The 61,543-nt window shown below is 31.5% G+C and overlaps 1 protein-coding gene across 1 annotated transcript; it reads left to right on the top strand.

Moving 5' to 3' along the window:
• The first annotated feature begins 21,616 nt into the window (after window positions 1-21,616).
• On the top strand, window positions 21,617-52,855 carry Vinc (vinculin). The gene is made up of 7 exons (XM_065510359.1): window positions 21,617-21,689; window positions 39,659-39,806; window positions 49,050-51,119; window positions 51,189-51,306; window positions 51,373-51,503; window positions 51,693-52,091; window positions 52,171-52,855. Exons 2-7 carry the CDS (start codon window positions 39,750-39,752, stop codon window positions 52,273-52,275), a joined length of 2,880 nt encoding a protein of 959 aa, XP_065366431.1. The 5' UTR covers window positions 21,617-21,689; window positions 39,659-39,749; the 3' UTR covers window positions 52,276-52,855.
• Window positions 52,856-61,543: the final 8,688 nt, after the last annotated feature.

Below are 61,543 nucleotides of genomic sequence, written 5' to 3'. Positions count from 1 at the left end.
GATATTAACCTTAATAAATATTTAAAACAAATCGATATCAAAATGAAATTACGCACAGATCAGTAATTTGTATCCAGTAATCATACTAATGTGAATATCGGTCCATATTTAACCATAGCTCCCACATAAGGTTCACTCCCGAAAATCACTAAACTCCTCATAAATTTCTTACAAATATAGTTATCAGGTTGAAATTCGAAACAAATTTGTTCAATATATGTATACAAAAATAGGTCATAATAGGTCATATCTCCCATATAAGTCCCACAACCCAATATCTTGAAATTTGTCTAAATATATTTGTATACCTTTTTTTACCTTCGTGAGAAGGGTATATATGTTTGTAATTTCTACATTTTTCATTTCCGACCCTATAAAGTATATATATTCTGGATCCTTATAGATAGCGGAGTCGATTAAGCCATGTCCGTCTGTCTGTCTGTTGAAATCAATTTTCTGAAGACCCCAGATATCTACGGGATTCAAATCTGTCAGACATGCTTTCGAGAAGTTTGCTATTTAAAATCAGCAAAATCGGTCCACAAATGGCTGAGATATGAGGAAAAAACCAAGACAACCTCGATTTTTGACCTATATCTGGATTACTAAGACATTAATATAGACAATATGGATATCTAATGATAGATATTTCAAAGACATTTGCAACGACGTATATAAGACCATAGTTCGTTGGACCTACAATGGGTAAAAATCGGAAGAAAAAAAATTTTAACCCGAATTTTTTTTTTCACAAAAAATTTTTTTTTTTAAATTTAAAAAAAAAATTTAAAAAATTTAAAATAACAATCGCACTCTTGCTTGTTTATACTCTGTTTCTTCACTTGAGGTTAAAAATGAAAAATGTTGATGCAAACGTATTAACTTATTATTAAGTATGTAAATTGTTAAATTTCATACGTTCTAATAGGAATTTCAATTAAAAATTTCTGAATTAGATACAATTTTTTGTACATTTGAAATAAAATATCTTCTGCGTAAACTAGTCTTACTAACAATTGTTATATTATTTCAGTTGTTATACCATCATATTTAGGTGGAGGGTATTTAAGATTCGGCACGGACGAATATAGTACTCTTACTTGTTTTAAATTAAATAAATAGTCATTTGAATATTAATTGCCAGGAAATACTTGGATGAAAATGTTTTTTTAAGTTTCTAAAACTAAATATTCAACGTTTTTTAAAAACTTGTCAAAAGGTCAAAGGGCATCTCGAAATTCCTAAAAATTGGAGCGAAAATCCCAAAAATGGTAGGGTCCACATTTCCTTCGGGGCTGGGAAAATACTTTGGTGATAAACAGGGAACATATCAAGGTTTCCAAAGCTGCTTTCAGTTTTCTGATCCCAGTAGCCAGTTTCTGTATTTCTCGAATCGAAAAACTTTCCGCAATTAAAGCTGGTGTTCCACAGGGAAGTGTTCTCGGACCAACACTTTATTTGAAATATACTTCTGATTTGCCTGTGTGCGATAGACTTACCATATCGACATTCGCTGATGATACGGCAATACTTAGCTCCCACGTAGATCCACAGGTAGCTTCTATGAAATTGGACAATTATCTAGGACTCGTGGAGATATGGTTGAACAATTCTAGAATACGAGTAAATGAACTCAAGAGCAAACACATCAAATTTACTCTCAGAAGGGGTGACTGTCCACCTATCACACTAAATAACATAAACATTCCACAGACTGATACTGTTACATACCTTGGTATTCACTTGGATAGACGACTCTCTTGGCGTCCTCACATAGAAGCCAATAGACTTCACATGAAGTTAAGATCCTCTGGCCTTCACTCAGTGACCAATCAAAATTAAGCCTTAACTATAAAGTCATCCTGTATAAAAGTGTTTTAAAACACTATTGGACATATGGAATCAAATTGTGGGGAACGGCCAGTAATTCCAGTATTGAACTTATACAGAGGGCGCAATCGAAAATTCTTAGGACCATGACGGATGCACCATGGTACATAAGAAATTAGAACATTCACAGGGACTTGGAAGTACCACTAGTGAAGGATGAGTTTAAGAAAGTACGTGATAAATATATACTGAAACTACAATGCCACCCGAATCCGCTTGCTCGCACAGACCCAAACCAGATAAAGGCTTCGTAGAGGAGATCTACCACCCAGCTAAGATGAGATCCATTTATCTTTAAATGCTCTCGTCGGAGAGCAATTAGTTTTAATTTTAGTTATAAGATTTAACAACTTATTGTAAGGCCTAATGATATAGGCAGATTCAATAAATAAATATAAAGTTAAAATAAAAAAAAAAAAAGATAATTCTCATTGTTTGAATCCACTATCGCACACCATTAGGGTGTAATAGATAACACAGTACAACACATGATTTTTGGGACTCAATACTGACAACTGCACGTGAAAGTAGCCCCAAAAATAAGAACTTCTAATTTAATATAATAATTTTTCCTCAAGGTGGATTTTTATTACATTTTCTATATTTTAGCACGGTTATACCGTACGGAATATCTCTTTTGTGGCTGAAGCAAAGTTGTAGATATTGAATAGTAGAAAAAAAGTACGGAACATACCTACCCGAAAAATCGCAAAAATGACCATTTATTTTAAATTTTTTACCAATTTTTCACCTTTTTTGCTCAATAACTGGATTACAAATCCAATTATGGACCGATCACCATGAAATTAGGTCGTGAGATTTGTGTCTATATGAAAGTTATTTATCATGAATTTTGTATGTATACCATCATTTTTAACAGATTTATGCACTTTAAAGTGATTTTCGGAAGCGGGTCTTGTATGGGAGCTATGACTAATTATGAACCGATCATAATAAAATTGTACTTTCTAGAGAATAGTACGAGGTCCGTTTTCACACCAGCGATCAAGTACCATTAGAGAGGGTAGCCCGGTTTTTAATAGAAATAGCCACAGCAACATGATACGCGTAGTAGCCTGATTCGTTACTTTATGACTCTATTTGTCAGAAGTCTTCCTGTGAAGTGAATAGTCGACTGGTTAATACCCAGTTCCTCCAGAGTCATTATTATCTGGTCCAGGACTAGGGAATGTAGAACGCTGAAGATCAGCCAGCTCTTAGGATAAATTTCAGTCTATCCGTATTTATAGGAACTTGAGTGGGACACTGGCAGCAAAATTCACTGCTATCAGAACATCAAGGGTTTTTTCTCACTGCCTTAATAATTCAGGTTAAAGCTTAGGACAACTGTCAAAGATGTTAGTCCCAGAGGATCCTTCCACAACTACGAGCTTCACATCTAGAATCACTCTTCTATTCACAACATAAAGAGTCAGTTCTGAACCAGTATAAACGTCCTGAATTGGTCTTCAAGGAAATACCTCCAATTATTATCTGGAAATTGTCTGAAATTTGCAATATTAAGTTTATCACAAAGGGTGTCCTATATTAGTTACTAGTTGACCGCCCCGTCTTCGCCCGGTAACATTTACTAATGTTAGTTCTTAAAGTTTCTCCAACACACATAAACCTGCCTGTTCTTATTTATTTGCAAATAAAATATCTAAACTTATACTGCATACTTTAGGGAGCTTTTTTATTACAGTTGACTGGACTCATAAAAAAAAACAAAAATCCGAGTTTTAGCTGGAATTTTAGAATTTTTTTTCTTTACAAACCATCTCCTGAAAATTTTGAATCGAATAAAAAAAATCAGCCAAATCGATCCAGCCTTTTTCACGTGATGTCATTACATACATGGACCATTTCATTTTTATATATATAGATTAACAAATTAATGTGTATTGATTCTGATATTTAATTATGTAAATTGTTTGAGATGATTTTTCACACCCACTCGATTTAACATTATATTACATAGAATTTTATGATAGTTTAACACTGAATCGTTACAAAATACTCAATAAATCATTATTAACAAATGCCTACTGTTCTATTTTTAGAACAGCAATTATTTCAAGTGGACTTTCACTTGTGGTCAATTCAATTTAATTTTAACAATATTATTTTGTTTAGTAATGTGTATGATAATAAATTGAAATTAACTAGAAATAAAATAATTTTAAAGAAATACTAAAATTTCCAAATACATACATATAAACTATAAAATGTACATAGTATTATGTATGACTAAAACAAATACGATACTATATTCGCATATTAGTATCTAGTATGAGCAAATAGTAATCATTAAGTTTTATTTCTATACTTTTTTGGAAAATACTTGCTTAAGGTCATATTTCATATCGATACCAATTTATTTCAGGTGTTATCTGTTTATAAGGGGTAACTCCCCCAAAATTTGTACTTTCCCTAGTGATTAACATGTCTTTGTCCTAAAAATAATACTAAATAAGCAATGAAATTAATGAATTTCATTGTTTACTGAAATCTTTAAATGGTTGGGCTAACACGTCTATAAATTTATCAGCCTGTAGTACGCTGTTATTGTTTTGTGCACGTCATGCGGGAACTTCCCTAATTTTCAAAAGTATAAATGTTTTGTTTATAAATTTATCATGCTGTTGTAATTTTCAAAATGAACACGATTAAAGACTGCATATGAACACGATTGCAATTATAATTACTAACTATAACCTGTGGTGGTCAACTTGTAGCCCCTGCATCACCTCGTTTGATTTTCCGAGTTTCTTAAAGACCCGACAAGTTGTTTGAATTTTCTATTTTTAAACTCTTAACCATGAGTGGCATAATTTGTAATTCCGTTTGTAATTTATCATATGCGACCCCATAAAGTTTATATATACTGGATCGTTATAGATCTCCTTTCTGTTGAAATCTACTTTCCGAAGGCCCCAAATAAATTACATACATGATTGATACATCATAGTTTTTTTTTATAAAATTTTAGTTTACAAAAACAAAACAAAAATCAGAAGCACCAATATTGTAATGTACTTTATTGTTTAAATAATCCGGGTTGTTATATTTATTATATCCTTTACCTTCGTGAGAAGGGTATATATAAGTTTGTCACTCCGTTTGTAATTTTTACATTTTTCATTTCCGACCCTATAAGACCATAGTAAGTTGGACCTACAATGGGTCAAAATCGGAAAAAATATTTTTTATTATTTAAATTTTAAAATTTAAAAAAAAACAATTCTAAAATTTTTTTTTCCAAAAAATTAAAAATTAATATAACAATTTTTTGTTTACCTAAAAATATTTAAATTTTTTATTCTGAAGTATAATTTGGTGAAGGGTATATAAGATTCGGCACAGCCGAATATAGCTATAGACATGACAGCGTTAAAGCTAAGCGGAAACAAACGTTCCGCCTTCCGCTCTTGTTTAGGTAGGCCTGTTACATGTAACAACATTCTACAACAGGGATGGCGAAGTTGGTACAATTGTACTTTTTTTGGTACAATTCAAAGACGAAAGGGAATGTCAATGACCAGGGAAACCAAAATATGCAAATGCATGTTTTTTCTGGTGAGTCTAATGAGCACATGGATAAGATATTTTTACACGTTTCAGAACTATTTAAGAATTTTGGCATCGATTTGTTAGTGCATATTTTACCCCTAAATGCATATTTTTGCATATATTTGTTTTAAGAGCATATTTATGTCATATTTTTGCGTTTTTAGAGCATATTTTACTGTTTAATAACATATTTTGACTTTATCAAAAACAAATTGTGTCTTACTTATTTTTCGCTGTTGTGTTACCGGTTTTTACTTCCTTTGTTTAAAATTCAAAATTGAAAAACAGATGGCTTTTTTTTAATATAAAATAAGCACTATTTTAATAATAGCGCTATCTAAATATAAAATTTTAGTTCTAATTCAAACTTAACCGTTCAAAGTGTTAAAGACATATTGTCTTTAAATTTGCTTGAAAAATATTGACTTGAAAATTTAAGTCAATATTTTGTAATTTATTGCAATAATAACCTTAATTGAAGAAGTGACTTTATATTTATATAAAATATCATCAAAAAATACCTCTCGAGGCCTTTTCATAGCTTAAGTTCCTATTGTTTTTATGTTGTATTTATTTTTTGTTATACTTGTTTTAGTTCATGTTATTTTGTTTATTTTATATTACTTTACCTTTTTAGAAATGAATTGTATTAATTTTTTTAAATAAAAGTATATTTTTGGGTTAAAAATTATGTAAAAGTTTGTTTTTTAAGAGCATATTTTTTAAATTTTAAGAGCATATTTTAAAGTTTTTACTGCATATTTAAAGCGCTTAAAACGCTTTTTTTAGAGCATATTTCCGGTTTCCCTGTCAATGACAAAAAATAAATAAAATTTTGTTTTATTTTTGTTTTCAATAACGAATATAATATTAATAAGTTTACTGTTAGAGTGTCCAAAAAACCGGATTCCGGTTTAACCGAAAAAGTGCGGTTTTTAAAAAACCGGATTGGATTTTTGTCTTTTAAAAAAACCGGTTAACTGGTTTCGGTATTTGTCTTCAAAAAAAACCGGTTTATATAAAATTTTTATTCAATATGAAAAAGGTCTACTTAAATTAGTTTTATTTGTGGTCTCTAAAAGAAATATCTTAAGAATTGTGTATTAATCTTCGGAAATATAACATTTTTGAATTCTTAAGGTTCTATCTTTATGCAATTATTTTATATCTTTTACGAAATATTGTCAAATGCTACAATTTTCTACAAAATAAATCAATATTTATAAAAAATTTTTAAATGAGCTTTTGAAAATATATTTCATTAAAACCGGTTTATCAAAAAACCGAAAAGTTAAAGAAAACCGAAACTGGTTTACAAAGATGAATAAACCGTTTGACCGGTTTTCGGTTTTGGATACTCTGTGCAAAAGTTGTTGAAATAGGAAAGGAATTAAATCAGTTGAGTATTAGTTTTAATGTTACACATTCTTGGAATAGCCTCAGAAAACAGGTTTTTAGTTAATTTTTTTAGAATCAGCAATGTAAGGAAAAACAAGTAAGAGACCTACATATATTCGGATGTGCCGAATCTTATATACCCTTCACCAAATACAAATTTTAAATATTTTATTTTTTCACAAAATTATTTTTTGGTCTTGTTTTTGTTAAATTTTTTAAGTTTTTTTTAAATTTATTAGTAGAAAAAAATGTATGACAAAAAAATTCAGGTTAAAAATTGTTTTTCTCGATTTTGACCCATTGTAGGTCCACATTATTATAGCCTTATATACATCGTTGCAATGGACTTTGAAATATCTATCATTAGATATCTATATTGTCTATATTTAGTAATCCAGATATAGATCAAAAATAGGCCAAAAATCGAGTTTGTCCCGGTTTTTATATCTCAGCCATTTGTGGGCCGATTTTCTCGATTTTAAATAGCGACCGAGCCGGAAGAATCTATATATATTAAAGAGTAACGTTAATGACTCACTGACTGACTAATTCATCATCGCACAGCCCAAACGACCCAGAAATATGAAATTAGTCATTTACAATTAGATTCACAAAGGGAGACTTAATAGTACTATTTCCTTCTTCTAATTGGGGTGGCGAAGCGCACCGGGTCAGCTAGTAACAGAGATAATCATGCTGATTCATATTCTTAGTCGACAATTTTAATTAAATACTTTTTCACAGTCAATTGAGAATTTGTTTAAAAGCTTTTCAAAAAAGTGTTTGTTCGTTAAAATCATTTTTTATTATTTTAAACATTTTAAATTCGATGACACTGAAATTTTTAAACAGCAGTAAAAAAAGAACCGTGCACTGACTCAATATTTTTCGCATAGACATTTTAAAAGCACTATACCACTAAATGCAACTAATTTAATATAAAACTACACAAATTATGAATACAGTTTTGAGAAACACAAAACTTTCGAAAATTAAACAACAAAATGATTAAAATACACGAGATGTTCTTCAAACCAGACATGTTTCACGACTGAATAGACAATGGTTGGCGACAGCATTTCAAATTTAATAGGGCTGTCACACGGTATGTATTGCATGTGTACTGTGACATGTATTAGAACATTAGATATCAACAAAATATCTACTTGTTTACTTTAAATAATTTAATATTTTATATCGAATTATCAATGATATTTTATTTATTCATGAAGGAAATTTTTCAATAAAATTTTCATTACTTTTCTGACTTTTGAACTCAACACAAGATTTGTACATTTATTTTATAATTGGATAAGATTCCAATAAATGTATCCCTTAAAGACAGTAATTGTCACAAATGTCTTATCACTTGGCTGAATCCAATTTATATATTTTGGTCATTTGACACGTATGTGCTCTCTGTAGTGCAGAGAGAAGACAATTGGTTACCTTATACATCCCAAGTAATCTAGCGTGAAGACAATTGTTTCTTAATTGTCTCTAAGTAATCGAAGGTGTAGTCACTTTAAACGATTTGTGAGTAATTCGTTCAAACTGTTTTATACAAATTGTGTTGATATAATTATTATACAGTTTATTTTTGCTTAAATTTTAAACGTTTATTTTGTACAGCACTTTAGAATGTAGTTATTTTAACCACCAGAATCAATCCATTGGAGATTTGTCGGAGGAAGATTAGTTTACATGCAATTGTTTATTGGACTGTCTATGATATGTCTTTTCAGCTGACTATTTGAGGTCAATTGGCAACCGTACATGTTAAAATAACTAGTTATGTAGCTAATCAAGTAACCAGTTAGGTAACTGACGCTAGCAACCAGTTTGTGAAGCCAATGCGTTGACTACTTTGGACCAGCTATCAGAAAGTCTCATTGTAATCAAAAAAGGTCAATTACTCCCTTCTTATGACATGCACGTGTTAAGATAACTAGTCATGTAGCTAGTTATGTAACATGTTGCAACCCTAAATGATTGTCACATACAATTCTTTCTGGTTGCCATCCTCAAGACTGGTGCGAGTTAGTTTTATTGCGGCTAGAACTCAGCGGGTATGGGCTGGTGTTCGTTGTGTGTAAATTCTACGCTTTTAGACGTTAAATTGTGCCAGTGCTACTAAAAATTTTAAACAACAATAAATAATAAGGGACCTTTCGTGACCTTTTATTTCCTGTAGTGGAACATGGCTGTTGTCTGTCCACTTGACGTCTCTACCACTTCTACCACCAATGATACTTCGCGTATCATTGGTATCACCCCTAAATCTAATATTTATACTAATGTTTATTAATATAAGTTTGGACCTTACTTTAAGCTTTTCTAAAATACGATTTGTCCTTCCCAAGTTTTAGCTAGATATTCATAAAAGTAAAATTGGCACTAAAAAAATTGGGCGACGAGAATAAAAAATAGCGCTATTTATCTACCCCTATCACCTGCCACTCGAAAACTAACGGAACTACAAGCTATAACTATAGATGGACTTTGACATATTATATTCTAATAACAAAATGCAAATATCTTTCTTAAAAGCCAACTGTAGCATAACTTCAACCCTATGGGATTTAGTCAACTTGAATAAAAATAATTAAAATAATTTTGTTTTTATACCCTTCACCCTCGTGAGAGGTTTGTCATTCCGTTTGTAATTTCCACAATATAATTTTCCGACCCTATAAAGTATATATATTCTGGATCATTATAGATATCGGAGTCGATTAAGCCATGTCCGTCTGTCTGTCCGTCTGTTAGTTGAAATCAATTTTCTGAAGACCCCAGATATCTTCGGGATCCAAATCTTCAATAATTCTGTCAGACATGCTTTCGAGAAGTTTGCTATTTAAAATCAGCAAAATCCGTCCATAAATAACGGAGATATGAGCAAAAACCCGAGACAACCTCTGAAAATTTCATAAAAAAAAAAAATTTGACAAAATTTGAAAATTTGACAAAAAAGCAACAAAACGTATGTTGGGTGTGTGCTGGTTTCATTGTTTTGCGTATTTTTTTTGGTGTTTTGTTTCGTTTGGCGTTGTTGTTGTTTTTTATACAACAAAACGTATGCTTGGATGTGTGTTGGTTTTATTGCTTTGCGTATTTTGTTTTGACAAAAAAGCAAGAAAACGTATGTTTGGATGTGTGTTGGTTTGATTGCTTTGCGGATTTTGTTTTTGTTGGTGTTTTGTTTCGTTTGGCGTTGTTGTTTTTTATACAACAAAACGTATGTTTGGATGTGTGTTGGTTTTATTGCTTTGTGTATTTTGTTTTTGGTGTTTAGAGTGACAGCCAATTTTTTTGTTTAGATTTCAAAGAGTGCCGGGTGGAATATTGTGACACTAGTTAAGTGCTGAAAATTTGAGCCAAATCGGACAACGATTTCTGGACGCGAATCGAGGTCAAAGTTCAGATTTATGCAAAATTTTACTGTTTATATGGAATAAATAGGTGAAAATCGTTAACTTTCTGCATTGTTTTTCAGAAATATGTAGATTTATTTATATTAATGAATATTACATTAAAATTTTTTTCGAAATTAACCCTGAATCTCCTTTGGGTCAAAATTACCCAAAAACTGTATTATCGCCAAAATTAGAGAATAATGCAATTTTTCAGTTTTTCAAAAATTTTGCTACTAAATAAATACTTTTGCAATTGAATGCAAAATAATCAAAATATGTACGTAATTATCGTTGTAATGAGACATAAATGACAAAATTTGGTTAAAAAATGTTAAAGTTATTACAAATTCGCCAGACCATTAACGTGTTTCAGGCCACTTGAACAAACAATTTAGGAAAAAAAATTAACATATTTCGAGAAAAATTAAAATAAAAGCTAATTTTTATTTAAAATATATCCGTATTTACTTGTGTATGTGTTTTTGTCTCCGTAGGATACCGTTAACCTATTCGCAGGTATGGCCAAAAAAAATAATTTTTTTAACGGCTGTTTCAAATCTCCATATTCAAATTATTAAAAATTTTGTCAAACAAATTTCAGAATTTTTTGATCATCACATTGGGATTTATTTAGATCAAAATAGGGAATAAAAATATTTTGGCGAATGAGCCCAATTTCCTTACTGTTATAAATTTTAAGTAAAACTTATTCATAATATTATAATACTGGTAATTTTAAACATGGTCTGAAAGTTTTACTAAAATCGGAAAACGTTAACCTTTAAATCGTGAAGGCCAAAGGTAAAATTTGGAATTTCTAATGAAAAGATTGCGAAATGTTATATATTTTTGGGCCGATTTTAATGAAACTTGAGGAATTGCAAAAGTATTTATTTAGTAGCAAAATTTTTTCAAAAACTGAAAATTGTTTTCGAATTTTGGCGATAATACAGTTTTTTGGTCATTTTGACCCAAAGGAGATACAGGGTTAATTTCCAAAAATATTTCTAGAAAACAATGCAGAAAGTTAACGAGTTTCACATATTTATTCCATATAAATAGTAAAATTTTACATATACATATATGAACTTTGACCTCGATGTGCGTCCAGAAATCGTTGTCCGATTTGGCTCAAATTTTCAGAATTTAACTTTAAAGCCTAGTGTCACAATATTCCACTCTTCAAAATTTTAACAAACATTTTTTGCCATACAACTGATTGCAAAGTAAATTAATAAAGTAGACTCAGTAGAACAGCTGACTATTTTTTTTACTTTGGTCTGAACTGTCAATTCACTTGTGGTTGTTGTGGCGAAAAATACAACAAGCCCAAAAGCAAAAACAACAACAGGCAACTTTGACAGCTCAGACCTTAAACCAAAAACAAAATTGCTTGTGGTTTTTGTAAATGTTGTATTTGTTGTAGTACTGTCGCTACTTTATTAATTTTCTTTGACTGATTGTCACTGTAATGTACATGCATATTTATATACTAATTATTATAACAAATAATAACGCATCCACAACAAAGGTGAAGGGTATATAAGATTCGGCATAGCCGAATATAGCACTCTTACTTGTTATTATTTCTACTTATCTGATTTCTGCTTTGAGGTTGTTGTCGCTCAACTGTTGTCCTTGTAGTGCCGGATGCTGATGTGTTTTGACAGTTCGAAATGTTTTTTTTTTAATATTGGCGTTTTATTATATGTATTTATAGTTTTTCTTTAAAAATCCGGCGATGTTGTAGAAATCTGAGTAATGTCGAGGAACATCCGTGTTTTAAAACATCCCTCTTGACCAGTCATGCATTAAACACATTCAAGACAACAGGCTATACGAACACAAATTCTGCTGGCTGGAGTTGTAGTCGTGTGGCAGCTACTGAATTATTTTAAAGACGACAGCTACAAAGTAAACAGCTGATTTATAATTCAGTGCTGCCACTTCAAAAATAACCGTACAAAATTCCAAAGTAATTAAGATTGAAACAATTATTTTGATTAATTAAGTAAAATAAATATATTTTTTTAGGCACTAATTTGATTTACATTTTTTATTATATTAGCAACACTATTTCTGTTTTGTAGTTGACAAAAATAGAAATTAGTCTAATTCGGCTACATCGGCATGTGTAGTCGTGTGGCCGTGTAGCTGTGCTGTCGTCAAAATAATCGTCTTCATATAAACGTGTGCATTTTATTTTTGACAGATTGAAGTTGGTAGCCTGCTGTCTTGAATGTGTTTAATGCATCACGCTTTTCTGGTGGCTGATGCCTCACGAGATCACTCTTCGATGTCGCTGATTTAACCGGATTTTCATTTGTGCCATGTCAGCACACCTCCACGATCAAACAGCAAAAATACCGGAAATGCCTTTTTTTATTCGTCTTTGACAGCAATTTATCTGTCAAACAAACAGCAGCCATTTCTGCTCCTTACGGTGCCAATTTTTGTTTGAGCTAAAAATTTTCTCATATAAGTAAAATACCCAGTTCGGGACTGTCTCCTAGAACTTATAAGGAAATCTAACCACCAACCGTGTGACTTTTAAATGTTAATGTGTTATCTTCTAGATTTGACAAATGTATTTAAAAAAGGTATGTAAAATCATTTCTACATTTGCCTTCACTCTGTGAGCTATATTTACTTCACCAAATCGAAGGATTTTCACAATCGCTTGCAATAATGGAAAATATCTTCATACTATTCAACGAATTCATAATTATTAGTTGAAGAAACATTGAATAGGCGTTAGGGCTTAAAATAAATTTGAAGTTATTTGCGACAAATTTAAGAATTTTCTTTTTGCAATTGACTGTTGAATGTTTCAGGCAACACTGTTATCAGCAATCAATAAATTAAATAGCATATGTTAAGGCGTGTATGAGAAACACAAAAACTGAATGTAAATTTATTTAACCACACAGTAGTACGGTTATATCTAAAAGTTGATAAAACTATTTTTACACCATTCTCAAACTTTTGTTTAAAAATTTAAGATTTTTTTTACTATATTAAACAGTAATTATTCTTTTATAATAGGAATAACGGGTACACAATTTCAATATATTTTATGCAATGTATTTAAAGAAAATAGCAAAATATTTTTAAACACTATCAACTTTTTTGGAGGTTGTCTCACATTTGGTCCATTACCTTGGTTCTACTTTACCGATTTTGATCATTTTCAATGCTAAACATTTCTGATCAACAAAAAAATATTTGAGGAAAATGTCATTCTCCTAAGTTTTTCCCTGTATTTCCGTGTTTTCAACAGACATTCAAAATTGACAGAAGAACGGATATAGCTACATAGTTTTACAAACGGAATGGTTCTTGATTAGTTTTTAATTAATATGTAGATTTCTTTAGATGTCTTTGTGAAATAAAGTGTATGTTATGCAGAACTGAATATGTAATAAGAAATAAATTTTATTACAATTTGAAATTTGTATCATTGTAATTTTCAGCTTAATTGTTATTAATAATTAGATTCAGGATGAAATTACCGTTATCATTAAAATACCGTTACCGAAATAACAGAAGATAACCGGTAAGCAGCTACGGTTGCCAAAATAAATGCAATTACCGTTATCGAAAAAAGCTATATTAGTGTTACCGTTTCGAATATTTTGATGGAGGTCTTAACATTTTCAAATCATATTTACATCAACATTATTTCGATTAATTTAACATTAATTACAGTACCGAATAAAATATGTATTTGGTTTTTAAATTATTAAGAAAAATATTTTCGTTTGTAAATTTATCAGCCAACAAAAGTGAGAATTTTTTGTTGTTATTCTTGTTTTACAAAAATAGCAACTAAATGTTCTAAAAAATAGACCATTAAATTTCGCAGGAGAGAAATATTGACAACACTTTGCGGACTCTCCTAAGAAAATATAAAGAATATTATTATAAAATGTCATTGCATAATTTTAGGATGTGCAAAATTGTATTGAGTCGTCAAAGACCTAAGCCATAGAGAATTATACATAGAGACGAATCACTCCGATTTGTCAAACAAAAATACAACAAATCAATACCTGATACAAAAACAAAATACATTGACTAGCATGTATTTTGTTGTTGCCAGAGATAGGTTTTTGACAACAGACTTAGGTTTCTGACAATTGCGTCTCGTCCCTATGTTACCCTATGACTTAAGCTTTCTTATGAGCAAAAAACAAAATTTTAAAAAAGGTCCCATATTATAAAAAAAAGTTCGATATTGCAAAAAAAAAACGAAAATTGTATGTCTTGAGTTACAAAATATTTATTTTGATAGATATCTCACTCGCATCCCACTAAGCGACCAAATAGGTCTTCTAGGAAAATATCTAAGCTTTATTTTAAGAAAAAAAGGCCCATCTTAAAAAAAAGTCAAACAAGTTTTTGATTTCGGGAAAAAATATGAATTTTTTTTCGAAAGAATGAAGAAAGAGCTATCTAAACTATTTGGGACACATTTGGCAAAGAACAATAGGCAATAAGTTACATGGATAAGAAAAAACACCTGCTTGGACAAAATGTCAAATTTTGATCCCCTCTAAATTAGAGAGTTCTCTACCGACAGAGAGTTCAACTAACCTTGGTGCAAATTTCATTCCGATCGATTTCAAAAGTTGGTTCACTTGACATGAAATACCCCATATATATACATATATGTATTTAAAAATCAACATATAATTTCAAATTTAATACAAACTTAATATTAAATGTTAGGATTTTTAACCAAAAATGTATTAAAATCATATGGATTTAAAAACTATACAATTAAAGAATTAAAACATTCATTATAAATATATTTATAATTAAGCAATTCAACGTTTTTCTAAATGTTTGAATTTTTTAATTGCATATGTACATACGTTTATTTTTTAATTCATACAAAAAACTTTAAATATTGTTACGAAATTGTACTTGAATTCAAATATAACGATTTTAAGGGCTGATTTAAAAGTAGCATAATGCTTTCAAATAACAGTGCTGTAATAGCAAACTGTAACATATCTGTGGGCATTATTAAATAAAAGCTTTCAGTTGATTTGATCGTAAGTTGGCAACGCTGTATTCGAAATCGAATATTCAGTTAAAGAACATTGTAGAAAGTACACCACAGATGGCGTATGTATTAGTAAGATCTAGAATATTCGAGTTTTGACAGTTAAAGAACAATCTAGAGTGCAGATGGCAGTGTTATAAATAGTGACATAGGTTGCAGTCGTGAGTCAGTTTATCAGATACGCTATTTGAATAAACATCAACTGAGTGCCTTAAAGTGTGCTGTATTTTTCAAGTGAATTCGTATACATTATAAAGTGTCTGTATTTCTGAGAATTTATAAACGTGTATAAAAAACACTGAGTGACTATTTAATTCTGTTGTTGTACATTTTAGGAAATAAACCAAACGTTTTGAAAAGGTTAAAACGTAACAATAGCTTGTTACTCCACTTAAAAAAAATTTGACAGGTGTTTGGTACTTTTTCGAAATTCGAACCTTTGCTATGATTCCTTCTAAAACCAGATATACTACCAGTTGAGTTCAAATGCAATAAAATCTGTTCCCTAAGTAAAACCTCCAAAAATATTCAAGCATATAGCAAAATGGAAAAATTTTTCCGAAACTTGGTACCATTTGAATTGGGTTTGACCTTTTGTCAAATGAAGTTAACAATTTAGATTATGAAAATAAATATAAAACTTAATAAAAAAAAATGGGGAGGGAGCATTTGCTTTAAGCATGTTTGGTACAGCATCTCCATATTGTGACCATCTATCGCTAAAATCTTAAGCCATGGGATATTTTAAATTAAAATCTAAGTATATCGATCTGCAAATAAAAATATATTTAAGAATTGAAACGAACTTATATTTGTTTCAGTTTTTTAAACTTTGTACGTCATTTACATATACATACATATGTATATTCTTTTCATTCATTATTAAGATCAGGTTATAAATTATGTATTTCAGAAGTGCATTTTGCTTCATTGAAAACGTTATTTTACACATTTTCGTTACATGAAGATCAAATTCTTCATTAATAACTGATTCCGGAGGCACTGAATGGAGAATTCAAAGTTTTCGTCAGGTTCTAAAGCAAACGGAATAAATATTTTAACTAGACTATAATATATATAGATTTTAATTGATGATTACCTGGAACAATATTTTCATCTGCTATTGTCTCGTGGACAGTTAAAATTCCGTTCGAAACTCTTTTGAGTTTTCTATAAATTTTCTCAAATTATATTCAAATTTCTCCTGGTCACCTATTTAAAAATATCATATCAATATGATTTGATGTTAACATTTGAAGAACATCGATAGAAATATTTTCTTCTGCGAAAAAATAATCATTCATAAATGAGGTGAATATTAATGCCTAATGTATTAACATTTTACTTACCTTTAAACATCATACAAATGGTATAAATTCCACTCCCTCCAAAGGTCTTCTAAATCCATTATTGACTTGATAGAATATTCAAATATAACATTTTGGCGGCTTGTTTAAAGTTGCATAATGCCTCTCAAACAGCAGTGGTTCTCAACCTTCAACATATCTGTGGGCATAGAGTAACATGGAGACGAGACGTAATTGTGAAAAACCTAAGTCTGTTCTCAAAAACCTAACTCTTGGAACAACAAAATACATGCTAGTCAATGTATTTTGTTGTTTTATCAAACATATGATTTGTTGTATTTTTGTTTGACAAATCGGAGTGTCTCGTCTCTTTGTATAATTCTCTATGTCTCACAGTGGGAGAAAACCCTAATTTAGTGGAACTAAATTCGTATCTTCTAAACGCTTGGCCAAATTAATTTCATTTATATGGAAATATTGCAGGCAACGAGGTAAGCTAATAAAGTAATGCAAAATGGATACTGCTACTTCAGTAGAATGAGCGGGAGAGGCTGCTAAACTACACTACCTCGGAAGAAATTCTATACTATTTTCAATTGTAAGAAATTATTTTAATATATCTTTCAAAAAATTTAAATTATATAAGTAATTTTATTTATAGCAAGTAAATATTTAAATATATAGATTATGGACATTTACCCTATTGCCGGCATAGGTCGAAATATTCATATAAAATTAAACTTTATTTAGTTTTATTAATAAGTTTATTTTTAAAAACGAATAACAATTATTAGTTATGAAATGATTTTATTTCATTATTATAAATAATTTAGTTATAATTAAACAATGAAATAAAGAGTAATTAAGCTAACTAACATTTGTTACAATTTTGTGAATTTTTATTATGAGATTTTTAAAATTTATTTAAATTAGTCGACTTCAGAGTCTGATGAATCACTAGGAAGTAATGGATCCAACAAAAGTTGCCTAACATCTTTCGATAACGGTTCCACTTTTTTATAGCTTACAGATGAAACTAGAGATGCTAATCGGGACTGATTTTTGAAAATCCTGGGGTTCGTGATTCGGTGGGTCGATTTTTTTGACGAAAAAAAAATAGGTCTAAAATCAAATCCTATTTTGCGCATTTCGTCTTTTATCCAATGATATTTCAGTATTTTTTATTGGATAAAAGGCGAAATTCGCAAATGTTATATTTTTAATCTAAATAAAGCACTACCATATTTAAAAGGACTCATAATTTTAAGGCAAATTTGGTATATGGGCATTTGTTTTTAGCAACTTGTAAGTAGTTAGAATTACATAAATTTCATTTTTATATAATGTAATTATCAATAACACTTCTTATATACAATCTTAAAAAAATAAGGAACAAATTTAGTACGAGATTTTACATCGTCCCAACGATAATAATTTCTTAAAAAAATTATATAAATTCACCTCGCACTTTTTCGCAGCTAAATTTTTTACCATATGTAGTCTGTAGTATGGTCTTGATATTGGTAAAAAAATTAGGACTGCATCTCACAGCATTAGTAACTGGCAACCTTCCGAAAATTCAAAAAGTAAAAAAAATAAAATTCTATAAGAATATGGCCATTGGTTATCACAAATAGCGGAAAATATATTTTTATTTTTCTGATTTACCAAGCCTCATATTCCATCTACATAAAAAAAAGTAAAAATACAACTTAGAGAAAACCTTGTACTATCCAGCTTAATAACAACTTTGAAACCAATTCTTCATAAAAAAAATTTCTGAAATATTTTTCACATTTAAATAGTTGTCAATACCAAACCACTGAAGTTATTAATAAATGTTAAATATTTTTAAGTACAGCAACAACTATAGATTGAAACTACATAACAATAAATCAAATATGCGAACGTTTTTATTTTTTTTATTTTGCGCCACTAAATTGTTGATTTCTCCCACAGTGTGTCTGTGGGTATTATTAACATATCTGTGGAACATACAACATTGAATAAAAGCTTTGAGATGATCAATGTTTGAAAGTATGGCAACACTCAATATTTAAGCTGCTGTCATTAACATCGAAAGCTCTGGAATTCGAATGAACTAGTTTGTCCGTAAAGATCATTGTAGAAGATTCACGAAAGATGGCGTGTGTATAAATAGCGGCGGAGGTTGCAGTCGTTAGTTCGTTTATCAGAGACGCTGTTCGAATAAACATCAACTGTATTACCAGTGTAGTTTTGAACATTAAGTGTGTGTATTTCTATATACATACCAATTTTCTCAAAATTCTAAATTCAAATTTTGGACGAAATAATGTCTGTGGAGATATGCAAGTCGATGATGGTTTTGAAATTCAAGAAAATTTCTGCTCAAAAATGTTTAATTATCAAAAAAATTATTCAGATGTTTACTATTCGTCAGCACAATTTATGATTAAATTACATTCATTCAAAAACATTTCACGAAATGATGTAAATCAATTAGTTATTTCAGATGTTCAACCTTAATTTCCGATATCGGTCTTCCACATTTCCGTATTCCATTACGTTTGGGGCTATATCTGGTTTCATTTGGTCGTTTGTCATTTTAATTCGTCTCCAAACGAATTTATGCATTTCTTTGGCGAATTCATTTGCAGTATCTTTCACACAATTATTCACTGCCTTCGCTGAAGCACATTCACCCATCTTGGAACTCGCACTGATAACCTTTTCACTGCAGGACAGACCAAACACTCCAACAGGAACCATTCCATCGTTACACTGTTCAACGAGGGTCTCCATTGTTACATGGCCACTTTTCACATATGCTGGTTCCAACACCAACAAACCATTGTCTATACAATCTTCCTCACGGGCCCATACCAAATTCTCTGACTGCAGTGAAAGCTTTTGGTGCTCAACAAATACTAAATTTCTTACTGGAGACTTGCTCTCATATCCGACGACAAAGTTTATTTCAACATTTCTCCAATTCATGACTTTTTGTCCCATATCCAAGGTAATGCTGTGGCTAATCATGAAGTCTGCACCAATTATTACTTCGTCCACAATATCGGCAACAACAAAGACACACTAACTTTAACATGGACAGTGGCAGGCTCTCCAGTAGCGGTGCGTAGACTTACATTGAAAATCGGTTACTAAAACTGATCTGACGATAGACTGCGACGCTCTCGTTTCCATAGTAAGGATGTGCTTCCGACCGTTGATGTACCCACTAGTATTAAGTTTGTTAGTTTCCTGCTGCATTACTGATATGGATATGGTAGGACCGTCAGGTGTCAGATCCTGTCCCTTAGTGCTAGCTCGTTTTAAAGCTGGCTCTTGTAATGCTTGATGATTCGCCTGCTGGTTGTTTCTTGGAGGCGAATCAGATCTGGTTCGTTTTCTTGGTGCTCTACAGTTTCGCTGAAAGTGACCGATTTTACCGCAGTTATAACATTTAGTTTTGGCTTTACTTTGTTTCTTTAATTCGTTGACCATATTTCTCTCATTTTCAGCGACAACCTCGATTTTCTGCACATTACACATTTGGGGCTTTGAAATTATCCTTGCTGTTTCTTTTAATTCTTCATTGACTTCATTAACTTCAGTCAATAGTTTCTCGTTGGTGGCCTTAGTGGTATCTTGAACTTCAGTTAACAATTTCTCGTTGTTGATTCTAGAAGTTTCTTGAACTTCAGCTTTAACCTCAGCTAGCAGCTTCTCGTTGTTGGCTCTAGAAGTTTCTTGAACTTCAGTTTTAACCTCCACAAGTTGTTTCGAATATTCGTTAATTTTCTTCATCATGGCGGCAAACATTGTGTTTAAGTCCATGTTACTCGTTGATGCACGGGTACATATCTCAGTTTCCTCTTCACGCCACTCGAATTCATCTATGAGCCTCTTCAGCAGATTACCCGCTGTTGGTAGCTCTAACTTACACAATTATTTGTTGAGTTGTTCAACTTTTAGTTCTTCAAACTTCATGACTGCTTATTAGTTTGCAATCCCACTGGCACATATTGTTACATTTTTACCTTTCAAAAATGTCGGTTTATTTCCTTTAAAATAAACCGGATACTTTTGATTGCAAATAAAAGCAGTTTAGTAGTAGTAAATACACACACTTAATGTTCAAAACTACACTGGATATGATTATTCGAACAGTTACTACGTTTATACGCACGGCTTATTCGCAAATAAAAAACAGTGAATTAATTTTTTATTTGCGAATAGCTAACTCACGAAAACAATTCATGATTAACGACACTATTTGCAAATAAGATTTTAAGCATTGCCTTATGTTTTTAGTTTATTCAGACGTTTTTAAAATATTTCATTGTGTTTTTGAGTTAATTGGAATTTTAGATTCAATCATTAAGAATAAGAATTTTAGATTCTATAATTTTTGCATTTAAAAAAATAAAAAAATTATCATATTTTGTTCAAAAACATTACTACCAAATTATTAAAGTTTACCATCCGGCATCACATAAAAATAAAAATTTGCCTACTTATAAACGGTGAGGTAGTTAATTGCAAATAATTTTTATTTGCGAATAGGCTACGTATAAACGTAGTAAGTGTCTCGGATAAACGAACTAACGTCTCCGCCACTATTTATACACATGGCATCTTTCGTGAATCTTCTACAATGATCTTAACGAACAAACTAGTACATTCGAATTCCTGAGCTTTCGATGTTAATGCCAGCAGTTTAAACAGATACATACAATACTCAATATTGTATGTTCCACAGATATGTTAAAGGTTGAGAAGCACTGCAAATTCGAATTTAAGAGAAAATTGTACGCTGATCGTTAAATAGTTGCTGTGCAATATTATTGACAAACGTGAATATACCTGACTATAGAAGAAGAGAAAGAAAAACTGAGAAAACTAAAAAATAAGAGACAATAAGTAAACAAAACAAAAAATATAACAACAATCTTAGTACAAATTGCTCCCCCACATCGAAGAACAGGGCACAAAACACAAGATATTTTAACACACTCCTCATTATTTAGTTGGTGAAGAACTCTCGGTCGAGTAAGTTGTGTTTGTTTGGTCTGCTAAGAACCAGTCGTGTAGTGAACAACAAAAAATTAAAAAAAGTTTAAACAAAATTTCTTTTTTTTTATACAATTCATACACATCATCATATACGGTTATTGTTATTGTTGTAGCTGTGAATTTAATTATTAAGAAAAGCCAACAAATTATACAATAATTAAACAAACAAATAAATAAATCACTTTTTTTAAAAGAAAGTCAACAAAAAATAACAATAAAGGAGTATAAGATAAAAATAAAACAATTTAATACAATTAAATTTAATTAAATTTCCAAATTTAAAAAAATATGTACTACTAAATTTAAAGTGAAAAGAAATCAAGCTAAAATTGTGTCTATATCTAAATGCTCGAATAAAAAAAAACCCAAAAAAAATTTAAATAAACGGGAGGAAGAAAAAATCGTTTTTTTATGTATGTCAAAATTTGATCTTGCCAAAGAGGGGGCTAAACTCGCCTGGCTTGCAAATGAGTTTTTTAATGGTATATATGTTTATGTGTACATAGTATGTATTTATGTATATATGTATGTAGATCCGCGATCGGCAGACATATACTACTACATTTTGCACTTGTATAAGTGTATGAGCGAAAAAACAAGAAATGAGAAATAGTTGTACTCTCATCTTCACTACAAAACAGGAATGGAAAACTGAACATGTTAACTAACCTATTTGTCTAGCAATTATTGTGTATTAAAAAATAATAATTTACAAGAAACTTCTAAAAACCGAATTAAGCATCAAAAGGTGAGAGAAAAAATATTTAAAATAGTTTATAATTCTAAAAACTACTTAATATGTAGTGTAGATGCTAAATAAGGTACAACAATAATATGAATTATCCACCTCTGCATTAACATTTATTCATAAACAAAAGCAAGAAACGAGCGACAACACAACCTTATTCTGTGACAACTCATATGAGACTGAATTGTGTTTTCTATGCGTGTGAGAAGTCTGTGTAACTTTAGTAACGCCCACAATGCACAGTGCATAGGAGTTGCCGATCCCGGATGTAGATACATAATGTATAAAAATATGTACATAGTATGTTAAAGTTCTAAAAGTTTAAACAAGAAATAGCAGATGACTCACAAACATCATTATGATGATGACCATTATTATCATGATCTCCCATTTAGCGGCAAAACGCTCTCATTTTTCTGTACTTCTTTCTCTTTTTGGTATGTTTCTCTGTGTGAGTTTTTTAATTAAGTAGTGAATTCAGGGATGGCAAATTCGGTACTATTGTACTTTTATCAGTACTTTTTGATAAAATACGGTAGCACCCTTAGGCTATTAATTGTTTTTTGGGATCTGGAAACCTTCCCAATATACTACTTGGAATCAAATCAATCTAAAGCATAAATTGAAATTGTCTAGTAGCTATTTCAAGAAAATAAAAATTAGTTTAAGTTGAAAAGATTAGCTGGACGAACTTAAGAAATTCATCTAAATTCCTACTCGACTTAAAATTTAACATCACCAGAATGTTGTAATTAAGTAAAATACCAATAACTACACTGTGCTAGTTGAAAAAACTGTCAAGCGGGGCACAGTCTCAAATAACACTCTGCTCGAAATTGACACTTTTTTTCTGTTAAAGCACCCGGTGGGTTAAACAATGGTGCTAACCGTTTTTTAGGTTAGCTCGTATTTTCGAGATATACCGTTATTTCGAAAATGGAGGAGGTTGCACATCATATATTCGCGTAACTCAAAAACGGTTTAGTTTATTGAAAAAAATGGAAAAATCGCAATAAAATTACCTTTAAGAAAGGCTTAACACGTTTTTAATCTTTAAATTCGTTTTAGAAATATAAATTTGTTTTGGCAAACAAAAAATAATTTTTTAGCAAAATTTCGAAATTTTTGTTTTTTAAAACGGCATGAAAAATTGGAAAATGAAGCTACGCTGTTAATTTTTTTTAATTCTAAGCTTATAGAAAACAAAGTTCCAAACAAAACAAACTCTAAATGATTAAAATCTGTTTACAACTTTTGATTTTATAAACAAAAGATCAAGCTAATATCGACTAATAACATTTTAACATTTTTTCCCATATTTTTACAAAAAGTCTTTTATAAATTTTTTAATTTTTAAAAATTGTATACATTTTTGAAAAGAAGACACAATTTCCTATACGCTGATATATAATATACATATATATCTTATATTTTCCACTAGTCAAATTTATGGATTCAAAATCAACAACAAACAGAAAAATTACAGAATCTTGCCGTTTTGTAAAAATGGCACTGCATTGCCGACTATTGCAGTACTAAACACAAACATATTCGCAAATAAAAATATTGCAATTAGAAAAAATTCCCGCATAAACAGTGACTTACGAAAACAATTCCTGATTAACGACACTATTTGCAAATAAGATTTTAAACATTGCCATATGTTTTAACGTTTTTTGTATATTAAGACGTTTTTTAACTATTTCATTGCATTTTTGCATTAATTTCATTGCAAGACAAACAAGAACTTTTATTTTCATTTTTGCATTTAAAAAAATAAAAAATGTATCATATTTTATTCAATAATAGAGCTACCAAATAATTAAATTTTACCATCCGGCATCTCATAAAAACAAGAATTTTCCGTAACCAATGTGACATATAAACAGTGAGTTAGTTAATTGCAAATAATTTTTATTTGCGAATAGGCTACGTATAAACGTAGTAACAGAAAACAGTGCACGATGTAGCTAATTACTACGAATTATGTATCTTATCTTTTGTGAATAAAATTAAAAGTTGTGGACAGATGTTAATCATTTAGGGATTGTTTATTTGGAACTTCGTTTTCTATATGTTTGGAAAAAATTGAGAGCGTATAAGAATTTTCCAATTTTTAATGCAGTTTTAAAAACCAAAAATTTCGAAATTTACCTAAATTATTTTTTGCCAAATAAAATTTATATTTCTAAAACCTCTGCGAAGATTAAAAACGTATACGAGCTAACCTAAAAAAAACGGTTAGCACCATTGACTATCAAATGAATCTCGGTAGATACTGGGATACTTTTAACCACCAATAGTATCAAAAAAGTACGAACTCATTAACACTTCCAACCCTGCTAAAATGTTAATAAAGTAAGAGTATTTGTTTCCCAAAGGGGGGCTAAAAGAGGAATGGGTAATCGATTGTACATGTAAAATTATTAATTATTGTAATATTGCAAGTCTGCTGTTTGATGTAAATTCTGTTCAGTGGTTTTTATTATTTTTTGGCATTTGTAAAGCTTCTCCAAATGTACTCATCATGTATTACATTCATTGCTACATATTTTATTATTATCACCAGCAGTTCTGGATGACTGTCCCGAACTAGTGATTTTGCCTATCATTTACGGTGATCATTCTACAGTACCTTCAAATCCGTAACCAATTTTTCCTTTTTATGCAGATTTGGATTTTTCTATTTGTTTCTCCTTTTGCTATCTCTTCTTTCTTCTTTCTTTTCTTCATGTCCCCCTCTATAAGGAAGGGCATACTTTTTCTTTCTATAGGACTCTTGAAGGGAATCACAATGGTGATCACCAGTTACATAAATAGCTACGTGGCCATAGAGTCAGTTACCTTGCTAGCTATCTAACTGATTACTCGACATGTTCGGGTGCTAAGCGAAAGCTAATTGTTCTCAAATAGTCAGTTAAAATTAGAGTTTCGCGTTCGGTTTTAACCGAAACCGAAACCGCGGTTTTTCAAGACCTAAAACCAAAACCGGCAATTATTCTTCCGTTTTTACTTTTAATCTATTTTCAGTAAAAAAATTAAAAATTTAGAAATGAAAAACAAAAGATTCATCCAAGTATTTCCTGACAATTAAAATTCATATGACTATTTATTTAATTTAAAAAAAAGAATACAAATACTTAGTTATTTTCTAATATCCAATAAAAGTATGGAGTACTGGCTGTCTCGGTTCGCTCGCCACCCCAATTAGAAAAAAGAAATAGTACTATTATGTCTCCCTTTGTGAATTAATAATAATCAAGGATAACATGTCTCTAGTTTCAAGTTTATTGGTTCATTGTAATGTGGATTCTAGCTCATTCGAAATGTATTATTAGAATTAAAAAAGTACCATAAAGACCCACATTTTGTATTCCCACTCAGCATCATGAATGCCTAATTTCATATATCTGGGCCCATTATTATTGAAAATGCAAAAGAAATGTTCCACTAAAGTCACCTTTTGAGAATTCTAACTCATTCAGAATCATGTGTGACTAATTTTTAGGTTTATTATTATTATTAAATATTCCAAAAGTACTATAGCCAATTATTTATTATGTACATACATAAGTAAAATAGTTTAATATAATAAAAAGTACAATTAGAAGATAAAGTACTTTCCACAATTGAACCCCCGTCAAGTTTGAAATCAAAGTAATTTCCTGATTATAGTAGGTTCAATATTATAGCAAATTCAAAAAGTACCATTTTGAAGACCGAAAAAGTACTCCTTAGTTTAATTCTCCTTTTTAGAGTCAAACTAGTGAATAGACATTAGTGACAAATACTGCCACATTGGGATACATTGACTACTTGTAAAACTGCTGGGATTGTTGTTCTGTTCATTGCTGATCTATAAAAAGTAAAAACTAAAAATGTATGTGGAATTTGTTTGTACCTATAATTTAACATCTGTGTGCGCTTTGATTTTCTGTTCAATATTCTGGAAATTCACTACATTTGTATGGCACCCACACAACACTGAAATATTGAAATTGCTGTCGCCTATCACAAATTGTATGTATGACCTTAGATCATTATAAATTGTTGGTGTGAGAGAAAGCTCCAATAGGATGATGGATGGAATTTGCAACCCTGAACAGCTTATTTGTTTTTGAAAATTATAAAATTTTTTTGAGTAGCCAGGTTTCAAGAAAACTCCTATATGTTGAAAATAAGTTCCACTCGCATACATTTAATATTGCATGAAAATATGGCCTTTATAATCTTAACAGGAATCAAGACCCTGAAATAATACAATCCTTTAAAAACGATCTAAATGTTTCTCCTTGAAACAAATGATTCCCAATTTGAACTTAAAAACAGATAATATGCTCTAGATCTGGTACCTGCCATTTGCAAGCTACACGATCTGGTCTCTGCAGTCCACACTGTCCATACAGAATTGGTTAATCCTAACCAGGATTTTCTTCAAGGCATCCCTATGGTAGTAATGGAGCGGTTTCACCAGTTTCTCTTGCACATTTTTACCCTCAATATTTCAATGACGTTTTACCCAATACTGTCTTATTTCAGTGTTCCATTAAACTTCCCAGGACATGCATGTACCAGTTTGAATTTGACTATCAACATAGAAAGTCAGGTCATATATCCCAACACAAAACAAAGATCTCTATGGGGTGTGTCCTACCAAAGATTGTTTGCTTAATCATGTCAAAATAATTCAGAATGTTGAATATTAAGTAGTCATTTGGTAAAATGAAAATATTGCTTACCGTGGGATCTATTTAAACAAGTAAGAGGAGATATATTCGGCTGTGCCGAATCTTATATACCCTACACCAAATTATACTTCAAAATACAAATTTTAAATATTTTTAGGTAAACTAAATTTATTTTTCTTTCCATTGTTTTTTTTTTAATTTTATTGAACAAAATTTTTTGTAACAGTTATTTTAAATTAAAAATATTTTTTGGTTTTTTAAATTTTTTGTTTTGTCCTCATATCTCAGCCATTTGTGGACCAATTATGCTGATTTTAAATATGAAACTTTTCGAAAGCATGTCTGACAGAATTATTGAAGATTTGTATCCCGAAGATATTTGGGGTCTTCAGAAAATTGATTTCAACAGACAGACATACAGACATGGCTTAATCGACTCCGCTATCTATAAGGATCCAGAATATATATACTTTATAGGAAAATTATATTGTGGTAATTACAAACGGAATGACAAACTTATATATACCCTTCTCACGAAGGTGAAGGGTATCAAAATATGTTGGGCAATGATATCAGTTTAAAATAAATAGATATTCAAAATAACAAACTGCAGTTGTTTGAGTATTAACTTTTATTATGTTATGATAATTTTCAAAGAACATTTATTTCGTACATGAATCATGATTCATGGAATTATTTTTGAGTTTGTAACAAATAAATTTAAACATACTATACTGCTCTTCATACCCACATTCGCAAGAATTTCCGGCAATTTAAAGTGGAAAACTCATAGAGAATGTTTGTGTTGAAAAAATCAATGCTATTTTTGATTTAATAAATAAATATCAGGGCAAAACTAATTTAAGCAAACATTTTATATGGAAACTTACAAAGTCATAAGTACTTAGTAAATGGATTTATTACTCATTAATTAATCAATTCAAATGTGCAGAATTAACTCTTGTTATGAATTTTGATTGTCAATCAGTTTGTCGTTGTTTATTATGGCATAAATTATAAAAAAAAATTATTAAATGCGTATGTACGTACTTGTTTTGAATTTTAAAATATTTAAAATTTAATATTTTGATTCAAGTTGCAAAAACGTCCAAAAGTTAAATGCATTTCTGTACATAATTCAATTTAAAATCCCAGCAAAAAATTATTTCTACATGAGAGAAGTTTCAGGAACTCAAATATTTTTCTCAATGTGAACTACATACATATACATAGATCCCCTAGCTATTTACTGCCTTAAATAAAATGTAAAAAGCTTGGATTTCATTTTCAAATACCACCCACTTACATATCTTCTGACAATAAGACAATTAAGCTTTATTTATATATCGCATTTGCATTTCATTGCTGTAAATTCTGTTAACAACTAAATGAATGTTAATGAAACTTAATACAGTAACAACTATTGGTTGCATTAGTTTTAACAATTGTTAATACAACTTTATGACACATTAACCACAAACAACTGCATTCAATATAAAACGGTCAAGGATTGTGGTTAGTTTTTATACTATACCCTACTTTTAAATGGGTAATATACTTAATATGCTTTCTTTTTTCCCCTGATGAAGCAAAAGATATCCACCTCTATCGTGAAAAACATGTGAAATTTATGTTCCCATGAAATATCCATTTCCCTCGAAGGGAAAATTGCTATTGTGATATTCTCCCGAACTTTTCATTCACAATAGTTGATTTTGTTCGCAACAGCTGTTTATTGTATACAAAATTCCATCTAAAAATTTCACAACATGGGGAATTTTTTCATGTAAACAAAATTTATGAACGAAAAATGGGAAAAGTGAACATATTTCATGTGAAATATTGTGGGTGCTGTGGCTTAATTGGTTAGCGCTTTTGATCATTAAGCATGATATGGTATTTGTGGCCTGGGTTCGATTCCCAGCCGCTGCCAATCAACAACATCAGTTTATAATAATTATTAGTTTACTAATAACTAATATTTATCACAGCGCCCTCCTTCGGTGGTATAACACTAAAACGCCACTGAAGTAAAATAATTAAATAAAGGTTGTTGGCTTGACTAAGGCGCCATCTCACCACCAGAAGCGCTGCAACGTGCACTAATAACAAACATAACGCGCAATTGCAGAGTTGTCAATTAAAAGCTTTTCTCCTCCTTTCACCACCTTTTCCTCTACATTTAATATAGGCATATTAATTGCCTGAGTGTTACTTCTCTTTGTAAAAAAAAAAAGCGATGACAGATAATATACCGTACAGTTTCTAATTCCTCTTCGTGCTTCGTGGTCTGCTACCTGCCATTGGGCCCACAGTGCCTATGGGCCCAAAAAGGACTATGCAGTCCTTTTTGCCCATCCAGGATTGGTTACGAATCATTCATTTGATTAGCATTTCTAATTTTCCAGGCTTTTTTCATTCCCGATATAGCCCGATCCGTGCCTTACAAGCTCAGCTGCTTTATTTTCTGCAGTCCAGTTTTCTCATACAGGATTGGTTAATCCTAAACAGGTTTTTCTTCAGTACAACCCTGCGGTAGTCGCCGAGTGGCGATTTTACAGATTTCTCCCTGCACTTGCTAGGATAACTCCGATCCTATTCGAAACTCAACTGTAATATCTATGTCCTCAATATTTCAATACAGTCCTGGTCTCCAATACATTCTTCACTATTCACCCAAAACGTTTAGGTCTCTTTTACGGTAATGTTCTAGTTTCGAATTGACTATCAACATCCTGATTATGTACTTAAAAATTCAGGACATATTTCCCCAACACAAAATATAGATCTCTATTTGGTACAGCCTACCAAGGTTGACTTCCATAATCATGCATTTCAAGATAACCGGTTTTTCGAAATGCACTGAAGCGATTTCCTGGGCATTTTTAAATCCAACCTGTCAAATTTGTCCAAATAAATCTGGAAAGCGAACTTTTTCAGCATTAAATAAAATTTAAACCGTCATTATTTTCTCTAACTACGAACATCCTTAGAAGATTTAATGTTAAGCATATTAATAATTCCTTCCAGAACTTAATATTTCAATTTGTATAAGATTATATTTAATTTGGCAAAAATTCGGTTAATGAAATAACAATTCTTCTGTATCGACTGATTTTCTGTTACTAGTAACGAAAAAGCCTATGGATATAATCGAATCATTCGATTGACAACAAATCGCAGCGAAATAATACCGCTACATCAAGAAGAAAACTTATAAAGAAATTCCTGAAATTTTCCGACAACAATGTTCCCGATTAGGAACCGTCGGGAACATTGTTGCCTCCCACAATACAGTATGTACATTCGTGAGTTAGAATTGGTTTCACAACTGGTTTCCAATTCACTATATTCGACCGCAATCGGCTATTTTCAGCTCCAATTTCTCTTTGATAGTTTCTCCTACTGAATTTACGGTCCAATAAATACTTTGCATCACCAACTATCGCGTAGATTAGAATTTATTAATCTGCTGTATTGTAGGGACTTGAACCCTTGATTGCATCCTGATCGCCCTGAATGTCGCCAGTGTATATTTTTTTAAGCTGTAATCCTTGTTATATAACTACATAGAACCGACTATGTCATGAAGTTTGCTTCCAACAGGTTTACCCTTAATGTAGGCATGTTGGGACCCAAGTATGACACGCGTAACAATTATATTTCTCAAGTACAGATTAATTAGTTACTTTATTGTTCAGTTAACATACTGATCGGTCAATGCATCAAAACACATACAACTTTATGTAGAATAAAACCTGCCAAATCCGAAATAATTGTAACCAAACATTTATGTAAGTGATCAAAACCAACTTTACAAAAATCAACACTAAAGTGGTATAACTTTAACAAAAAATTGGATGAATGAACATGGAGTTATTTAGTTCATAGTTATTTAAACTAGTAGACACTTGGTGACATGACAACATAATCAACACGTACGCAATTATTTCAAAGAATTCCAAATAGACTCGCTTTATCCATACCGTAAAAACGAGACAACTACACCAGAGTTGATCGTAAAACAAGTAATTTTGCAGTCAGCATCCATTAAAATTGTTTGTACTAAAACTTAATGCGACTGACTGACAGAGAGACAGACACCTTTTGTTCTCGTTGTTGTTTTTAGTATTAAATATTTATTTAGTGCAAGTAGGAGCCCAGTATACAGTAGAAAGTAATAAGTGTCATATTTATGAGCACTTAAACATTTATCCCTGGGGAACAATGAGTTTGTTATTATTTTGTTTTATCTAAAATATTTGTACTGTCTAAAAAAAAAATAGAACTCGAAATCGTATGTGGACACGAGTAAATAAATATGTGCTTCTTTATCGTTTTACTTTTAATAGCGATAAGAAATACATACATATTCCGTTTATTATATTTTGTGGCAGATAGTACGTGTATATATTTGCACATTTCCACAAATCTCTATTACTTGGGTTGAGTTTGAAGTTAAGGTACAACACTTATAAAAACAAGTAAGAGAGCTATTTTCGGCAGTGCCGAATCTTTTATACCCTTCACCAAATTATACTTCAAAATACATATTTTAAATATTTTTAGGTAAAAAATTGTATTTTTCCGAAATAAATAAAGGTCTTTGAAATATCTATCATTAGATATCCATATTGTCTATATTAATGACTTAGTAATCCAGATATAGGTAAAAAATCGAGGTTGTCCTGGTTTTTTCCTCATATCTCAGCCATTTGTGGACCGATTTTGCTGATTTTAAATAGGAAACTTCTCGAAAGCATGTCTGACAGAAATATTGGAGATTTGGATCCCGAAGATATCTGGGGTCTACAGAAAATTGATTTCAACAGACAGACGGACACGGCTTAATCGACTCTGCTATCTATAAGGATCCAGAATATATATACTTTATAGGGTCGAAATTATATAATTAGATTATATTGTTGAAATTACAAACGGAATGAAATCCATAAATGGATTTTTGGCGATTTTTTTTTAAAAATGTGAGACCTGAGATGACCAACTTTGAGGTGCCACCCTCAGGTCTCCATTCCGCCTAGGAAGCTTCATTGTTAAAATCTAGATTGCTAACACAAAGTATACAAAGCTGTCATGAGACAGAACATAACCAAGTTTTATATTTCTCTCAGAACTGCCCTATGTTTAAATTTAATATTAAATTAGGTACCAAAAATTTTTATTTCTTTCTCATTCTAGAGAAAGAAGCAGTGTGCTTATTTTAAAATATTTGTCGAGAGAGTTTTTAACACTCGTGTTGTGTATGTGTAAAAAGCCTATCAATCTTAGGGCCCTGGGGCCGTTTTTGGCTATGAATGTTCCAAATCCTCTTTAAATTGTCTTCTACTTAAATACGATATCTCTATTAAGATCAGCTTCATTGAATTTAAAGAGGTAGAATTGTAACAAAATAAATAAAAAAAGACTTTGCTCTGAGGAACGAATTTAAATGTTTAATTAAACATCTTTAAACTCCTTGAAAATCTGGCATTTCTAAACGCCTCATCCGATCGGGATAAAATTTGACATGGGCGTAGCCAAGGAGTATTCGAGTTTAAGTTATTAAAATGGGCCCTACAAATGATCCAGGTGCGGTGCTATGGGGACTCAAAGTAGGGTACCTTCGACATGTAAAATGTTTAAACACGTGTAATTTTTTTGTTTCCCATCCGATTTCAAAGCTTTTTATATTTTGGAAAGCGCTCGGCTAGGTATTGAAAAAACATGCTTACGTGTGCTATTTATCTCTTATAATTTCTTAAAATTGAAATTTTAAAAATATAGGTTGGACTTTTGGACCGAATGAACTCGAATGGAATTATGAATAACATACAAAAGATTTCAGAGCAATATCAATTATGGATCCAAAAATAAATATTCAATTTAAATATTCAAAAAATAGTTGATTTTGCTGTTTTTTGGGAGAAAAGGTGACTTAATCCTTTTTTTTATTAATATTAAATTTTCTTTAAGAACATACATATGTATAACAATTTTTTATTTTTCTGTAAGGTATCTTTACGAAGAACATTTTGATATAAAAAAACATGTCCTATTTTTTAAGTATGTCGCCCCAACGCCCTTCGGAATGTGACCTATTTTTTGTCAAAATTTCACATTTATGGCCACATGTTCTAAAATCCCAAAGCTGGGATCAAAAACGGGAAGCAGTTTTTGAAACCCTGATGTGTTCCCTATTTATCCCCAAAGTATTTTCCCAGCCCAGAAGGAAATGTGGACCCCATCGGCAAAATTGTCCCGGTCGGATGAGCCGTTTAGAAATGCCAGATTTATTTCCAAACAATTTTGATTCTGCCCCACTGTGCAGTGTAATTACAATAAAATGTCTATATGAATGGCATTTGCCACCCGTTTTATGTATACATATGTATTTCAAATGCTTGTCTGTCTATTGGGTAAATATTTTTATCTGTGACCACAAAACACGATCCAAAAAATAAATAAATTCAAATAAAAATTGAATCACAGTATTAAGCGCTTACACATTCAACCCTTTTCAAAATAAAAACATTAAAACTCTTTCATTTGCACCCACTCCTAGCCAACCAAGTAATCGGTAGTTAAAGGTAATACATATCAACATTAGGAATCTAATAAATATTAATATTTTGCTTTGTTTGATATTTATTTTTTTATGATAAATACAACATTCATACATATTTTTTCCAATTATTTGAATTTCGTCATTCCACTCCCATAAATGGTTGGTTTTTTTTTTGCTTCTTTTGTTTCCTCTCACGTATTTTACACTCTATGAAAGTTTGTTTGTTGTTTCTATTGTCTTTGTTGTTGTTTTCTTTCATTGTTTGTAAACAAAAGTGAACTCAATCTTTTAAATTCTAACATTTCCATTTATCCCACATGTGTATAGGGCGGCCCATATTTTGCACTTTTTCGATGTTCTCACACAAGACAGTAGAAATATTTTCAAATAATAAATGCTGAAAAAGAATTCCAATTAAAAATAGTTCTTGAATGAAAAACCCGGTTGACCGGTTTTAGGTTTTGGATACTCAAATTTCGTAGCTTATTTTCTAATATTTAATTCCAGATTGGATCTTAGGGTTGCTTATTTGCGATTTTGCAATTTTAACTATCTGGGGCATTAGTAACCCTTTTACATCTGGGGTCAAAATTGTCGCTGTGCGCGTTTAAGAAATATGTATTTTCAAATCAATTTTTTCAACATTTAATTTTTATTGGCAAATATCATCTTATCCGATTTTACATTTGGTAGAATCGGGATTGGTGGTAGAATCGAAAAACCAGAAAGTGCAAAATAAGTGCCATCCTAATGTGTAACTCTGTATATGGATTTGTTGGTGTAAATATTGTTGTTATGTTGTTGTGCCCCTAAATGGCACTACATTGTAGAGCAGCAGCAGCAGCAGCAGCAACAACAATAACAATAGTTAATGTGTAAAAAGTGTAAAAATATAACTGGAAAAGTTGTAAGAAAAACAACTTTCCTGCTACGTGATTATATTACATGCTATTATCGTGAGTTTTTATGTGCGTGAGTGTGAATGATCTGGCGAATTCTTATAATCAATAGAACATTTCATTTCGTTTCTTAAAGCTGCATTCTTTACGATCAGAATGTTAAATAATGCATTCACAGACTAAGGCAAAGCTAAAAAATTTAGAATTAGAACTAGAGTTTTATACGGTAATTCCCGGGAATTCCGCAAAGTTTTCAATCCCGAATTCCCGGCAAATTGTTCGAGAATTCCAGGGAATTATTTTCCTTAGTTTTATGTGATGTTTTCTGAACTTGACTTTCTCTAAAAGATACTTAAAGTTCCAAAACAAATGCAGAAGATTCATAGGTACAACAAAAAAGAGTTAACCAAAAAAGACCATATTCAAATTATTCCAAAAACTCGTGAATGTTCATGCCTGTCACAGAATTCTATTCCAGTAGGTATTCAAATGAGCTGAATAAAATGAATTGAATTAAATTTCCTAACTCTAACAATAAACAAATGTTAATGACTCCATTATTTATAAACTCTGCCTTTGAAATAAAAGAAAAACATTTTCTTAATGAAATTCTTCCTTCACATGCAATCTGTGGCACACAGTGAATCAATGGGCAATGATGATTCATTCATAGCTGATAGTAATTTATTAATGGAAAGTTTAACATGAATGCACCACCTTTATTTATAAATCAAAAAGTTTTTCTTTAACTCCACAAATGAACAGAATAACTTCTCAATATATATGTTTATATTATATCGAGGGCCTATATTCAAAATCCTCTATCTTAAAAAACACAAATTTTCAGGAAAGCCATAAAACTGTTTTTTTCGCGTATTACTTGAGTTATTAAAATTCGGTATTCTACAATATTTTTTTTAGAGCAGCTACTGAATCTCACATATAATTGGTTGCAATATTTAGTGCAACATTTTAGCATTATTGTGGACTTTATGATAGATAGATTTTTCTTCCCAAATTTTTAGGTTTTTCTTCTCAAAATATTCAATGTGTATGTATGAAAATGATAAGATAGAGGATTTTGCAATTTAATAAAATTAAATTATATTTTCCAAAAACAAAAAGGTAAATATTTTCATGGTAATTCATTTCAAATCGGCATTCGCTATTTTGATAAGTTATTGAAAAATATAAAATTCATGTTCAACACGCAAAAACTAGTAAGAAACAAGGAAGAGAGCTATATTCTTTCGGCTGTGCCGAATCTTATATACCCTTCACCAAATTTACTTCAAAATACAAATTTTAAATAATTTTTAGGTAAACAAAATTAATTCTTTTTCCAGTTGTTATTTTCATTTTTTGGAAAAAATATTTCGAATTGTTTTAATTTTTTTTTTAAATTATAAAAAATAATTTTTTGGTTTTTAAAATTTTTTTTGGTGATTTTAAATAGGAAACTTCTCGCAAGCATGTCCGACGGAATTATTGTAGATTTGGATCCCAAAGATATCTGGGGTCTTCAGAAATTTGATTTCAACAGACAGACAGACGGTCATGGCTTATCGACTCTGCTATCTATAAGGATCCAGAATATATGTATATACTTTATAGGGTCGGAAAATTATATTGTGGAAATTACAAACGAAATGACAAATTTATATATACCCTTCTCACCAAGGTGAAGGGTATAAAATAGAATTGCAAGAAGAAATTATTTCATAAAAAATTTTTGAAAATTAATTATTTGAAAAGATGAAAAGTGGGTTTTGCATTCGGAAAAAATTAATTGTATAAGATAGAGAAATAACAAAAATGCAAATAAAACAGTAAAAAAAAATATGTTTGTTATGAAATTCACACCATGAGGGCTGTTTTCCTAAATATTTTACCATCAAATAGTCATTTTCGTGAAAATCAAAAATAGAGGTTTTTGAATATAGTCCCTCGATATATTAAATATTGTACAAATAATTTCTTAAATGTATTAAGCTCATAGTAAATTATGATTTTCTGTGTTATTAAGACTACTTAGATATTATTATTATTATTATTATTAATTCATCTCTATATTTGTGTCTTAAACTTAGTTGGAAACAATTGCACTGTTATGAATTTTAATTAGTTCAATACTTGTACATATATGATTGTTGAATAATACACTCGTAAGTATTTGTTTCAACGCTTTGATAGATGTTATCTAATATCATCGGCCTCTATTGATTGTATAAATAAATTAAATTGATATAATTTTATTTCGCGTGCATGCCATCCACAATTGTTTTATATTATTGGAAATAACGGACTTTATTCGTATTAACGTTGTTTAATTAATATTCAACAAGATTTTGCAAAAATATAAGAAAATAGTAAAATTAAAATATTGGAATTCTTTATAGAATATTTTGAATTGTTTGTGCATTCACATTGTTCTAATTTTTTTGTTGTAAACAATAAGCAACATTTTCGGCACATATTTAATTGATCTTACATAATTTTTTTAAGAGCAATAAACCACAATAAATAAACAAATGTGATCAATATATCGTCACCTTAAATGCAAACGGACGTAACTTCACAAAAAATTCAAAATCGTGTTTTTGATTGATTATTGTTCTTTTTATCAAATTTTTAGACCCCTGCGATCAACAAATGACAACTTTATTAAATAAATCCAAACGCAAAAATTTGCCAAGAATACTTTATTATTATTGATTTTATAACGATTTTAGCTTTTCCTGTAAAATAAGTGTAGTTACGTCCGTTTGCATTTAAGGTAGCGATATGTATGAGTTTTAATCAACTTTCGAACAATTGAATATTTGGCGAAATATAGCAAAATCTGAGCTTCTCTATTTGCAGGATATTTTGTCCGATTGTGGTAACACTTTCGGCGGTAATCTTCTATTTTCTGGATTATAATATTCTGACAAAAGTTTTATTTGATATACTTACATACATATATAACTATAAAGAAATTGGATAATAGGTGGGTCACACGGTATGTATTGCATGTGTTTTGGGTACATTTTTCCACATGTACATACCGTGTGATCCATATGAAACTTCTAAACATGTTAGAACCATAGAGAAATAGGCATAGATCGGAAACTAGGAAAAAAAACATCCCAAGCAAAAACTACTCATACGAGTATTGTAGTTTTTTACTAATATATTCTCACCATTTAGGTTTATGACGAGATACATACATTTCTGACAGCAAAGTTTCCTTTCTATGTATTTATCTATGGTTAGAACATTAATCTGATGTATCTTATGTTAAAATTTATTAAATTCATATAAAACGATTAGGTCTTTGTGGCGTCTTCTATTCTATTGTTGTCTTACTGTCTGTCTGCCAGTCCGTCCATTTGTTTGTCTACATTGGCAAAGACTAGTCATCTATTTTCATAATTTGTTTATTTTTAAGCTTTTTGTTTTAGTTTGTTGTGATGACATAAAATGTAAGAATAAATATATATGGGCAATTCCACGAGAATGACTACCACGACTGAAAAAACAAAAACCATCGAAAGTGCAATAATAATAGTTAAAACTGAATATATTTTATTTTTTAATGATTTAGGTGTGTTTTAGGCTATAATTGCGGTGAAAAGTAGGCTCCCAATTAGCATGTAGTATGAAATGAATTGGACTCTGATTGCTTTTTTGCTATTGTCAAATTGTTTATAGAAACCGAATGTATATTTTCCATTCACTTTTTTAGTTTTTGTATACATATATTTACAGAATATATATTGTTTTATTATAAGAGAAAAATCTGTAACGTACGGTATGTCACGTACGATATTAAATTTTATTTATTATAAAATCATCCAAAGATTGTTTTTATTTAAATATGTTTTTGTGTTTTCAGTCGTGGTAGCGATTCTCGTGGAATTGCCCATATGTATAGTAGGTATTTAGTTGTTGTTCATTTAATAACAAAATTATTGTTGATTCATCAATTTATTGCAATGACTCTTTGCGGGTACAAATAATGTACTTATTTAGTACTTAGACTCTAGCCAGACAGTACATTCTATATATTTATATTTACGTATTTGGTTGTGTTTTTGTTATAATTAGTCAAGGAATGGGCGTAAAACTATTTTGGAATTTTTAAATTTATTTAAAACAAAACTAAAAGTTTTTATAAGATAAATGTTATAAAAAATTAAGTCATTGTCAAAGTTTACAATACAGCGGTAACATCAAACAATTTGTGATTTAATAATCAACTTATATATCATTTAGTCAAAAACTATATTTTTTTTAAAAATATACAGATGAGATTTCTTTGTGAATTCAAAATAATTTTTAAAAAATATTCCACGTTATTGTGAAAGCTCTGTTCTTAATAATTTTTATTAATAAAGAAACGATAAATTGTTTAAAAAAAAGTACATGAAAAACGTAAAGTGTTTATTGAGCCATGAAATTGTGTAAATTCTGTTTTAATTTATGATACATTTTAATATAGAATCATAATTTCTAATTGAAATTAATAAAAGCAATATCCATATAAAGAATTTTAAAAGCAAATAAACAAATAAATTGAAAACAAAACAATAGATTGCATTCGAAATAATTATTGAAAATAAAATCAATTGATGAAATCAATCTATTAATAAAAATGTTGTATACGAATTAATGATTTCAACAATAACCTACTCGAGCTATAAAAACCAATGATCATTAAGTGAAAATATTAATAAAGCAACAATAAAAACATTATAAATAAATAATTATATACTCAAATTTGTTTATTCCCTCAACAATGCAAAACAGCTGACATAATTTTTGAGTTTAAACTAAAAAACAAGATTCCTAAATATGTTTAAAAATTATTAAAAACTGTGATGTGTTAAAAAAAAATTTAAAAAACAAAACAAATTTAAATAAACGATGACGATGATCGTGCTGCTGCAACAATAACAACAACTATACCTTATATTTTAAATGAAATAAATTCAATAAAACAAACATTTTATCATATTTGTTAATTAATCTGTTATTTTTGTTTTTGTTTCTACCTTTTTTAGCAAAATTATTTATTTTTTAATTGGAAGCAAAAGAAAACTACACAAATACACAACTATTTTTATTTAAATTAAGAAATTTTCATTTGGAAAAATGCCAGTGTTTCACACAAAAACAATTGAAAGCATTTTAGATCCTGTAGCTCAACAGGTAAGTTTTTTTTGCTTTTCATTAATTATTATTTTACGTTTTGAAATTTATTTATAAATTAATGTTTATAAGTGAATAATTGTATAATTAAATGAATATGTTAGGAATACTTATGTACGAGTACGTAAGTTGTTGCTGAAATTTTGCAGCTAAAAACAAAAGTTTCAAAATAAAGTTCCATAATTCGATTTCAAAGTCTGTATAGTTTTGTAACGAAAAATGCCATTGCATTGTTATTTAGTTTTAATTGTTGAATCGAATTAGGGAATATTCCTTGGTAAGTCTCCTTTTACAATTCAGAAATTGAAAGGTAGACATACGAAGTTTGTTGGCGAGGGATTGCAGAGGTAGAGTGTGTAGTACACGACTTTCCAAGGCGAATTCATACAAGGTGGTGGCAGTTATACAAAAACAACAAATGTCAAAAAACAAAAATGAAAAATTAAACAAATATGTATTAAAACTAAATATATTGTAGATAATTGAATAGTGAGGGCCAAAGTAAATTAATAAAGTAGCGACAGTACTACAACAAATACAACATTTACAAAAACCACAAGCAATTTTGTTTTTGGTTTAAGGTCTGAGCTGTCAAAGTTGCCTGTTGTTGTTTTTGCTTTTGGGCTTGTTGTATTTTTCGCCACAACAACCACAAGTGAATTGACAGTTCAGACCAAAGTAAAAAAAATAGTCAGCTGTTCTACTGAGTCTACTTTATTAATTTACTTTGGTGAGGGCCAAAGTGCATTTAATAAGGTGTCATCAGCTGATTATAGAAATAGCACGCGATAATGTAAAATATATTCGCCGGTACGCATTTATGTCAAACTCCATATAAAACAAATTAGTGAATTCGCCTGTATTTATTTCAATTCGCCACTGCTATCACCTTGGTAAATACGCCTTGGTGAGGGCTTTACTTATTTATGTAAAAAATAAATATTTTGTTAATAAGTTTGGAATATGTAGATATTTATATATAAAAACTTTTTTTTCGCTTTTTGGCTAGAACATAGTTTGACAGAAGATGTACATTAAACCACAGCGTATTAAGAAACAGCTGATTTTAAGCACTCACCTTGTTAATACGCCTTGAACTTGTATAAATTAGCAACAAATACAACATGTACAAAAACAACAGCTACTTTGTTTTTGTTAAAAGATAAGTGAACTTATCTACCTGTTGTTGTTTTTGCTTTTGGGTTTGTTGTATTTTTCACCACAACAACCAATAGTGAATTGACAGTTCAATTGTCTAAGCAACTGAATAAAAGAAATAATCAGCTGTTCTTCTAAGGTCACCTTCTATAAATTCACCTTGCGACTATCTGTACCAAGGCGTATTAACCTTCGCTTTACCAATACCCACCCGGGTGACCACTCGGTTTTTGTTAGCTTAATCATTTTTTTCATTTTGTTTCGATTTGAATAAAATTTAGACTCAATGAACAAATTTTAGAGTTCTATATAATTTAATAAAAACATTTTAAACTTTTTATAAGGTTTTTTCGATTTTTTAAAATTTTGTTCATCGGATATATGTATAGAAGTGCAGTATCACCCGGTTGGGTATTGGTAAACCACGTACATAAAAAACCTTTGGTAAAGCGAAGGTTAACAAGGTTTCTTATTTCGCCGTGGTTAAGTGTAGGTGTTCTGTCAAATTATGTTTATGTTTAGATTTGTTATTGTAAATAACATAGTAATATTTTAATTCGCCTTGATTTTGACATTTACTCCTCATTTTAACAAAAACGAAATTACTGTTGTTTTTGCATTGTTGTATTTGTTGCCGGGACGCACTCAACTTGTTAATACGCCTTGTACTAGACACTTTTTGTTTCTCTTTTCTCATATCAATGTTTAAATCAGAGATGTTCAAAAATAAAAATGAAGATGTATTGGTGAGAGAGCTACCCAGCAAACATAATTTATAAGAACAAAATAAAGAATGTTTAGATTTAGAATTTTTGCCAGATATAACCGATTTATTAAATGAATATAATTTAAATTTTAAGGAAATAAAAGAATACACATTATACGGCCGAAATTCTCTAAATTTTTTTATTTATTTCTGACTTTGTTGTTTTGTGTTCAATTGTAATTGAAACGCGTGTGTTTGCTTTGCTTCGTCCAAAAACCAACCAACAACAATGCTTAATGAATTTCTGAAAAAATGAGACATTTGTTACGCTCTTTTAAAGAGAATAAGAATATGTGTGTTGTTACTCAGCGCGAAAGCACAATGAAATGAACATCATTGGTTTAAATGCATTTAACAATGTAAATATTCACACAGCGAAATAGAACGAAAAAAGGAAACGAAAAATTTCTATCTGTCTATTAATTTCGCGATTGAATGATAAATGAGAAAAATGTCTGCCTTTCAATTTCTGCATTATAAAAAGGCACTAAGGTTACATCAACATTGTTTAAAAATAATATAAAGTTTGCCTAATTTCTGGGAAATTTTAAAAACTCCGTTATACACAATTTACAATTGTATTGCAGAAGTTTGTAATATATAAAGGGTCTTCCAATAGGGACTTACGAACTTTTCCAGTTGACAGCGACCATATTGTTGAAGCTAATTTGCCAAATGTTCTGTCATTTATTCGGTTTGTTTTGCCACATCACCATGGACGGATATAGCGTACAACACGTGCAAATTATTAAATTGTTTTTTTCCAAAATGGTCGCCATAATCGACCTACCATTTGTAGATGAATGGGCACGTCCACAAACAATATTGTCGAATTTGAGACGTTACCAATCCACAAGAGATTTAAGAGCATCTAATGCATTCCGAAAAATTTACAGTTTAGTGTGGATTTTGGTCTGGTCATTGGCCCATATTTCTTTGAAAACGACGTTGGCCAGGACTTCGCCGTCAACGGCGAGCGCAATAGGTCGATGATTACCAACTTCTTTTGGCCTGAATTGAATGAACAATCGCACGATTGATTTGAGGGCATCTGAACTGGCCACCGTTAGACTTTATCTTATGGGGATTTCTGAAATCGCAGGCCTACGGGAATAAGCCACAAATCGCAGCCAATATAACCCAGGAATGTTATGTTTTATACATAATGGGACATTGAGGCATTTCAAACGAATAAAAAATGTCGATGATATCTTACATTTACTTTGTTTTATTTATATTTTTAGATAGGAAGCGCTTTATATATGTATACTATACATATTTCTGAATTTTCTAATTGTATTTCAAAATATTTTAATAAAAAAAAAATATATATAAAATATTCCAATAGTAGTCCATAATAAATGTGGGTTTATGGGGAATTTATAAAGAATTTTCCAGTTGTATTTTAGAAATTTTGATATAAGTTTTCTGAAATTCTGAGCTACAAATAGAAAATTCTGAAATACAAATAGATGAAAATATATTGGTTTCAAAGCGATCGATTTGAAATATCATTATTTTAAGTATAGTGTGATTAATTATTTCCAAAATACAGCCCAATTGAAAAATATCAAGTAATTTAACAGAATTTAGTCAACAAATTGAAGGAATTTTAAACAAAACTTAAAACAAAAATAATAAAACCATCACAACCTCTTTCGGGTTTAAAACGATTCCTTCATCTCATAGATAATAAAATTAGACATTTCTGAAACACAAATATAAAATTCTGAAATTTAATTAGAAACTTCTGAACTACAATTCTTCATATTTTAAACACTAGTCCAAAACTTATTTCACAACCCACCTATTGCAAACACAAAAAAAACAGTGTAAACAGACACTTCGCATAAAAATGATTAATATGCTCTTTGTTTTTTGTAATCTACGACAATTAAAATGTGTAATTAAATTTTGACATACAGTAGCAATTTTGTATAATTTTACGTTTTTTTTAAACTTTTGCCGCTTATATGCAGCATGTCACATGATAAATGGCGTTTAAATTTTAATTGAAATAATAAAGGAAACATAATTCAATCAGAATTATTGTTTAGAGGAATTTGAAGTGGTAAATCAACATAGAAATTAAAATTTTGTCTACTTCTTTGTGATTTTTTAGCACGATGACCTGCGAAATCATTAAAGGCTTTCTGAACATTCGATTTGTTAGTCTAAATATTCAACAAATTTAAAATATTTAACAAACAGATTTGACTAGCATATTCTAATACAGAAAAATCTGATTGACACTATTGCAACGATAGTTTTATGTTAAATTCGCCAGTCAAGAGCATTACGAGTGGATGGGTGAAGTAGTTCGAATTGTCTATTTAATTGTTAAATTCTCTAATTGTTCAATTAAAGAACATATTCTTTTCACTATCTGCAACACAAAAACAAAATTTATACAGGAAGCATCTATGTATATTTGTTTTAAGTTGAAAACTTTATGAAAATATGTATATCACACTTTTAGATTTGGTTTTAGCAACTCCTACATACCTTTATTTCTACAAACTTATATTTACAGCTAAAAATGAAATATTAAACTGAATATGATTATCATAACTTTGGAAGTTATTTTCTAGCATTCCATGAATGAACGATAGCGTCATGGAGATGCAAAAAAAAGCGTAGGTACAAACGACATTGATCTTGCCAAAATAATAACACCTGCTCACTTAATTAAACGGCAAAAATACAAAATATATAAATACATATTCGGTTTTTTTTATTTGAACTTTTTATTTGGTCAGCTTTTAATCTGACTATTTCTGGTTAAAAGAAAAACGTTAACGAATTATGTGTAAAATGTTTCAGCTATTGTTTTTATTATAGCCTTCAATAATAGGTGATGATTTTGTTTATGTAAATCATACCAATCATTGGTGTTCCTTGTTAATGGGGATTAGAGAACCTAATCTGTAATAATTTACATATTTTTTTAAATGTATGACATGCTACAATCCCACCAGCAATGATTATCATATTTATTAGAGCAGAACTATAGTAATTTGTGTACTAAAACTATTTATAATTTCACACAACTTTCGACACTTGAAACATGTATTTAATTCAGCGGACACAAACTCTATTCTCATGTCCAGAATATCCAAAACTTTATAATTCCTTTAAATTTAGTCTTGCTTGCTCTGAGCACTACCCCATTCACATTTAACCGGATTAAGGAATCATTCATATTTTGCCTCATTTGCTGTTATATGTATATCTGCAAAAGAATAGATAGTGTTAGATGTTTAGAAAAATATGTATATAGGAATAGAGTAGGAAAACCACTCGATTAGTGCGATCACCGAGAATCTTCAATATAAAACGAAAGAAGTTATTAACTACACCAAAAGCAATAAGTTTTGATAAACATTTTAAGAATTGTTTCTGCATTAAACGCGTTCCAAAATAATTATAATTACTCCATCATAAAGAATAGTTAAGTCTGAATATTCCAGAAAGGTTAGGTTAGGTTCCATGGGCAGCCACTCTTAAAGCAGCTCACTTGAGTCCATTCAAAACTGATACTATTACAGGATCAGCTGGGTATTTATTATACGTCCGTTGTTTCCAGGCTAAACCAACCAGATTCTCTGATGAAGGAGTAGATTCGTCTAAGACTCATCCTTGATAGCTCATCTAAGCATGGTAGAAATGGAATTCCGAGGATGCGTTCCCTCAGGTTTATCAGAGCCGGCATTGACAGAATAGGTGGGACACCGTCTCCTCTTCTTCTTCATTATGACCAAGATCTCCTCCGGGCTGATGGCTCAGCTGGAATTTTAGCTATGGATCTGGGCTTTCGGGGTATCTCACTAAACGATACCAACTCAAGCCTAGATCCCGGCCATACTTCGCCCAATGATGCGACAGCATTCATCATTTTTTGTTTCACCATAACCCAATTTCATTGAGATATGGATCCGTTATTAGCACTTCGATCTATAACCGCCCCAACGAGATTGTCTCTGACAATCTCACTAAAGGATTTAGCTAAAGATCTTTGTGCCGCTTTGGGCCTTTTAGGTCCCGGTTGCTGGATCTTGGCTGTCGCTTCCTCCTCTGAACGTTGCCGTTTAGGCACCGCTGATGACTCAGCAGAAGGATATGAATACGAAGGTTATGAGCTTTCGTCCAAGAATGGGAAGCCTGTTGCTCCAGAAAGAAAACAAGTGCTTTCCTTTCTTTTATCGACAGCCGATGAAAGGCAATTTAGTTGCGCAAGTCTCTTGCCCAACAACAAAACAGCATGCAAAATTTTCTTCCCCTTAACCCGACATTACCTCTGGCATCTACAAACACAAGAGACTTGCGCAACTAAAGTGCCTAGTGTGAAAGGGGTCTAACATAACTGGATTCAAAATTAAATGATGTGCAATCGTCTATTTAATCAACAAATTATATCGAATCTTGGGATTAATCGTATCGCTTCGAAGTCGCTAAGATTTTACATAGATTAGTCTGACAAAAATGAAATTTTTCAATGTTAGTAACTGCAATGGAATGTTGTTTTTTTTCTGAATCATTTGGTTTTTCTTACATGTATATGATAACTTTTTCTGAGACCGCTTATCCGTCTGTCCATGTAAACCTTGTAATCAAACTATAGATCACAATTTGAACCCAATAGAGAGACCCTATTGAAATCATTTCATAAATACGTTAAATAAGGTTATTTTCAGAAGTTTCAAATACTTCAAAAATACATTACAACATTTTTTGGAAATCGGTTCACTTTTGACCCTAGCCCCCATATAACATGTACTCTCGAAAAAAAAATTTAAGAATCATTAATCAAATGCTTCCATCAAGATAAACTTATCCACAAATAAATGTTATGTAAAAAGGGGTTTTATGAGGATCGCCCTTTAATTTAAACTATCCAACATATAAAGCCTCTCACGAAAGTCAATGTATTGCCCACAAGTCTCATTGAACTATTGTTATTGATATAAAATTGTGCATAAATAATTCTTTATTAGATTTTAAAATTAAATTGTTTAAATATTAAAAATTAATGCAATCGTAAAATAAAATAGTTTCATTCTGATTACCAAATATTTATTGACCTCCCTATATAATAAATACTATTTTATATTTTCTTTCAATTTCTTTGAGTTGCAAATACATATTTTGAACTCTTAAGTTTATATCTAGATTTTTATTAAAGCATTTATTTTTTATTTTAAGCGTAACTAATAACAAAATTTAGTTTCACACAAAAAACCTCAATGAAAAAAAACATCTATCACAATTTGGATGAGTAACACCGATTTACAGCACTAAAACAACTGAACTATCTTCTTTAAAAAAAAAAAAAACATCTGTCAAGATTTTAATCGTGCTACACCCACAATCTAATATTAAATTTTATTTTAAAGATCATCGTGATGAAAGCTCGACGTTAGGATTTTTTCATCGTTTAATTTGAATTTGTCTCATGTACTATAGTTTTTCCACGGTGATCTGGCTGTTGTTTATAAAATTTTATGATTTTGATCTAATGCCAAAAATGTATTTATGTTTGTTTAGATCTTTGAGTATTTTAAAAAAATATTATTTTGTTTACTAAAAAAGCAAAATTGAATCAAAGAACCGCACATATTCAAATTTAAATAAACAACAAAATCTTTAATAAACCATTTTTGACATAGATAACCTGTAAAGAAGATTCCTCTTACAAAGGTTATCTCTAAACATAAATAATCCCAGATGACCTTTTCAACCTGCTTATTTTCTCATAAATTTTTTGAAAGTTATAAGCATAGGCGACATATAGATAGGTACTGAGAGCCAAAACCTAAGTCTGCTGTCAAAAATATAATTCATGAGAATGTATTGCCATGTATTTTGTTGTTGTATCCCCGGATCTATGATCATAAGTCTTAAATCAGTATCCGAAAGTCAATAGTACTTAAATGACTTACATATGTATCTTAGGTTTTAAAATGTATGAATTAATCCGATGAGGTGAATTGTTCAATTGGAGATATTTAACATATTACTAGGGTGATCGATACTTCGACATTTTTTAGAAACCGGTTTTCGGTTTCTTCGAAAATTTGCAATTTAATATAAACCGGCTTCGGTTTTTTTATAATAACCGGTTAACCGGTTTCTTGGAAAAATATTAAAACGCCTAGAAATAAGAAAAATAAGAAAAAATGTTTTATTTATTAAAATAATAGTGATTAAAATAATTATACTTTATTACTTCACAAGGTCTTCGGTTCAAATTTGACCCATTTTGAAATTAATATTTAATTTTTTCTAAAATTTAGTGGTTGATATTTTTGATATTTTATGAATTTTATTTAATTTCAAATGTCAACAACTACGTTAGGTTGTTAGAAAAACAAATTGGCAAAAAAAATCGATAAACTTGTTTGCACTTAAGGTCTTTTGTTACGCACAATTAAGTTACATTTTTTCAGAGTTTTGGTAGCACTACAACATATCTTTGGTAGCTCTAATATATATCTGTCTCTTTTCATCATACTTGCTGAACATTATACTCGAACTACCGTTTTTCTTATCCTACATAAGGTCTTCGGGTAAAATTTAACCCATTTTAAAATTAAAATTGCATTTTTTCTAAAAATTAGTGGTTGATATTTTTGATATTTTATGACTTTAATTTAATTTCAAATGTCAACAACTGCGTTAGTTTTTTTTTAAAATAATCTATTTTCTATAAAATAGTTGAAGTCATAGAGAATTATACATAGAGACGAGACACTCCCATTTGTCAAACAAAAATACGACAAATAATATTTCTGATACAACAACAAAATACATTGTCTAGCATGTATTTTGTTGTTGCAAGAGATAGGTTTTTGACAACAGACTTAGGTTTTTGACAATTCCGTCTCGTGTCTATGTTAACCTATGGTTGAAGTATTCGTTTTTATTTTTTTGGATTTTGAATATTTTATAAAGTTTTTAATACACTAAGGGCCATTATTACAACATGCCTTTATAGTTAAAGTTAACATTAGGGGTACCTTTTTCTATTGCTTAAAGTTACCTTTAACTATAAAGGCAAGTTGTAATAATGGCCTTAAAACTCATAAAAACACACTTTTAGAAAAAACCGGCTATTCGAGGAGAAAAACCCGGTTTCTTCGATATTCGAAATTTGAGCTTTTCAAAAAAAACCGAAACCGACCTTACCAATAAACCGTTTATAACCGGTTATTAAAAACCGGGCCGATCACCTTACATATTACATAATCTCATATTTTTTCGCATTGGATATATAGGAAAATTTTGTTTTACTAATTATGTTTATTCTTTACTTACCCCAGGTATCTCGCTTAGTTATTCTTCACGAAGAAGCCGAAGATGGCAACGCTATGCCAGATCTCAGCCGCCCGGTACAGGTTGTATCCGCTGCCGTTACCAATCTTGTAAAGGTTGGTCGTGATACCATCAACAGTTCGGATGACAAGATTCTACGCCAAGATATGCCATCAGCATTGCAACGCGTTGAGACTGCCTCGCAGTTGCTTGAAGAAGCTTCAGATATGTTGCGTGCCGATCCATATTCAGGAACTGCCCGCAAAAAGCTAATTGAAGGAAGCCGCGGTATACTGCAAGGCACCTCTTCGCTTTTGCTCTGCTTTGACGAATCCGAAGTAAGGAAAATCATACAGGAATGTAAACGCGTATTGGACTATCTGGCGGTGGCCGAAGTTATCAATACCATGGAGGATTTAGTGCAATTCCTTAAGGACTTGTCGCCGTGCTTAAGCAAAGTTTCTCGGGAAGTTGGAGCACGTGAAAAGGAATTAACTCATCAGGTGCATAGTGAAATATTGGTGCGTTGTTTGGAGCAAGTTAAGATTTTGGCTCCCATCCTCATTTGCAGCATGAAGGTGTACATTCATATTGTGGAGCAACAGGGTAAGGGTGTAGAGGAGGCAGCCGAGAATCGCAACTACTTGGCCTCGCGTATGAGTGATGAAATTCAAGAGATTATACGTGTTCTCCAGCTGACTACCTACGACGAAGATACTAGTGAATTGGATAATTTGACTGTGTTGAAGAAGCTTAACAATGCTGTCAACACCAAAGCTGAGTTGGCCAACGATTGGCTTAACAATCCCTATGCCTTACGTGGCGGAGTGGGTGAAAAAGCTTTGCGTCAAATCATCGAAAATGCCAATGAGATTTCTGAACGCTGTTTGCCTCAAGATTCGTATCCCATACGTCGTTTGGCTGATGAAATTACCGCCATGGCCAACAGTCTGTGTGAATTGCGCCAAGATGGTAAGGGAGCATCACCCCAAGCTGAATCCTTGGCACGTAGTATACGTGAGAAATTGGGTGATTTGCAGTCGCAAATTCAAAATGCCGTCGTTGGGGTAGATAAAGCGGGAGTACAACAAACAGCCCACACCATTCAAGGTCGTTTGGAACAGGCTGTTAAATGGTTGCAGAATCCTGAAGTAAATGATGGAGGTTTAGGTGAACGTGCAGTTAATTTAATTGTAGAAGAAGGTCGTAAGGTAGCTGAAGGTTGTCCTGGCCACCAAAAGGCAGAGATCATGCAATTGTGTGACGAAGTAGAGCGTTTAAAACGTCAGGCAGCCGGAAACACACCGGTAGCCAAAGAAGCTGCCAAGAAATTGACACAAAAACTACACGAACTGAAAGCAGCTGTACAAAATGCTCTAGTAAATCGCATCGTACAAGACTTTATGGATGTTAGTACGCCTTTGAAACAATTCACAGATGCAGTAATGTTGCCCGAAGGAACCCCTGGACGAGAACAGAATTTCAACCAGAAATCCAACAACTTGCAAGCATTTAGTGATCGTGCCTCAAAAACTTCTCGTATGGTGGCAGCTGGTGGTGCTTGTGGCAATAAGAAAATTGCCGAAATTTTACTCTCCTCAGCTACTCAGGTGGACTCGATGACACCACAACTCATCAATGCTGGTCGCATTCGCATGAACTACCCTGCCAGCAAGGCAGCCGATGAGCACTTGCAAAATTTGAAACAACAATATGCCGATACTGTTTTGCGCATGCGTACTTTGTGCGATCAAGCCACTGATCCTGCCGATTTCATTAAAACTTCCGAGGAACACATGCAAATGTATGCAAAACTCTGTGAAGATGCCATTCATGCCAAACAACCCCAGAAAATGGTAGACAACACTTCGAATATTGCCCGTTTGATCAATCGTGTCTTATTAGTGGCAAAACAGGAGGCTGATAACTCAGAAGATCCGATATTCACGGCCAAACTAAATGCTGCTACAAACCGTTTGGAAAGTTCTTTGCCCGCCATGGTAGGCGATGCTAAACGTGTAGCTACCAATATCAATGATCCAGCGTCAGCTCAAGCCTGGAAAAACTCATTCCAAAGAGTAAGTAATTAAACATTAATTGATTTAGTTATTAGAGTATTATTATATTAGTATTTGTTATTTTGATAGCTTTTGGGGGATGTGCGGGACGTGAGAACTGCTATGGCTCCACCAGCACCACCATTGCCCGATATGCCACCACCACCAATTCCAGAATTCAGTGCTATGCACTTGTCCAATCAAAATGGTAAGTTGATTTCGAAGAATATATTACTTTTCTCAATATATTAACGTGAATTTCTCTTTGTTTTAGTCGAACGTGCTCCTCCACGACCACCTCTACCCCGTGAAGGTTTGGCTCCCCAAAGACCACCTCCGCCAGAAACTGACGATGAAGACGAAGGCGTGTTCCGTACTATGCCTCATGCCAATCAACCTATTTTGGTACGTTTGTAGAAATAATTTGATCCATTTAGGAGACTTTTTAAAACTTTGATTTTTGGTTTGAGTAAGAACAATCGAAGCATATTAAAATTTAATTTTGATCTTTGGTTGTTGTTATTGTATTCCAAACCTACTGTACCAAGTTTTTTCCGTAAAACGGATTTTAACTTAAAAATTTTCTTTTATTAGATTGCTGCCCGTGGTCTCCATCAAGAAGTACGTCAATGGTCTTCCAAAGATAACGAAATCATTGCCGCCGCAAAGCGAATGGCTATTTTGATGGCCCGCCTGTCTGATTTGGTGCAATCCGATTCTAGAGGAAGTAAACGTGAACTTATTGCCACAGCGAAGAAAATTGCCGAAGCTTCCGAGGATGTAACACGTCTAGCCAAGGAATTGGCCCGCCAATGCACAGATCGCCGAATTCGTACCAACTTGTTGCAAGTTTGCGAACGTATACCAACTATTGGTACACAATTGAAAATTCTATCCACCGTCAAAGCCACTATGTTGGGTGCTCAAGGTTCCGATGAAGATCGTGAAGCTACCGAAATGTTGGTAGGCAATGCCCAAAATCTAATGCAAAGTGTAAGTACTACTAACAATCCAAAACATCCATATACATAGTTTAAAATTCCGCAATTTTGACAATTTCAAATTATTCCAGGTTAAAGAAACTGTGCGTGCTGCTGAAGGTGCTAGCATTAAGATCCGTTCAGATCACACCAATCGCTTACAATGGGTCCGTCGCCAACCTTGGTACCAATACTAAAGAGAAGCCACCTTTTGCTACATCTACAACTTCTCTATATTATGTTAATTTTCATTATTTTTTTTTTTTACTTAAAACTCCTAACTTTAGTGCCTTAATATTAACAATGATTGTGAATTAATTAATGATATTTATTATTACTCTTAATTACTTTATTTGTGCTCATTATCAAAATATATACATTATTTGATATTATTGTTTTCTTTTTATTAAATTTTTAAGTGTCTACAACGAATTTGCTGCTCCTTTATCAATACTATTTCATTTTTTTACATATTAAATTTTGACAGTCTGTGTGCAATACAATAAAATAATCTTAAATTAGTTTACAAATCCATAATGACCAGCATTTAATAAATATTTCAAATTTGATTTACATTAGTCTATTGTAAAACAAAATGGTTGCCAACATTTATTAAAAATATAAATTATTTAGCTTTTTTGTTCGATTTCAAACATAATTGCAATATTTCAAATGTATTACTAATCTTTAAAAAAAAATATTTTGATTAAATCTTGTTTATTTTAATTATGATGTCATGTGTCCAAAAATAAAAATCCTTAAAAAATAAAAAATAAATCTAGTTTGTTTCATTCAATTTAAAAATCATTTGAAGACGGATATATACAGATGATTGCTAGATAGAAGAAGGAAAAAACTTAATAAAATTTGAAAGTGAAAGCCAAAACTAAAAACTTAAAATCTGTAATATATCAAAAAATACTTTTAGAAAAAAACGAGATACGACCTTTTTATATTAATTTTATAATTTAACTAACATTTGTCTTATATTTTCTTTTCACTTATTCGTATCGAAATTTTCTTCTGAATTTTCTCTTATCTATACATATATTTTGTTATACAACAAAAATAGCTTTTTATTTATTATTCTCTTTCTGGAAAGTCTGTGAGTTGTTTCAAATTTAATTTATTTATGACATCTAAATGATAATTTGCTAGGAAGAGATAAAATTCCTTTTTCGGCGTATACATTAGGTGGGTTCGCGTACTTTCCAGTAAAAAATATCCAGTAACTTTATTTTAGAGGGAAAAATAAATTACTCTGAATCTGAAAAAATACAAAAAAAAGTACGCGAACAACAATTTGTAAAAATAAGTTGTATTTTATTATAAATCAATTCAAAACGTTAGTTTTGTGTTATTTTACATATTGTTACGTTTTAACCTTTTTAAAACGCTGGTTTATTTCCTTTAAATAAACCGGATACTTTTGATTGCAAATAAAAGCCGTTTAGTAGTTTAAAAATTGTAACAACTCTTTATTTATTCAAAATGTACAACAACCACAGAATTAAATAGCCACTCAATGTTTTTTATACACGTTTATAAATTCTCAGAAATACAGGCACAATTTATAATGTACACGAATTTACTTGAAAAACACAACACACTTTAAGGCACTCAGTTGATGTTTATTCGAAAAGCGTCTCTGATAAACTCACTCACTACTGCAACCTTTGCCACTATTTATAACACTGCCATCTGCACTCTAGATCGTTCTTTAACTGTCAAAATTAGAATATTCTAGATCTTACTAATACATACGCCATCTGTGGTGTACTTTCTACAATGTTCTTTAACTGAATATTCGAATTCGAATACAGCGTTGCCAACTTACGATCAAATCAACTGAAAGCTTTTATTTAATAATGCCCACAGATATGTTACAGTTTGCTATTACAGCACTGTTATTTGAAAGCATTATGCTACTTTTAAATCAGCCCTTAAAATCGTTATATTTGAATTCAAGTACAATTTCGTAACAATATTATCTTTGCAAACTTGTAAATTGTATTAATTTTCCACTTTTTAGTTTTGTTTATATTTGCAACGATATGTTTTAAACATATATTTTTATGTTGATATTTTTTACTGGACAAAAAAAGTTCAGTAAAAAATATCATGTTCTCTATCTACGAACTGTCACTTTTAACACTCTCTTGTTCTCTCGTTACAAGTTTTTAAAAGTAAACGAACGGAATCCCGTAACTTCCAGTAATAATTTGTACAAATTATCAAGTACGCGAACACAACTATTTTTAGAAAATGATTTTATGAGATATGTTGTTGTTGTAGCAGCATAAACAGTTTTACAATAATCAATCTGGGTGTTTTGCATTTTGTTCAAGTCCAAGAAATTGTGCTACTTCAACAGAATGAGTCGATAAATCCATAGGACGTAGTGAAGTAGGGTTGGCTGACCAGTTAAATATGTGGAGGGTATCATGAGGACCCTGACCACAAGCTGGGCATAAGTTTAGGACGACACATCTATGCGGGACCAAAAGGCATTAAGTCTGTTGATCCATCCTGATCTTTTTTTACGCGGCAGAATCTTCTCAGCTTCTGCTATCGGAGGTGTAATGTTGAAGTTTGGATGACTCCTCCGATGACATCCCAGAAGGAACTGTTGCGTCAACATGACGTTGAGTTCCCTGACCGGTAGAACCTTAGTTTCCTCGTGTAGGTGGTGTTCGGAGGTTATTTGAATGCTGCGTTTTGACAGCTTTGAATATTTTTCCACTGGATATCACTCATCGAAGGCGACCACACTGGATCAGCATAGTTAACCACTGACCGACCAATCGTTTTGTAGGTTGCTGTCAAGGTTTCTTTGTCCATACCTCAAGTACTGCCGGCTATGGATTTTAGGACCTTGTTCCTATTTCGTGTGCTGAGGAGGTAAAAAGGCTATCAAAAGTGACACCCAAGATTTTCGGGTGGTTCACTGGCGGAATTTGTACACCGTCGACCATGATGCCTAAGTTTAGTTTTATATCCTTCGTCCAGGTGGTGAAGAGTGTTGCCGATGACTTCGTTGGTGATATCTACAGGTTACGTGCAGTGAAGAAATTGTTTATTTCATTTAGATAAGAATTTACCATACCGCAAAGCTCATCAACGTTGTGACCTGTTGTCATTATAGTGCTGTCGTCGGCATATGTGATTACCTCCACGTTCTGTGGGGGCACTGGAAGTTTAGGCAGGTAGAAGTTAAACAGGAGCGGCGACAGGACTCCGCCCTGAGGGACTCCTTGTTTAACTCTACGGGGTTCTGAGCATTTGTCTCTAAACTCGACGAACGACTGCCTGCCACTCAGATAATTCACTATCCATCTCTTCGTGTTGTTGGGCATTGTGGACTGCTAGGCCTCTGCTGATTTAAGACCTGTGAGATCTAAGTGACTATGGCGGATAATGCTGTGGTGGTGCTGTGCATCTTTCGGAATCCATGCTGGTGAAGAGCTGCTGATAGTTGACGGGTCAGCTGGGGGAGGAGAAGAGCTTTGAGTGTCTTCGCTACAGGTGACAGGACGGAAATCGGCCTGTACGTTTGTCCCTCGTTCGCGATTTAACAATGGGATCACTCGACTCATTTCCAGACATCGGGTATTGTTAAGCTCCTTACTGACAGGTTAAAAACCGTTGTCAGGTACTTGACTCCCCGCTCGCCTAGGTGTTTTAGCATTAGCCTGGATATTCCATCAGGTCCTATTGCCTTTGAAGGCTTAGCAGTGTTGATGGCTTCTGTGTTCGAGACTGTAAGATCATGTAGTTTGCGGACAATACTTCTTTTCGCCTTGTCTCTTTCGGGGTGCTCAATAAATTGCCGGCAAAAAGCACGCGAGAAGATGCGATCGGTAAATTCTCTGAAGCCGTGCCAGTCTGCTTTCTTTTGGTTGATGTAAGTTCGGCGTTCAGAGTTCGTTGGGTCTATCCAGACAAACGAGTATGGGTAAATGATCTGATCCTAGAGAGATAACTGCACTCCAGGTTGTGCAGTTAATCAGAGCAGGACACGCTATGGTGATATCTGGCAAACTAGCCCAATTATCCATAATCCGTGTGGGGGCATCATCATTTAGTGTGCAGAAGGAGGCTTCGTCAATCTCTGGTCGCTCCTCTCTGGTCTTCCCCAAGACTTGAGTGCCAGTGCTGGTGATGAGCGTTGAAGTCCCCTAGGACCAAACGCGTATCACCATACAATAAGTTCCTAATATCGGGATGGTAGCCTGTTGAACAACTGGCGGAATGTAGACATTAAAGAGCTTCAACTCCGTATCTTCCGATCTGACCGCAATACCTTGAACTTCAAGATAACAACAATTCAAGAAAACAACAATGAGATCTGTTGCTTTAGAGAGGTGTTTTATTTGTAGTCTTGTCTTCTTTTTTTCTAACGATTTAAAATTTAGCCATTACTTTTTAATTATAATTCGTTCTAATAGTAACAAGAACAAGAATTGGATAATATATCGAAAATTGTTAAATTAGAACCGAAAGTGGAGGATGAAATCTTAAATAAATGTAAAGACATCTCTATAAAAACTTCTCCAGAGAAAGTAATGTCTCTAAAACTGAATGATGGAAACGACACCGCAATAGCAACTGATTATAATCCAGCTAAAGTAAATTATCATCCAATAAATGATGCATGTTGGGATAAAGGACAGAAGTAAGTGGTTTAATAATATGTACAACACATTAATAAATTTCATATGTTCCGATATTATATACATACATATTTTAGAAAAAAAATATTTGTCAAAATTATCTCAGTTTTTTTTATTGCTGATGACTGGCTTTGAACACTCATCAATTTCCATATATTTTAAACAAAAAAAAAGCTCGCACAGAAGATTTTTTTCAGAATATGTATCAGGATAACACATGACATTTTCTCCAAACTTATTTAATTCAGTATTATGCTTAGTCTACACTAGGGTGATCGATTCTTCGACATTTTTTAGAAACCGGTTTTCGGTTTATTCGAAAAATTGCAATTTAATATAAACGGGTTTCGGTTTTTTAATAATTACCGGTTAACCGATTTTTTGGTAAAATATTAAAACATCTATAAATAAGAAGAAAAACAGTTTTATTTATTAAAATAATAGTGATTAAAACAGTTTTGATTACTTCATTTAACCTTCACAAGTTATTCGGTTCAAATATGCCCCATTTTGAAATTAATATTTAATTTTTGGGTCCAAATTCAAAACTTCCTCTTTGCGCATGTGAAATTTCATTCAAATCGGCGTAAGGGCTTAGATGTTACAGATTTATTTCCATCTTTTTTTATTCTCATACCACTGTGCGTCAGTAAATTTGAAGAACTTATGAAGGTTAAAATAATCTCTTAGTCACGCTCGCTAATTAGAACCGCTTTGTTTTTGGGGCAATTCTAATTCCTGAATTATTCTAATTTCTGGACGTTTTTTCATATATTTCGGCAATTCTACTTGGAGATTTTCTTTCTCTAGTACTTCTCCTGGGTACTTGTTCAAATTCAGTTTCTTGATTCGCTGTAGCTTCAGAACTGGGGTTAGTATTTGGTTCATCTATTATATGCACCGAAACAACACCACCATCACCTTCCCCCTCTTGTTGGTTTAATTCTTCATTATCAAAGGCATTTGTATCATCACTGTTAATTCGTTCTATAACTATTATTTCTGATGCATTATAATTAATGAGCTTAAATTGAATGTTAGATTCATTGAATTTGCAATCACGAGAGAGGATTATAGCTCGGCTCCTTTTGTCCCATAGTCTGTATCCATTAGGACAATAACCCACCATAACATATTCACTACTTTTAGGATCCAATTTCTTTCGCTTTTGATTCGGAATCCAAATTATGCAGAACAGCCAAAAACTTTAAGTTTTGTTAAATCGGGTTTCTCATTAAACCACATTTCCGCTGGAGTTTTATTATTTGTTAAAGCTTTTGTAGGAAGTCTATTTTTTAAATAATTGCTTGTAAATACTGCTTCGTCCCACAGTGACTTCATTGTGCCAGCTTCAATCATAATAGCGCGAACTTTTTCAAATATTGTTCTATTGAACCTCTCTGCCCCACCATTTTGTTGAGGAGTATAAGCCATAATTTGAATTCCTTTGCTTTTACAATACGCGAGCATTTCATTCGACTTATATTCTCGACCTTGATCTACTGTTAATATAGAAATATTAGTACCAAACTTAGCTTTAACATGAGCATAATATTCTTTGAATTTGTCGAAAACCTTATCGAAAACTCTTAGGAAGTTTGATGTATCTGATGCTGTGCGTACGTCCCGATATCAGCTACGCTGTGGGATACATGGGTCGGTATCAAGAACATTTTTGTGAAATACATTGGTCAACTCTTAAACGAATCCTAAAATACATAAAAGGAACCAAGATACTTAAATTAAAATTTGACAAAACTTTTAAAAGTGAAAATATTCTATTGGGCTTCTAATACAGATGACCGAAAATCAACCAGTGGATATATTTATTATGTGTATGGATGTCCAGTATCTTGGTGTAGTAAAAAACAAACAACAGTAGCTACTTCATCAAGTGAGGCTGAGTATGTGGCTTTAAGCTTGGCTACCTCTGAAGGCTTATGGTTGAAAGGCATTTTAGATAACATGAAGGTTACAACAACTGAACAACCAATCTTTCTTTATGAGGATAACGCTGGGTGCATCGCTATGGCCAAAAATAATGAATCTAAAAGGTCAAAACACATTGGCCCATAATCATAGTCAGAAATAAAGTATATTTTAATAGAAATAAAGTCGTCTTTACTTAAGAGTGGACTTTAGGTCTACCTTAGACAAGTTAAAGTATATTTTTGACGTTAAAGTCGACTGTAAATATAAAACAAGCTGAAGCTGTTATTAACTCATTTAACAACAGCATCAGCTGTTCTTCGCATTGTAAAAAAGTTCGGCAAAAAGTAAAAAAAAATTAAGTTACAAGAATTTGGGAGAGATTTTGCAATTATTGAACAGTTATCAATAAAATTAGTACCAAAATATTCTAAATATGATACTAATCTTATCTTTTCCATTTTTCCACCACAAAAAACTTTTTTTCTTTAGTTTTCCCGGTTACTTTTATTGTTTACCTTTTTTGGTTTTTGTTTTAATTTTCTATGTCAGCTGTTCAGCGGTGCCACTTGTCTGTATTTCCTTGTATATTGTATGAAAACATTTTCTACATGTGAGGTGACACGAAGTTAAAGTCGGTTCAATTTAAAACATACTTTAATTTTGACTATAGTTGGGAAATAATATAAAGTGGGTTTTTAATTTAAAGTTGTTTTTAAAAAGAACCGACTTTAGTGTTTGACTATGATTATGGGCCATTGACATTAAGCATCATTTCATTTGAGATCACGTATTAAAGGGTCATCTTAGAATTCAACATATTTCCACGAAGAATCAAGTTGCTGATGTATTTACAAAAGCGTTAGAAAAATGTAATTTTGTTGCAATTAGAGATTTGTTAAAATTATCTAATTGAGAGGGGGTGTTGTGATATATTTTGTTGTTCACTGTAAATACTCTCTTGTACACATATTTTGTTTGTGTTTGAATTTGATATTTTTTATATATTTGAAATAATTGTTAGTCGAAGAAAAAATACTGAGACATGCAAACAAATTTCCTTAAATTAAATATTTTTTAATAAATAAATTTTATATAAAAAATACGTTGGTTTTTCACTTATTTAAATATAATAATCTAAAATAAGAAATTATTTACGCTTTCAATGGCTGTAGTATTAGAGACAACTGGTGAGACTTCAACAACATCATCTTCGCTGCTATCTGAAGACTCACCATCGCAACTGAGAACATATACATACATATCCGTCATCAAACATATCTTCATTCTATCTGTCGATGTCTTCTATATAGAAATCGTTTGGAGCTATTTCTTCTAAAAGAGCTTGAGTTTTCTGAATAACTTCGTTGCAGACCTGATCTATTTGCAATAATTGCGCTATTGGTACGTCATCGTCGCTGTCGTGTTGGTTAGAGTTCCAATTGGACAACTTTGACCAAGATTTCTTCATAACACTTTGTGGTACCTCATCCCAAGCTTGTTTCAGTAATAATATTGCATTGCGGATTGAATGGGATTTCAAATGATTCTTCAGTTCACCTCCTTTAGCAATTAATTGAGAAAGAATTGAGCTTTGTTAACTTAATAGGGGTTTGATCAATTGGTTGTAAAGCTGCTGTCACATTTAGTGGAAAGAATAATGCAACTATGTTTCCATCGTCACTTTTAAGTTTCTCAATGGGTGCATGAGCGGAGCAATTATCTATAAGCAAAATGGCTTTCGGTGGCAAATTATTTCCCTGAGAAAAGCGGATCACCTGTAAATTGAAAAATGATTTTAAATTACTGAACCTGAAATCAATATTTGTTTTCACCTCTTTAATAAATATTCGATGAAACCATTCATAAAAAATTCGAGAAGTCATCCAAGCATTTTTTGAAAAGTTGTAATGCAGAGGATTATTTAAACTTTTAAAACACCTGGGGTTTTTTGCTTTTGCAAATACCAATGGAAATAATCAGGATTGAAATTCTTTTTGAATTTTATGTCCAGGGACGTTTTTTTCAAAAGCAGAGACATGTTCTGTCTGGTAGGCAACGAAAAAATAATCCGGTTTCGTCGACATTATTTATTTGCGATTCCATTAACCCCATCTCAGGGACATTTGTACGATATCGATGAATAAAAGGAGTGACTGAAGCAACATCACTGGAAAGAATCTCGCCACAAATTTAAAAAAAACGGATGCCGTGTCGTTTCTTAAATTTGGTAAACCCTCCATCACTTGCACGAATGCATTTTCATCTTTATCGGGATATTCCTCCCTAAATATTTGTTTAGCTTTCTGTTAAAAAAAGTGTACTGGGCCCATGTACACTTTTTTTCTCGTTGATTTAAAAACCACTCATACAGACGACTTTTCATTTTAGGATATTCAGCGCTGTGCAAATATTTATTGCTTGCCTTCTGATATGTGTTGGAAACAGCATTTAATATTGCTGTTCTACGTGATTTGATGTAGCTGATTGATGATGTTGTCACAGTAAAATCTAGGGCTCACCGGTTCCCTTGAACACCTTTGTCAAGCTTTTCTAATATTTTGACTTTAGTTTCCAATGGTAAAGTGTTTTGTTTTACGTTTATTTGACATTTCTAATGATACACTTTGACTTTTTAATAGAGACTGCCAAAATATGTGCACACGTATCTAATTTCGCAAATAAACTAACCACAAATATACATAAATGCAACAAATAGGGAGATAACGTATATAATTTGGTGATTACCCTTTTTAATTTTACTATGTTCAAACAGAATAAAAATAAATTGGAGATTTCTTGTGTTCAAATAAAAAAAACCCTCTGAAATTAGAACTTTAAATTCGAATTTCAGAGCGTTTAA

The sequence above is a fragment of the Calliphora vicina genome, chromosome 4, assembly GCF_958450345.1.
Source record: "Calliphora vicina chromosome 4, idCalVici1.1, whole genome shotgun sequence".
Classification (NCBI taxonomy): Eukaryota; Metazoa; Arthropoda; class Insecta; order Diptera; family Calliphoridae; genus Calliphora; species Calliphora vicina.
This window is presented reverse-complemented; position numbering and strand designations above follow the sequence as displayed.

Bases quoted from the DNA above. Each gene is read 5' to 3' on its own strand.
- Vinc (XM_065510359.1), top strand. From the start codon at position 39,750: ATGCCAGTGTTTCACACAAAAACAATTGAAAGCATTTTAGATCCTGTA. The intron at 51,307-51,372 runs GTAAGTTGATTT...TCTTTGTTTTAG, and splicing joins GCACTTGTCCAATCAAAATG to TCGAACGTGCTCCTCCACGA. The intron at 51,504-51,692 runs GTACGTTTGTAG...TTCTTTTATTAG, and splicing joins ATGCCAATCAACCTATTTTG to ATTGCTGCCCGTGGTCTCCA.